The 69,339-nt window shown below is 43.1% G+C and overlaps 1 protein-coding gene across 2 annotated transcripts; it reads left to right on the top strand.

Moving 5' to 3' along the window:
• The first annotated feature begins 36,291 nt into the window (after positions 1-36,291).
• ANP32B (acidic nuclear phosphoprotein 32 family member B) lies at positions 36,292-69,103 on the top strand. Of its 2 annotated transcripts, XM_001156957.5 has the most exons (7): positions 36,292-37,281; positions 48,276-48,425; positions 52,196-52,318; positions 58,250-58,439; positions 64,563-64,681; positions 65,715-65,766; positions 68,653-69,103. In XM_001156957.5, exons 1-7 carry the CDS (start codon positions 37,228-37,230, stop codon positions 68,718-68,720), a joined length of 756 nt encoding a protein of 251 aa, XP_001156957.1. In that variant the 5' UTR covers positions 36,292-37,227; the 3' UTR covers positions 68,721-69,103. The 2 variants fall into 2 exon arrangements, with proteins under 2 accessions (XP_001156957.1, XP_016816793.1); XM_016961304.4 differs by lacking the exons at positions 64,563-64,681; positions 65,715-65,766; positions 68,653-69,103 and adding an exon at positions 60,811-61,128 and having other exon boundaries at positions 36,310-37,281.
• The last annotated feature ends 236 nt before the right edge of the window (positions 69,104-69,339 follow it).

The following is a 69,339-nucleotide window of genomic DNA, read 5'->3' as shown; positions in this document are numbered from 1 at the left end:
TCTTTGTAGATTCTGGATATTAGCCCTTTGTCAGATGGGTAGACTGCAAAAATTTTCTCCCATTCTGTAGGTTCCCTGTTCACTCTGATGGTAGTTGTGCTGTGCAGAAGCTCTTTAGTTTGATTAGATTGCATTTGTCTATTTTGGCTTTTGTTGCCATTGCTTTTGGTGTTTTAGTTATGAAGTCCTTGCCCATGCCTATCTCCTGAATGGTATTGCCTAGGTTTTCTTCTAGGTTTTCTATGGTTTCAGATCTAACATTTAAGTCTTTAATCCATCTTGAATTAATTTTTGTATAAGATGTAAGGAAGGGATCCAGTTTCAGCTTTCTACATATGGCTATCCAGTTTTTCCAACACCATTTATTAAATAGGGAATCCTTTCCCCATTTCTTGTTTTTGTCAGGTTTGTCAAAGATCAGATGGTTGTAGATGTGTGGTGTTATTTCTGAGGCCTCTGTTCTGTTCCATTGGTCTATATCTCTGTTTTGGTACCAGTACCATGCTGTTTTGGCTACTGTAGCCTTGTGGTATAGTTTGAAGTCAGGTAGCATGATATCTCCAGCTTTGTTCTTTTTGCTTAGGATTGTCTTGGCAATGCGGGCTCTTTTTTGGTTCCATATGAACTTTAAAGTAGTTTTTTTCCAATTCTGTGAAGAAAGTCATTGGTAGCTTGATGGGGATGGCATTGAATCTATAAATTACCTTGGGCAGTATGGCCATTTTCACAATATTGATTCTTCCTATCCATGAGCATGGAATGTTCTTTCATTTGTTTGCGTCCTCTTTTATTTTGCTGAGCAGTGGTTTGTAGTTCTCCTTGAAGAGGTCCTTCACATACCTTGTAAGTTGGATTCCTAAGTATTTTGTTCTCTTTGTAGCAATTGTGAATGGGAGTTCACTCATGATTTGGCTCTCCGTTTGTCTGTTATTGGTGTATAGGAATGCTTGTGATTTTTGCACATTGATTTTGTATCCTGAGACTTTGCTGAAGTTGCTTATCAGCTTAAGGAGATTTGGGGCTGAGATGATGGGGTTTTCTAAATATACAATTATGTCATCTGCAAACAGGGACAATTTGACTTCCTCTTTTCCTAATTGAATACCCTTTGTTTCTTTCTCTTGTCTGATTGCCCTAGCCAGAACTTCTGACACTATGTTGAATAGGAGTGGTGAGAGAGGGCATCCCTGTCTTGTGCCAGTTTTCAAAGGGAATGCTTCCAGTTTTTGCCCATTCAGTATGATATTGGCTGTGGGTTTGTCATAAATAGCTCTTATTATTTTGAAATAAGTCCCATCAATACCTATCTTATTGAGAGTTTTTAGCGTGAAGGCTGTTGAATTTTGTCAAAGGCCTTTTCTGCATCTATTGAGATAGTCATGTGGTTTTTGTCATTGGTTCTGTTTATGTGATGGATTACATTTATTGATTTGCATATGTTGAACCAGCCTTGCATCCCAGGGATGAAGCTGATTTGATCGTGGCGGATAAGCTTTTTGATGTGCTGCTGGATTTGGTTTGCCAGTATTTTATTGAGGATTTTTGCATCGATGTTCATCAAGGATATTGGTCTAAAATTCTCTTTTTTTGTTGTGTCTCTGCAAGGCTTTGGTATCAGGATGATGCTGACCTCATAAAATGAGTTAGGGTGGATTCCCTCTTTTTCTATTGATTGGAATAGTTTCAGAAGGAATGGTACCAGCTCCTCTTTGTACCTCTGGTATAACTGGGCTGTGAATCCATCTGGTTCTGGACTGTTTTTGGTTGGTAGGCTATTAATTATTGCCTCAATTTCAGAGCCTATTATGGGTCTATTCAGAGATTCCACTTCTTCCTGGTTTAGTCTTGGGAGGCTGTATGTGTCCAGGAATTCATCAATTTCTTCTAGATTTTCTAGTTTATTTGTGTAGAGATGTTTATAGTATTCTCTGATGGTAGTTTGTATTTCTGTGGGATCAGTGGTGATATCCCCTTTATCACTTTTTATTGCATCTATTTGATTCTTCTCTCTTTTCTTTTATTAGTCTTGCTAGCGGTGTGTCAATTTTGTTGATCTTTTTAAAAAAAAAACAGCTCCTGGATTCATTGATTTTTTGAAGGGTTTTGTGTATGTGTGTGTCTCTATCTCCTTCAGTTCTGCTCTAATCTTAGTTATTTCTTGTCTTCTGCTAGCTTTTGAATTTGTTTGCTCTTGCTTCTCTAGTTCTTTTAATTGTGATGTTAGGGTGTCCATTTTAGATCTTTCCTGCTTTCTCTTGCGGGCATTTAGTGCTATAAATTTCCCTCTACACACTGCTTTAAATGTGTCCCAGAGATTCTGGTATGTTGTGTCTTTGTTCTCATTGGTTTCAAAGAACATCTTTATTTCTGCATTCATTTCATTATTTACCCAATAGTCGTTCAGGAGCAAGTTGTTCAGTTTCCATGTAGTTGTGCGGTTTTGAGTGAGTTTCTTAATCCTGAGTTCTAATTTGATTGCACTGTGGTCTGAGAGACAGTTTGCTGTGATTTCTGTTCTTTTACATTTGCTGAGGAGTGCTTTACTTCCAAATATGTGGTCAATTTTGGAATAAGTGTGATGTGGTGCTGAGAAGAATGTATATTCTGTTGATTTGGGGTGGAGAGTTCTGTAGATGTCTATTAGGTCTGCTTGGTGCAGAGCTGAGTTCAAGTCCTGGATATCCTTGTTAACCTTCTGTCTTGTTGATCTGTTTAATATTGACAGTGGGGTGTTAAAGTCTCCCATTATTATTGTGTGGGAGTCTAAGTCCCTTCGTAGGTCTCTAAGGACTTGCTTTACGAATCTGGGTGCTCCTGTATTGGATGCATATATATTTAGGATAGTTAGCTCTTCTTGTTGAATTGATCTCTTTACCATTATGTAATGGCCTTCTTTGTCTCTTTTGATCTTTGTTGGTTTAAAGTCTGTTTTATCAGAGACTAGGATTGCAACCCCTGCTTTTTTTTTTTTTTTGCATTTGCTTGGTAGATCTTCCTCCATCCCTTTAATTTGAGACTATGTGTGTCTTTGCACATGCGATGAGTATCCTGAATACAGCACACTGATGGGTCTTGACTCTTTATCCAATTTTCCAGTCTGTGTCTTTTAATTGGGGCATTTAGCCCATTTACATTTAAGGTTAATATTGTTATGTGTGAATTTGATCCTGTCATTATGACGTTAGCTGGTTATTTTGCCCATTAATTGATGCAGTTTCTTCATAGCATTGATGATCTTTCCAATTTGGCATGTTTTTGCAGTGGCTGGTACTGGTTGTTCCTTTCCATGTTTAGTGCTTCCTTCAGGAGCTCTTGTAAGGTAGGACTGGTGGTGACAAAATCTCTCAGCATTTGCTTGTCTGTGAAAGATTTTATTTCTCCTTCACTTATGAAGCTTAGTTTGGCTGGATATGAAATTCTGGGTTGAAAATTCTTTTCTTTAAGAATGTTAAATATTGGCCCCCACTCTCTTCTGGCTTGTAGAGTTTCTGCTGAGAGATCCGCTGTTAGTCTGATGGACTTTCCTTTGTGGATAACCCGACCTTTCTCTCTGGCTGCCCTTAACATTTTTTCCTTCATTTCAACCTTGGTGAATCTGACAATTATGTATCTTGGGGTTGCTCTTCTCGAGGAGTATCTTTGTGGTGTTCTCTGTATTTCCTGAATTTGAATGTTGGCCTGCCTTGCTAGGTTGGGGAAGTCCTCCTGGATAATATCCTGAAGAGTATTTTCCAACTTGGTTTCATTCTTCCCATCACTTTCAGGTATGCTGATCAAACGTAGATTTGGTCTTTTCACATAGTCCCATATTTCTTGGAGGCTTTGTTCATTTATTTTTACTCTTTTTTCTCTAAACTTCTCAATTTATTTCATTAATTTGATCTTCAATCACTGATACCCTTTCTTCCACTTGATCAAATTGGCTATTGAAGCTTGTGCATGCATCACGTAGTTCTCATGCCATGGTTTTCAGTTCCATCAGGTAATTTAAGGTCTTCTCTACACTGTTTATTCTAGTTAGCCATTTGTCTAATCTTTTTTCAAGGTTTTTAGCTTCCTTGAGATGGGTTCAAACATCCTCCTTTAGCTCAGAGAAGTTTGTTATTACCGACCTTCTGAAGCCTACTTCTGTTAACTCATCAAAGTCATTCTCTGTCCAGCTTTGTTCTGTTGCTGGCAAGGAGCTGCGATCCTTTGGAGGAGAAGAGATGCTCTGGTTTTTAGAATTTTCAGCTTTTCTGCTCTGGTTTCTTCCCATCTTTGTGGTTTTATCTACCTTTGGTCTTTGATGTTGGTGACCTACAGATGGGGTTTTGGTGTGGATGTCCTTTATGTTGATGTTGATGCTATTCCTTTATGTTTGTTAGTTTTCCTTCTAACAGTCAGGTCCCTCAGCTGCAGGTCTGTTGGAGTTTGCTGGAGGTCCACTCCAGACCATTTGCCTGGGTATCACCAGCAGGGAGGCTGAAGAACAGCAAATATTGCAGAACAGCAAATATTGCTGCCTGATCCTTCCTCTGGAAGCTTTGTCCCAGAGGGGCACCCGCCTGTATGAGGTGTCAGTCGGCCCCTACTGGGAGCTGTTTCCCAGTTAGGCTACACAGGGGTCAAGAACCCACTTGAGGGGGCAGTCTGTCCATTCTCAGAGCTCAAACACTATGCTGGGAGAACCACTGCTCTCTTCAGAGCTGTCAGACAGGGACATTTAGTCTACAGAGGTTTCTGCTGCCTTTTGTTCAGCTATGCCCTGCCCCCAGAGGTGGAGTCTATAGAGGCAGCAAGCCTTGCAGCAGTGCTCTGGTGGGCTCCGCCCAGTTCAAGCTTCCTGGCTGCTTTATTTACCTACTCAAGCCTCAGCAATGGCGGATGCCCCTCCCCGTGCCGGGCTGCTGCCTTGCAGGTTGATCTCAGACTGCTGCACTAGCAGTGAGCAAGGCCCCATGGGTGTGGGACCTGCCGAGCCAGGCACAGGATATAATCTCCTGGTGTGCTGTTTGCTAAGACTGTTGGAAAAGTGCAGTATTTGAGCAGGAGTGTACTGTTTTTCAGGTACAGTCTGTCACGGCTTCAATTGGCTAGGAAAGGGAAATCCCCCAGTCCCTTGCACTTCCCAGGTGAGGCGACACCCATCCCTGCTTTGGCTTGCCCTCCGTGGGCTGCACCCACTGTCCAACCAGTCCCAGTGAGATGAACCAGGTACCTCAGTTGGAAATGCAGAAATCACCCATCTTCTGCATCAATCACACTGGGAGCTGCAGACCAGAGCTGTTCTTATTAGGCCATCTTGGAATGGACCTCTAATATTTTTTATTTTATTGTTTATGTGTACACATCTTTTCTATTATATTCACTCAGCAAACATTTATTAAGCATTTATTTCTTACTAACCCCTTTGCTAAGAACTGGAGACAGAGAGAGAAATCAAATGAGAGTCTTTTCCTTCAAGGAACTCACAGCCTAATTGAGGGTGGTAGACAACAAGTAAACCTGGATTATAATACAGTGTGATAATGTTCTTTCTTTATTTACTTATTTAAGAGACAAGGTCTTGCTCTGTCACACAGGCTGAACTGCAGTGGTGCAATCATAGCTCACTGCAGCCTCTAACTTCTGGGCTCAAACGATCCTCCCGCCCCAGCATCCTGAACAGCTAGGACTACAGGCACATGCCACCATGCCCAGCTAATTTTTAAAACATTTTTTTGTAGAGATAGCATCTCACTATGTTGCCCAGGCTGGTCTCAAACTCCTGGCCTCAAGCCATCCTCTTGCCTCAGTTTTCCAAAATGTTGGGATTACAGGTGTGAGCCACTGCACTTAGCCCAGTGTGATAATTTTAATATCAATATTTCTAAATGTTCTGAGCATAGAGATGGGGTGCTTAATGCTGCTACCTTGGGATTGGAAAGCCAAGGCTATTACATTGTTCATCCTATGGGTATAATTGTCTTTATTCATACTGCCTTGGAAAGACCCTGCCATCAGTCAATCAGTTGGGAAATGAAGAGGCATTATATGTATATAATAGTGTTACATTCACTTTTATTTATTTCACAGAAATAATAATGGCCAATATTTAAAGTACTTGCTTATCACATCTCAAGCACTGCTCTAAGCACTTTACGTATAGTAACTCATTAGTCTTTACAACAGTCTTTAAGGTAGGTGCTATTGATACCTCTATTTTATAGAAGAAGCAATTGAAGCACAGGCTTTAAATCTGTGCTCTAAGACACTCTCCTATAAGTAGCAAAGGTAGGTGGCTTGAATCTAGAGGCCATATGCTTAACCACCTTCCTCTCCTATCTCTCAATTCTACTTCCTTAGTATTTAATAAAATAAGGTAGCAATATGTTTTCTTTTGTAATTCTTTCCCTCTCCTTTCTCCCCTTTCTCCCCCTCCTTCACACTCCCTCTGTTTCCATAATGATTTGTTGACTACCTATTCTGTGCAGGGTGTTGGGGACGCAAAGGCAAATATAACAACAACAACAGCAAAAGACATACTTAGAAAATTAAGGGAACACTGAGGAGAGAGATGTCTAAACAGGATGGAGAGAGGAGGTCAAAGAAGCCCTCCTGGAAGAGATGATCTTGAGCTTAGTTTTGAAGGGTGAATAGGAATCAACTACTAGGATACAGCAAGGCTTAGGGGAAAAAACACAGGCTCTGGAATCAGATCCAAGTTCATTCAAATCAAGTTGTGTGTGACCTTGGGCAAGTTACTTAAAATCTTCCAGGCTCAACTCTCTGCGTATGTAGAATAGACATTATAATACCTACCTTTTGGCCAGGTGCAGTGGCTTACGCCTGTAATCCCAGCACTTTGGGAGGCCGAGGTGGGCCGATCACCTGAGGTCAAGAGTTCAAGACCAGCCTGACCAACATAGTGAAACCCTGTCTCTACCAAAAATACAAAAATTAGCTGAGCATGGTGGTGCATGCCTGTAGTACCAGCTACTTGGGAGGTTGAGGTGGGAGAATCAGTTGAACTCAGGAGGTGGAGATTGCAGTGAGCCAAGATCGTGCCACTGCACTCCAGCCTGGGTGACAGAGCGAGACCTTGTCTCAAAATAATAATAATAATACCTACCTTTTAAGGCTGTTGTGAGAATAAGAATGATGACTTACGGAAAGCATCCTGCACAGTGCCTGCCACAAAGCAGACCGTATGTGCTGGCTGTTATCATGATTGTTTATAATCTCATTAATAAAAAGTGCAATAGAACCACCAAATAATAAAGCTAAGCAGAGCATTAAGAGTTATTATGTAGATAAGGAAATGGAGTCCCAGAGAGAAGCCAGTGTCACACAGGCTGAGTGGCAGTTGGAACTGGAATCCAGATCTTCTGACAGTCTACTTTTTTCTTCGCCTATCTGACATTCCAAACTCCTTTGTTTACAAGTCAATCCACCTCATCCCCCAGGATAACAAAGAAGTTCTCAAACTTTCCAATTGTTTGTACTCTACCTTTGTGATTTTTACCATGTTCTTGTATTGACGTGCTTTTATGCTATTATTTACTTAGTTTTTTTTTTTAATAAACTCATTTTTACTAAAAGTACTTTAAATTAAACTTTAGCTGGGGCAACAGAGAAACCTCATCTCTACCCAAAAAAATTTTTTTTTAAATTAGCCAAGCATGATGGTGTGTACCTGTGTTCCCAGCTACTTGGGAGGCTAAGGTGGGAAGATTGCTTGAGCCCAGGAGTTCAAGGCTGCAGTGAGTCATGATCACACTACTGTACTCCAGCCTAGGTAGCAGAATAAGACCCTCTCTCAAAAATAAATAAATAAATAAATAAACAAATACAGTGAAAATTTCATATCATTATCGTAAATGGAAAACCAAAAATATCACCTGTGAAATCATACGTTTGTGGTATAATATAGTTCTTCAAAGACATCTTAAAATAAATACTGAAATATTAAAATAAAAGGCGTTTCATCAAAAATTATCTGCGCTGCCCTGAGTGGCATGCATACTACTTCTTAGGAAATGCTGGCCTATAGAGTGAATTATTTTCCTTTCACAGAAATTCTAGATCATGTACAAATCTATCCTAAAACAAAACTGCCCTTTTCAGTGGCTGGTTTATATTCAGAAGGCACAGAACATAAGACCCAACTCACTCCCTGGCCTGCCACCGACCCACTGTTATTCGTATCAGCTATCACTGGTCCTTAGTTGAATACTAGTCTCACCTCTTTTAGCTAACTTCTCTACTCCTTGGAGTTTTAGATCCCTGGCATAAAACATGTACTAGAACCTAATATGATAAAGTGCATTTGTTTGGAAACTTCAGCACCCTGTTTCTAGCAGATTCTATCACATGGACTTGGGGTTTAGAGTTGGGATAACCTAGATCAGTTCCTGCCCAAAAGGGACCACTGCTTCCAAATGCAACCTTCCAAATGGTTCCATTCCAGGTGGCTGCCAGTGGGCCTGTGAACCAATTGAGGTACAGGTGCTTCTGGCTAGAACTGCTGCCACTAGGTGGACATAAATGGCAATTGCACCATTCTGACCTGTCAACTAGGTCATGAGCCCTGGCTCCAGCACTTTCCCTTAGAGGCAGTTGGCCTTTCTCTCTTAATTCTCTGACACCCTCTGTTCCCCCTTCCTCCAAGTCCTCCTCTGGGTAAGTTAGCACTGGGGATGTTTGCATACCTAGCACTTAGCTAACTGATATTCTGTCACAACCTGCTCAACAAATGTTAGGCTTTTTTGTATTTTGTTAGAATTTAGTGACACTTAGGTTATATTTTTAGCCAGGTTGGAGAGGGAAAAGGAGGAGTTACTTTAGCATGCAGGAAATGTATTGCCAGGTCTTTCTTGCCTGGCATTCTCCTAAGCATCTGTGAATACCTTTAACACACAGCGTTCAGGATCTGATCTGATCTGATTTTATCAGCTTGTATCCTGGGCAAAGCCAACAAGAGGATGAAGAACGTTTTGTGCTTCTTCATGTTCTGTATCATTACCCTTTATTGTTAGTGCTCTCATCTCTTTCTAAAGAGGCCAGCCTTGCTCAACCATGGTAGACACCTGTGTGGGAGTCACATAGCAAAGTCTGATGCACCACTGGAAGTAAAGAAGGTCTGGCCTAGAACTTTGTAATGAGGGTCCCCCCACCATCAGCAAGAAGTACATCTTATTCATATGTTTAAATATCAGAATGTTCTTGTGATCAAGAGAAAAATTAAAACAAACTCAGACAGAATCTCCATCCTCAAAGACTGCTAGGAACATCAAGAATTATCCACAGTTCTTGTTTTTTGTTTTTTGTTTTGTTTTGTTTTATTTTGTTTTGTTTTAAACAGAGTCTCGTTCTGCCACCCAGGATGAAGTGCAGTGGCGAGATCTCTTGGCTCACTGCAACCTCCACCTCCTGGGCACAAGCAATTCTCTCGCCTCAGCCTCCTGAGTAGCTGGGATTACAGGCGCAAGCCATCACACCTAGCTAATTTTTGTATTTTTAGTGGAGACGGTTCTGCCATGTTGGCCAGGCTGGTCTCGAACTCCTGACCTCAGGTGATCCGCCCACCTTGGCCTCCCAAAGTGCTGGGATTACAGGTGTGAGCCACCACGCCTGGCTTAAGAATTAAGCCAGGTTCACGCCTATAATCCCAGCACTTTGGGAGGCCAAGGCGGGCGGATCACAAGGTCAGGAGTTCAAGACCAGCCTGACCAATATGGTGAAACCCCGTCTCTACTAAAAATACAAAAAAAAAAAAAAAAAAATTAGCCAGGCATGGTGGCGGGTACCTGTTGTCCTAGCTACTCAGGAGGCTGAGGCAGGAGAACCGCTTGAACCTGGGAGGCAGAGGTTGCAGTGAGCCAAGATCGTGCCACTGCACACCAGCCTGGGTGACAGAGCAAGACTCTGTCTCAAAAAAAAAAAAAAAAAAATTACCCATAGTTCTATCTGAAGGGCCTGGGACTTCCTGATGAAAACAAAAATAGGATATCACTTTTATAGCAGCCTATTAGACAACAAAAATAGAATATCATTAAAATTGGAGACTGCATTTCACGTCTGTGTCAGAAACACTAACTAATAGGAGCAATTGTCACCCTGAAAAGTATGTGGTGCAGTGGTTAGAACCTGGACTGCAAACAGAAGAAAGTGGGGTATCTATTTCCATCAAGCTGCTATTAACTCTGATTTTGCCCAGTTCAAGTAGATGTACAATACTTTGTTCTTATGCAGGGAGGCTGGGGAGAATCCTGTCAGGCAGAGCTTAAACAACTTCTCCATCCAACCAAGGCAGATTGTCCTTCCTAGAAAATCATCCACCTACACTGACCTATCAAAAACTCCCTTAGCACACCCACTACCAAATATGGCACCCAAATGAATTTAGTCATCTCTCAGAAGAAATGAATCAAGTGAACCTTCACTAATCCAGTCAATTTAATTCCCCCTTAATGGGAATTAAATTAAGAACTGAATAATGCATGATGACATTTCTGCTTTCTAGTCTTATATAGAAATTATTCCTCTAGCTTTAAATCATGGTTATCTCTGATAGAGGAAATGAACAATTGATCAAGTAATAGGAGTGCCATGTTGTAGGAAGTGAAGGAGTAGAAAAACTAGAGTGAGAAGTAGGTGATAGAGTAAGTAAATAATGAGCTTGAGACTCTTTGATAAGCCAGACAGGGATGCTGGGCTGGGCAGGAGGGCTATTTGTTTTGGAAATTACTTAGCTGATCATTTCAGGAGTTACATGAACCTGGGACACAGTAAACACTAAATTTCATAGAATGTCCTGCCTGGGAGAAATCTGTAATTTCATTTAGCCAAACTTCCCAAGAGATGCCTGAAAGCCTTCTATAGACTCAATTTGCTAGAAAATGTTTCTGATTTTAAGCATTCTATTAACACGAAACCCCAGCAAAGATTTAAAAAATAACTCCCATGTGTTGCAGTTCTGATTATTACTTCATAGCCGTAAGAATGGGACTTCAATTTTATGATCCTTTGCTTACAATGTATGTGACCTTGGGCCAGTCATTTCACCTCTAAAGAAGGTAATATTCAACCTGAGCAATATCATGAGATCCTGTCTCTACAAAAAAAAAAAAAAAAAGAAAAAAAAAAGCCAGGGCTGGTGGTGCCGGCCTCTAATCTCAGCTACTCAGGAGGCTGAGGTGGGAGGATCCCTTGAGCCTGGGAGGTTGAGGCTGCAGTGAGCCATGATCACACCATTGCACTCCAGCCTGGATGACAAAGTGAGACCCTGTCTCAAAAAAGAAAAAAGATCAAATTAGTGGAAGTCTCCTGGTAACCATTAAGGTATGGTGGACATTTTAAAATACTGTATAAGGCCGGGTGTGGTGGCACATGCCTGTAATCTCAGCACTTTGGGAGGCTGAGGTGGGTGGATCACTTGAGTTCAGGAGTTCAAGACCAGCCTGGGCAACATGGCAAAACCCCATCTCTCCAAAAAAAAATTAAATAAAATAAAAAATAAGCGGAGCATGGTGGCCCGTGCCTGTGACACCAGCTGCTCAGGAGGTTGAGGCCGGAGGATCGCTTGAGCCCCGGAGGCGGACGTTGCAGTAGCGGAGATCACGCCACTGTTCTCCAGTTAGGAAGACGGAAGTGAAACCCTGTCTCAAAAAATAAATAAATAAAATTAAAATTAAGGCCGGGCACGGTGGCTCACGCCTGTAATTCCAGCACCTTGGGAGGCCAAGGCGGGCGGATCACGAGGTCAGGAGAGCGAGACCATCCTGGCTAACACGGTGAAACCCCGTCTCTACTAAAAATACAAAAAATAAGCCGGGCGCGGTGGTGGGCGCCTGTAGTCCCAGCTACTTGGGAGGCTGAGGCAGGAGAATGGCGTGAACCCGGGATACGGAGCTTGCAGTGAGCCAAGATAGCGCCACCGCAGTCCGGCCTGGGTGAAAGAGTGAGACTCCGTCTCAAAACAAAACAAAAAAAATTAAATACTGTATAAAAGTGTTACTCTTAGCTCCTACATTCCATAACCAGGGATATCCCATGTGCTATGTAAGAGTAGCAATGGTTCATGCCTCTCTTTGTTTTTTTGAGACAGGGTCTCATTCTATTGCCCAGGCTGGAGCAGTGACGATCATAGCTCATTATAGCCCCAAACTCCTGGGCTCAAGTGATCCTCCCACCTCAGCCTCCAGAGTAGCTGGGACTATAGGCACGCACCACCATGCCCAGCTAATTTTTTAATAGAAACGGGGTCTCATGTTGTTGCCCAGGCTGGTCTCAAACTCCTGGGCTCAAGTGATCCTCTCACCTTGGCCTCCCAAAGTGCTGGGATTACAGGCATGAGCCACTATGCCCGGCCTCATGTCTCTCCATTCTACTAAGAGGTTCCTCCCCTTTGCCAATAATTCTTCCCCAGAGTTAGCCACAGATGGGTCACTATAAGAGCATTCTTCAAGGGGTCCTGTGTTTTTTCACGAAAAACAAGGAATGGGCTTGTGTGGCCACACAGTCTGCTGGGGTAACAGCCAGCAGATAGTGAGGCTTTCAGCAGGAACAGCTGCAGGCCTCTTGCTTTTCCCCACATCTTCAACTACCGAGGCCACTTGCTCACTAGGCCTCCATTGGCATGGGTGAGCCCTAAGGAGCATGGCAACAGGCAGCCACACAGAGGATTCTCATAGTTTTCGTTCTCAGGCACAGGAGAACCTCATAAAGGCACACTTGTTGTTTATCCTAATAGGCATTTAGTAAGTGTTTATTATGACTCAGGTCCTGTGCTAACCACTGGGGATAAGAGCTGAGTCAGATGTGCTGCCTGCCCCTGAGACCTCACGGTTTAGTGGGAGAAACAGACTCATGAGTGTTATACACAGGATGTGTTATGATCAGAGCCTGCAGTGTGTGGGCATAGCTGATGGGTCACTAAAATCTATCTGAGGACTCAGGCTCAGGGGAGGCTTCTCAGAAGAGATGAGATTTAAACGGGACTTTAACGGGCATTTCAGACAGAGGGAGCTGCAAGTACAAAGGCACAGAGATGTGAAAGGGCATCTTGGCTCTGGGCACAGTAACAGTAAGGTTGGAGTGTCTGTTACACATCAGGGAGTGGAAGAACTGAAACAGGAGAGGTAGCTGGAGTCCAAGGGGCCTGGCCTTTATATGTCATGGGAGCCACGGAAGGGTTTTAGGGAGAAGAATGTGATGGGCAAGTAAGAATCTTAGAGCTGTGGCAGTATGAGGGCTGGGTGGGAAGAGGTGAGAAATGAACTGGGGTATTGAAGTGAGGGACAGATTCTAGAGAGATTTAGAAGGTAGAATTGATTGATCTTATTAGAAATTCTAAGAGCTTCTGGGACAGGAAATTAAAAGAGAAAGAAGGCAGACTGAAAACTTAGTGAAGGCCCATAGGTAAGATGACAAGATATCTTGCATCAAGCAAATCAGACCTTGATTTCACCTTCTGGACAGCCTGGCCAAGATGGCCTATGTAATGTTTGTGGACAATAGATGAAAAAGCTTTTTGTTACAGTTTTACAATTTTTTTTTACAGCTACAGAGTTGGATTCAGCAGATCTGGCTGGCTAGGCCAGTGTGCCCTTCTTCCTCCCCTCCTGCCCCCACCTCATGTCTTAGCCTCAAAACAAATTACTTTGTCAGGGAAGAAGCCTTCCCAAGATAGAGGAAGGTTAAGAATTAAGAAACAGCTGTGCTGAGATCTCCATATTAAGTCCTGTCTACACCCATGTATTACCACTAAGAACTGTATCAGTCAGAATGCCTTGCTGCCTGTAGCATACAGTTACACAACAAGCATAGGGACAGATTCCCAGAAGAATTGGTATTTGAGCTGGGTCTTGAAGGAAAGCAAAGGAAAAATAAGCACACTAAAATAGTATCCTCCCTGGTGTAGCCCTTTTCTAGAAGTACACCTAGAATGCAACAGAATGTTCTGCAGTGATAGAAATTGTCTTCTGTATTATCCCATATGGTAGCCACTAGTCACACATGACTATTAAAGCACTTGAAATGTGGCTAATGCAACTAAGGGACTGAATTTTTTAATTTTTATTTTGCTTTAATTTAAATGTAAATAGCCATATTGCAGCTAGTGGCTACCATATTGGACAGCACAGCTCTGGAGTCCACTTAGCATCTCTAGATTCTGTTTCACATGGTCCTTCCTTGCTTCATTTCCCTTGGGAGCTTTGCCTGTCCCTGTTCCCTTCTGCCCAGTCCCTCCAGTTTGACATGCTCATTGGCTACCTTCCAGCTTCCAACACCAGCTCTGTTTCCTGGGTTTTTTTTTTATTTTTTATTTTTTGAGACAGCGTCTCGCTCTGTCAGCCAGAGCGACAGAGGAGCCTCGGGAGGCTGGAGTGCCATGGAGCGATCTCGGCTCACTGCAACCTCTGCCTGCCAGGTTAAAGTGATTCTCCTGCGTTAGCCTCCTGAGTAGCTGGGACCACAGGCATGCGCCACCACGCCTGGCTAATTTTTTGTATTTTTAGTGGAGACAGGGTTTCACCATGTTGGCCAGGCTGGTCTTGAACTCCTGACCTCAAGTGATCTGCCCACCTCGGCCTCCCAAAGTGCAGGATTACAGGCGTGAGCCACCACGCCCAGCCTGTTTTCTGGTTGTTGATCTCCTCTCTGTCATCATGGCAGAACCCTGAACTATCTTCCATGTGACTCAGCCTTGCTATCTCCCAACCTTTGCTGGTGTGTGGGCCTAGATAATGTAGCCTCACCAGATCCTGGTCCTACACTTTTGGTCCTTCGTTAGGCCTTATTCACTCCTCCCTTCTTTTCCTGGCTACTTAAACCAGCCAGTTAGTAACCTGGAATATTCTTTGATGTTTTCCCTCCCTGTCAACTTGAGTTAGAGAATGGAACAGTTGGGATGGTCGTGTGTATGTACTGGGGCAGTGTGTGTGTATGTGTGTGTGTGTGTGTGTGTAAGTAACTGGTTACATAAATACTTTGATAGGAGGTATCTGGTAGTAGGTGAAGGGCTCCATCTCCTGAGATCTTTGCTGTCTGGCATTTTTAACTTTGATTCTTACAAAGTTCAAACATTGAACTTTGGCCGTATAAAAAGGCCAATATTAATAGATTGATTACATTTGTGGGTGGAAAAGATGGATTCAGAATCCAAGAAACAAAAAGTTTCTTGACAAGCCAAAACACTAGGACAGATTTAACCTGATTATATGTAACAATGACTAATTTCCGATCCTGTATTTGGGTCTAAATGGCTAAATGCCAAGGTAGCATATATGGTTTAGAAGACTTGGTGGCTTTAGCTGATTATGAATCAGTGGTGGGTAACAAGATAATAAACTCTTGAAAAGAACCAGTAGAATAGCATCCAAGAGGAGTGATAGGCCTACTCACTTTCCCACGGATTAGACCACACTTGGATCATTGTTTCAGGTTCTGAGCACCTCTCTTTAAAACAAAAACAAAAACAAAACCCAAGAATTAAAAAAAAAAAAAATCACCTCAAACAACTAAGGGGACTGACCACGATGGTGAAGGGACTGGTGGCCTGCCATACAAGGACTTGGGACAAGTGAGCTTTAGGAGAGCAGACCATGGGGATGGTCACTGTCTTCAGTCTCCGAAGGGCAGTTACAGAGCACTCCAGAAGGCAGGGCAAAAATAAACGAGTGAAAATTTGAGCAGATTTCAGCTCAGTTTCAGGAAAATATTTCCAATTGTCAGAACTGTGACTTCTGGTGGTCCAACCTGCTGAGGCAGTGCAGAGTTTAGTGGAGACCCTGGAGGAACGATGTCAAACATGCCCCTAAGCCAGTCTGCTCAAATATTGATTGTCTCCCCAGTGATGGATAGCTAATTCAAAGTGTGTAGGCCCTGTACTTGCTGACCCCGTTTAGCTTACAGGTTCTATATTAAGTGTCAGACTCTTCTCATTCTAGCTCAGCATTCCAATTAAATAACCTTGGCTCCTTGCATGTGGGAAACAGGTTTCAAGCACAGAACCCCTAGCACCAAGCAGAATGGCAACATAATTTTAGCTCCTGAGCAAAACGTGTCTCACAATAGCGTCAGTACAGTGTGCACATTAACATTTGAATATGCTGTATAATAAGCGTGCTAATTACTCTGAGAAGAATACTTAAAGAATAAAATAAGCTGTGATCATTAGAGGAGAAGGGGGTTAGCAATTTATGGCATGGGCTGCTGCTTGATATTCAAAAGTACATGATGGCTCTCATCTCAGGTAAAAGGGAATTATTGAACCATAAAAATGTAATGATCGTGGCAGATAGTGATCAGCATTTTATAGGAAATGTTTGTGGCAGAGTCTTTTTTAAAAAACACTTTCAGATTTACTACTAATAAAATGTGTCCCCATTTGGTTGTTTGGTTCCTTTGAGCAGTTTGAAATGTGAAGCCATTGTTGTAGCGTTAATCTCAGCTTTGTGGAAATGGCTGATGGAGTCTTCACCCAGATGAGCAGCTGAGATGGGGAGCCCTCAGACTGGACACAGGGGCTTGATAATCACCTTGCCCGAACAGAAACTGGAAAGGGGAGCTGGAACCACACTACTTGATGACCTAGACCTGCGGTTTTCAGTCTGGTCTGCACACCTCTTGGGGGTCTTAATACTCTTTCAGCAGGTTCATTCGGTCAAAATTATTTTCATAATAATATTAAGATGTTGTGTGACTTGTTCACAGCATTGAAAGACTACATATTATATAATTACATTTATATGAAATGTCTACAAAAATTAGCCAGGCATGGTGGCGCATGCCTGTGGTCCCAGCTACTTGGGAGGTTGAGGTGGGAAGATCACTTGAGCCCAGAAGGCAGAGGTTGCAGTGAGCAACCTGTGCCCTCCACTGCACTCAAGCCGGGGTGACAGAGCCAGATCCTATCCACCCCCAAAAGAAAAGAAAAGAAAAGAAAAGTCCATAATAGGTAAACCCATAGAGATAGAAAGCAGATAGTAGCTGCCAGGGACTGGGGGAGGCCAGAATGGGGAGTGATGGCTTAATGGGTACAGGGTTTCCTTTTGTGATGAAAATGTTCTGGAACTAGGTAGCAGTGGCATTTGCACGACACTGTGAATGTACTAAATGCCATTGAATTATATACTTTAAAATGCTGACTGTTACATGAATTTTACCACACACACACACAAAAAATGTGAAGGTCGCATATTGTAGTGCATAGGAGCTTCTTCCCATCCAGAACAGAAGCTTCTTGAGGGTCTTCTAATCTTGGAAGTTCTCTTTGTTATGTGCTGTTTGAAACCAGCACATGGAAGTTCTCTTCACCACAATTCTTTCAGTAGCTACAATTCTTAAAGTAATGAAACATTTTCCCTAGTCCCCCAACACACTAGGTATTTTAAATCTACTTCTTTTAACCCTGTCTCTGCTAGTTTCTGTATCTGAAATATCTTCTGTCAACCTGGAAAGCTACTACTACCTGGCCTTTGAAACCCATCTAAAATGACACTCCCTCTGCAAAATCTTCCTGGGCCACCACGCAACCCAAGAATTGGTCCCTTCTGCCTCTCTGGATTTCTACAGTACTTTGGTTCTATTCCTTTTAACATAGTCCTGATACAAGGCCTTATCACATTGAATCACAGTTAGAACATATCACTTTTTGTTAATGTCTGTCTCCCCAAAGGTGACTTGTAAGAGCAGTATTTTCTTATACCTAAAGCACAATGCACACACATACACAAACACACGCATACTCCAAATGTGCTCATTAACAACTGTATGTTAGGTACTTTTTTAGAGGCCTTAGAGACATTAACTCATTTAATCCATATAACCTTATATACATTTTATTGATGATTCAACTCAGGAAACAAAAACTTTTAGGTTGTAAAGTGATGTTAAAACAGCAAATCCATGTGATAGCAAAACCAAACTTGGCACATGGTTGCTGCACATGGTTGCTGCCTGTTTTCTCTAACAATAGAAAAAAATGGCTAATAATATTAAGTAAATGAAAGAGACTTTATGACTTAAGTGACATTTAGGAAGATGTTTCCATACTTTTCAGACTTCATAGTGTTAGAGCTGAGAGGGACCTTGGGGATCTCCTGGTGCAAGTTAAAGGTAAGGCAGGGAAAATAGGGCTTGCCTGTACCAGAATAATCCTGTAGAAGAAATCCTGTAGAAGAAACAGGAACCTAAAGCTTAAGAGGAGGGATCGGGAGGAGGAAAAGAAGCCAAGAGAGAGAAGGCATTCATCAAGGAGAGAAAGGATAGTTAAGACAATTATTCAGCTAGCACCTTAGAAACCCTGCCCAGAAGAGGGCCAGGCATGGTGGCTCACACCTGTAATCCCAGCACTTTGGGAGGCAGAGGTGGGCGGATCATGAAGTCAGGAGATCGAGACCATCCTGGCTAACACGGTGAAACCCTGTCTCTACTAAAAATACAAAAAATTAGGTGGAGCTTGCAGTGAGCCGAGATCGTGCCACTGCACTCCAGCCTGGGTGACAGAGCAAGACTCCGTCTCAAAAAAAAAACAAAAAAAAACACTCATTTGTTGATTTTGTTTTTGTTTTTTTAACCCATCCTTGCTCAAAGAAATGAAATACATGCATTTGTAAGTAACTAAAACACAACCAACAGACTGACCTAACAACAAAAGTTCACACTAAAAGTCCAGGGTAATTCAGGCTCCAGGCTTGGTTTGATTTAGCAGATCACCAATGTCATTAAAGCTGACTTTGATGTGAGATGGCTGCCAACAATTCCCAGAGCTACATAAGTCCTTGTCCATATCCAGATAGACAAAGGTCATTTCTACAAGCCTCTCTCTCAGGAGCCCCTAGAGAACCTCTGTTAATCTAAACTGAGTCATATGCCTACAGTGGCTATGTGGGGCCTTGCCCAGTGCCCCTCTCCCCTGCAGATACACCCATCCTTCAGCTGCAGGGGATATTACTGCTCTCAGCCTCAGGAAACCATTTCATGTTCTCCTAGGGTACAGCCTGAGGCCAGTGACAGGCTGATGTGGGAATACACTTCAACTTAGGACAACTCTGAAGGGCTAGCCCAGCTCCTGGGCTCCCAGTGGGACCAGAGAAAGCCTTCATTGTAACTACCCAGCAACTATTTTGCTGGTCAGCTTCTCTCTACACCCAGCCCTGTCTTCTTTACTTCCTCACAGTTGTATGTCCTGAGAACACTTTTCAATAAACCATCTGCATGCCATGCACAGTCGTGCATGCCTATATTAGGTACAGATGCAATTCTGTACCAGCTACTCAGGAGGCTGAGGCAGAAGGATTGCTTGAGCCCAGGCATTCAAGTCCAGCCTGGGCAACATAGCAAGACCGTGTTTCAATATTTAAAAAAAAGAAATAAGAAAAAATAAAAATGAAAAAAAACCCTTCTGCATGCAACTTTCCATCTTAAATTCTGTTTCTGGAGAACTCAATCTAAGATAGTGCTCACTTCTGAATCAATAAGTGTGACAAGATGTGGGACTATGCTGATAAATTAGGATTAATTGCATGCCCTATCCTAGAGTTGGAATCAACCTCTGTTGCTTAGAAATTAGCATTATAGTCTAGCGTGTCAGAGCTGGAAGAGTTTCAAAGATCATGCAGTCCTTCTCCTTTAGCTAATAGAAGACACAGAGAGGGGATGGAACTCACCTAAGTTACACAGTTAAACCAGGACCCAGACCCGGATGTCTTTATTTCAGAGCGGAGTTCTTTCCACTGTAACCCACTTCCCATTTTTGGTCATTAAGCAGAAATGGCAATGAATCTATCTCAAAGTGACAGGACTGCCTGTCTAACGGACCTCAACATTCTCACAAATAGGTGGTAGACAATCTCTGCACCCCATTCCTTTTCAGCAGCCTAATTTATAGACATATTTTTATTTTATTCCACTCAGGATTTAAAAATATTTTTTGAAAGAGTAATGTGTTCATATGGTTCAAAAAATATTTTTAAGTATAAAAAGGTATGCACTAAAAAGTTTCACTCCTACTTCTTCCTCATCCCAACTACTCCCCTCCCACAGGTAATTTCTCTTATTCAGTTTCCTATGAACCATAACAAGAACTTTGAAATCAATTGTTCTGATTACCAAAACAGTCTGGAGGAGTGGCGATACTGTGATGTAGAGAGCCTCAGTGAATGAAAGAATGAAATATTGACCAAGTCCAAATTCAGTGTTCTTTCCATAATATCACCATGCTTTTAAAAAGACCTGAGGTGTGTGGTGAGAGCTTAGATACCAGAAGTAGGATGAAAGGTGTAAGTTAGCCTGGAAGACAGGCTGAGCTATTGAACCAGGGCCCTTTAAATTCCCTGACTTGACAGAGCCTGCAGAGGGGCTGATTGGCCCAAGCTGTGAAGAGAAGAGGAACTCAACAGGCAGGTGTTTGCATTGAAATAGGACTTGACTCATCCTGCATCTTCATGTAATACACCTAGTCTGTCACAAAGCCTTGTCAAGTCTTCTTGTGAAATATTTACCCTATCTGTCCCTAACTTTCTCTTCTCACAACAAAAAAACATACTCCAGACTTCAGTCAACTCACACATGGGTTATTGACACAGGCCTTTTTTTTTTTTTTTTTTTTTTTTTTGAGAGGGAATCCCACTCTGTTGCCCAGGCTGGAGTGAAGTGGCACGATCTTGGCTCACTGCAACATCCACCTCTGAGGTTCAAGCAACTCTCCTGCCTCAGCCTCCTGAGTAGCTGGGATTACAGGCGTGTGCCACCATGACCAGCTAATTTTTGTATTTTTAATAGAGACGACAGGGTCTCACCATGTTGGCCAGACTGGTCTCAAACTCCTGACCTCAAGTGATCTGCCCGCCTCAGCCTCCCAAAATGCTGGGATTACAGGCGTGAGCCACTGTGCCCGGCCACCACAGGCTTTTAATTGGTCTCCTGGTACAGAAATAGCTTTAACCTAAATGAGCATGTATTGCATCCAGTTTCCATTTATAGCTTATATGTAAATTATGTTGGTCCTTTAAAAAGCCTAGTTCTTTCAACTTCCAACTCCATATAGTGGCAACAACTCCATTAGCGTGTTAGTTAAAAGGGTCAAAGAAGATTTGCTCCAGCTCAGAAACAAGGCTGATCACCAGAAAGATGAGACTTGCCCAGCAAATGAATAAACAAATTGTTTATCCATTGTTAATTGTTTATCCATTATTTTCCCACTGTTGCCGGGCGCAGTGGCTCACACCTGTAATCCCAGCACTTTTGGAGGCCAAGGTGGATGGATGACCTGAGGTCAGGAGTTTGAGGCCAGCCTGGTCAACATGGCGAAACCCTGTCTCTACTAAAAATACAAAAAAATTAGCCGAGTGTGGTGGCACATGCCTGTAATCCCAGCTACTCGGGAGGCTGAGGCAGGAGGATTACTTGAACCCAGGAGACGGAGGTTGCAGTGAGCTGAGATCGCACCCTCTGCGCTCCAGCCTGGGCGACAAGAGCAAAACTCAGTGTCAAAAAAACAAAAAACAAAACAAAACAAAAAAAAACAAATTGTGGTATATTCATACACTGGAATACTAATCAGTAAAAAGAAGGCCAGGCACAGTGGCTCACACCTGTAATCCTAGTGCTTTAGGACTGAGATGGAAGGATCACTTGAGGCCAGTAGTTTGAGACCAACCTGGACAACATGGTGGGACTCTGTCACTACAAAAAATAAAAGAGAGAAAGAAAGAAAGAAGAAATAGCTACTGATGCACCCAACAACCCAGATAAATCTCAAAACATCATGTTGAGTAAAAGAAGTCAGATATAAGAGAATACATGCAGTATGATTCCATTCATATGAAGTTCAAGAACAGGTAAAATAATCTATGGGGGCTAGATGCAGTGGCTCACGCCTGTAATCCCAGCACTTTTGGAGGCAGAGATGGGAGGATCACCTGAGGTTAGGAGTTAGAGACCAGCCTGGCCAATATGGTGAAACCCCGTTTCTAGTAAAAATACAAAAAAGCCGGGCATGGCGGCAGGCGCCTGTAATCCCAGCTACTTGGGAGGCTGAGGCAGGAGAATTGCCTGAACCCAGGAGGCGGAGGCTGCAGTGAGCTAAGATGGCACCACTGCACTCCAGCCTGGTGACAAGAGCAAGACTCTGTCTCAAACAATCATCATCATCATCATCATCATCATCATCATCATCATCATCATCTATAGGGATATAATTTAGAATAAGGGTTGTCTCTGATAGGCATTGGAAAGAACACGGGGATGCGATAGCAGTACTTTCTATCTTGACTGAGGGACTAGTTATACAGGTGTATACTTTTGTCAAAACTCATTAACCGTATGCTTGAGATCTGTGTGTTCCACTGTAACTATTCCCCAATGAGGGGGAGAGAGAAAGAGAGTCCAGGCACGGTAGCTCACGCCTCTAATCCCAACACTTTTGGTGGCCAAGGCAGGAGGGTTGATTGAGCCCAGAAGTTCAAGACCAGCCTGGGCAACATAGGGAGACCCCCATCTCTACAAAATAATAATAATAATAATACTAATAAATAATAATAAAATTGGCCAGGCGTGGTGGGATGCACCTGTAGTCCCAGCTACTTGGGAGGCTGAGGTGGGAGGATTGCTTGAGCCCAGGAGTTTGAGGTTGCAGTGATCACACCACTTTACTCCAGGCTGGACAACAGAGCGAGACCCTGTCTCAAAAAAAATAATTTAAAAAGCCCAAATGTTGGTTAAAAACAGAGGCTTCCTAGTAGTCTCCTACTTTTTCTCAATTCCTTACTGAAAAACATCTGAAGAAAACGGAAAATTAGGAATCCCCAACACCATAAAAAGTCTGAAAGAAATCTGATGCCAGAGTCTTGGCAGCATTTCTGTTTTCTGTTCTTCTAATGTGCATGTTGCAGCTGTATTAAGAAACACTGACCCAATTTAGAGCACACATTATACTCACCTGAATTTTATGAGCGGATGCCTGAGAAAAGGAAAGAATGCCCTTGGCTGCTCCCACACCATCTGTCCTCTGCCCCTCTGGGACATTAGCCTGATGGGAACAGATCGCTGAGGAGGCAGAGCACCTTTTCCCAGCACCTACACCCAAGGCCAGGACCCTCCTCTGCCAGCTTGCTTGCTTTTTCAACTTAAATCTTATTTGTTTCAGGGTAATACATGGGCAGAGTTTTAAACATCAAATAGAACTACTCCAAAGTCTGGAGGTGCGGTGGCTCACACTTGTAATCCTAGCACTTTGGGAGGCCGAGGCGGGTGGATCACTTGAGGTCAGGAGTTCAAGACCAGCCTCACTAACACAGTGAAACTCCACCTCTACTAAAAATATAAAAATCAGCCAGGCATGGTGGCGCTTGCCTGTAATCCCAGCTACCGGGGAGGCTGAGGTGGGAGGATTGCTTGAGCCCAGGAGGTGGAGGTTGCAGTGAGCTGAGACTGTGCCACTGCACTCCAGCCTGGGTGACAGAGCAAGACTCCATCTCAAAACAAACAAACAAACAACAACAACAACAAAACAAAGTCTGTTACGAAAAACAGCAGGCCCCTGCCTTAGCCCTTTCCACCTCACTTGTCATTCTCCACAGACAGTGCTCCAGAGACTGTTCTTTTAGCAGTTGCTTCTGTTGTTTACCTCCTTTTATATAAATACTATATTATTCTTTTTTAAAAAAATTTTGACATTAACTATTGACTTCCTACTATGAAAAATAAGACTTTATCTCTCTTCATCCTTACTTTCCCACACTTTTGACTCCCCCCTCCTTTCAGTAATGGTTACTTATGTTAATGTGACTCTGTATGTGGTGTTTACAGGTGATTTTAAGACCTACATATAACATACTATAATTATATTTTTTGTACAACTTTTAATTTTTCCTGGTGTTAAGAATAACCTCTTTTCGTCTTCCTTTGGCTTAATTTACTACATCCGTCAGAGCTGTAAAACTCCTCTCTCTTCTCAGTGTGGTTACGCAGGTGTTATCCTTGATTGTTATTTCCTGACATCCCCCCACCACCCCACCCCCGGCCACCCCAAGAACCTTCTGTCCTCTGGTTCCCGCCTACACAGGATTGCCCTCCGGGCCAGCTGTACAGCTAACATTATGGGCGTGTATTCTTCAGGAGCTTCCTGGAAAGGGGTGCATGGAGGGTCAATATTCTGACACGCTGAATGTATGTAAGTCTTTATTCTATGCTTACTCTTGAATGATAATGTGGCTGCGGAAGTTCTAAGATGATAACTTTCTTCACAATTTTGAAGACAGTGTCAGTTGCTCCACTGTCTTCTAGTTTCCAGTGTTCTACTGAGAAGGCTCATGCCATTTTGAATTCTAGTCTTTAGATTATGATTTTTTTCCCCTCTTAGGACACTTTTAGGATTTCTAGTTTTCTGCAACTTCATTGTGATATGCCTTGGTGGGCCATTTCGATCTGGAATCCCAGAGGAATTGCGTTGTATTACTGTTTGATAATTTCATTATTTACAGCTATCGGCACTAAAAATACTGACATTTGGGGGTTCCTCAAGGAACCTGCTTCCTGATCACCCTAGGGGAGTGCCCACTAGTCTTTAAGACCTACCAGGGGACACAGAGTTCCCACAGAAGCACTTTTTAGTGCCTCTCTCATAAATATAAATGGATATTTAAGGATGATCATATACTCAGGAAAGACTCTATAATGAAAGCCAGAACTCTGTGTTACTAAAAAGAAACCTGGAGGCCGGGTGCAGTGGCTCACTCCTGTAATCCCAGCACTTTGGGAGGCTGAGGCAGGTGGATCATCTGAGGTCGATTTCAAGTTCGAGACCAGCCTGGCCAACATGGTGAAACCCCGTCTCTACTAAAAATACAAAAAAATTAGCTGAGCGTGGTGGCAGGCACCTAAAATCCCAGCTACTTGGGGGGCTGAGGCAGGAGAATTGCTTGAACCTGTGAGGCAGAGGTTGCAGTGAGCCGAGATGGTACCACTGCACTCCAGCCTGGGTGACAAGAGCAAAAATTCTGTCCCAAAAATAAACAAATAAATAGAAACCTGGAGAAAATGGAGACATTTCAGAGATCAGAATAAAACTTAAGGGGCCAAGCTTGGTGGCTCCTGCCTCTAACCCCAGAGCTTTGGGAGGCTGAGGTGGGAGGATCACTTGAGGCCAGGATTTAGAGACTAGCCTGGGAGAAACCAGCCTGGGCAACATAGTGAGACTCTGTCTCTACAAAAAAATTAAAAATAAAAAAATTAGCCAGGCGTGGTGGCTACTCAGGAGGCTGAAGCACAAGGATCGCTTGAGCCTAGAAGTTTGAGGCTGCAGTTAGCTATGATCATGCCACTGCACTATAGCCTGGGTCAAAGCAAGACTGTGTCCCTCAAAAAATGAATAAAACTTAAATTTATATATTTAATGTACATATGTTAGATATAAATATGTCCATAAATATATTTATTATACATATATTTATGTATATATGTTTACATACATAAATACATGTGTATGTATTTAAAGATGTTAAAATATGTTCACCTGAGCTCCATATGCTTGAAAGAAAAAGAGGTTAAAATATGTTACATTAATGGAATAAAAACAGCATGTTATGAAAAATGAACATTAAAAATAAGAAAGAGCCCTTGGAAATTAAAAATATGACAGCTAAAAAAAAAACCAAATGTGGTTATCTTATTTTTTCTTAAACTAGTCACTTTCCCCCAGAAAAGACTCTTCCAGTCTCCTGCCTCTGGAGATTAGCCATTAGCATTCTGGAGCCAGCTGGGAAAAGGGGAGTTGGAGGAGTAGCTCACCATTTAGGATGTAGACTTCCAGTTCATCCCCTCCATTCTGTCTTTTCTGTCTTTCTTGAACTCTGATTAGTCAGATGTTGGACCTCCTGGACCGATTCTCTACTTTTATATGTATTTTTCCTTTAGGGTATTTCTTTATATTTTTATGCTATTTTTGGGGCAAATTTCCTCAATTCTATCCTTAAATCCTTTTAGTGATTTGGGAGGGTATGAAGATAAGCGTATCAATTTACCATGACTAATTAGAAATCCTTCTGATACCATTCTACATCTTGGCTGATAGTATGTTCTTTTGCAGAAAGGGAGATAAGAAATGGGCCTGGGGAATCCACAGCCACCCTCATCTGGGCCTGGTGTCTCTAAGCCCAGCGCTCTATTAGCTTTACTTTCTCCAGAAAGTAAACTTCTGCTCTTCTGCCATTTGTCCACTGGCTTAGCATTTTCTAAACTCTCCCAGAGGTACTGGTAAGGACACAGACAGAAAAATAAATGAACAGAGAAGGAAGTTCAGAAATAGACTTACAGCTGGGTGTGGTGGCTCACACCTGTAATCCTAGCACTTTGGGAGGCTGAGGCGGGTGGATCACTTAAGGTCAGAAGGTAGGGACCAGCCTGGCCAATATGGTGAAACCCCATCTCTACTAAAAATACAAAAATTAGCCGGGCATGGTGGCACGTGCCTGTAATCCCAGCTACTCGGGAGGCTGAAACAGGAGAATCACTTGAACCTGGGAGGTGTAGGTTGCAATGAGCCAAGATTGCGGCACTGCACTCCAGCCTGGGCAACAAAGCGAGAAAAGAAAAGAGAAGAGAAGAGAAGGGAAGGTGAGAAGAGGAAAGGAAAGAAAAGAAAGAAAGGAAAGGAATGAAAGAAAGAAAGAGAGAAGAAGAGAAAGAGGGAGGGAGGAAGGAAGGAAGGAAAGAGAGACTCACGAATAGGTAAGGATGTAGTATGTTATAAAGGTCACATTTCATGTTCATTGGGGGAAAGATGGTTATTTAAGGAATGGTATTGGAATAACAGCTAGCCATTAAAATAAAGAACATGAGATCTTTACTTCAAACCATACATTAAAAGTCCAAGAAGCCTGGGCGCAGTGGCTCACGCCTGTAGTCCCAACATTTTGGGAGGATGAGGCGGGCGGATCACCTGAGGTCAGGAGTTCAAGACCAGCCTAGCCAACATGATAAAACCCCATCTCTACGAAAATACAAAAAAATTAGCCAGGCATGATGATGGGTGCCTGTAATCCCAGCTACTTGGGAGGCTGAGGTAGGAGAATCACTTGAACCTCAGAGGCAGAGGTTGCAGTGAGCTGAGATCATACCATTACACTCCAGCCTGGATGACAGAGTGCGACTCCTGTCTCAAAAAAAAAAAAGAAAGTCCAAGTAGATGAAAGATTTCACATAAAAAATGAAACCAGAAGTACCAGAAGAAAATATAGGTGAATACTGATATAATCTTGGAGTGAGGAAGGTCTTTCTAATCATGACATAAAACCATTAACCATAAAGACTGGTTTGATCCTGAATAAAAATTTAAAATTTTTCTTCATCTCCCCCTGTATGTGTGTGGTGTATGTATGTGTGTGTGTGTGTGTGTGTGTGTGTTTACACCTATACATGGAGATATATTTCTATCCTATAAACAACATTTTAAAAGCACACACGAAAAACTGGGAAAAATAGTTTGGATATATATATGTTAGACTAAAGGCTAACATTCTTAATATATAAGAGCACTTGTTAATAAATAATTTTAAAACACCAATAAGACACAAACATGCAACTTACAAAGAAGTACAAATGGCTTAAAAATATCTGAAAAAGTATTTAGCTTTATTTGTTATATAAAGAAGTACAAATTGAAACAACCAAATGGGATATTTTCAACTTACCTAATTGACAAAGTTTGTCAGTTTTATTGGGATACAGTTATATGAAGTTCATCCTTCTAAAGTATACAATTCAGTGATTTTTAGTATATTCACACAGTTGTGTAACCATCACCACTACCAAATTCCAGAGCATTTCCCTTCCCCCCAAAAGAAGCCCCATACTCATTAGCAGTCACTCCCCATAACTTCCAGTCCTTGGCAACCACTAATCTGTCTCTACGGGTTTGCCTTTTTTTTCTTGAGAGGGAGTCTCACTCTCGCCCAGGCTGGAGTGCAGTGGCGCGATCTCAGCTCACTGCAACCTCCACCTCCCTGGTTCAAGCAATTCCCATGCCTCAGCCTCCCGAGTAGCTGGGAATACAAGCACACGCCACCACGTCCGGCTACTTTTTCTGAAAATATTTTTAGTAGAGACGGGGTTTCACCATGTTAGCCAGACTGGTCTTGAACTCCTGACCTCAGGCAATCCGCCCGCCTCGGCCTCCCAAAGTGCTGGGATTACAGGCATGAGCCACCGCGCCCAGCCAGGTTTGCCTATTTTGGACATTTCATCTAGGTGGAATCATACACTATGTGGCCTTTTATGTCTGGTTCGTTTCAGTTAGCATATTTTCAAAGTTCATCAATGTTGTAGCATGTATCAGCATTTAATTCCTTTTTATGGCCAAATAGTATTCCATTGTATGGATGTATTTGTTTCCTATTTGCTGCTATAACAAATTACCACAATTTTTTTTTTTTTTTTTTTTGAGACAGAGTCTCACTCTGTCGCCCAGGCTGGAGTGCAGTGGCGCCATCTCGGCTCACTGCAAGCTCTGCCTCCAAGGTTCACGACATTCTCCTGCGTCAGCCTCTCTGGAATAGCTGGGACTACAGGCGCTCGCCACCACACCCGGCTAATTTTTTGTATTTTTAGTAGAGACAGGGTTTCACCGTGGTCTCGATCTCCTGACCTCGTGCTCCACCTGCCTCGGCCTCCCAAAGTGCTGGGATTACAAGTGTGACCCACCGCGCCCAGCCACAGATTACCACAAATTTAGTAGCTTAAAACAACACAAATTTATTACTTTACAGTTCTGTAGGTTAGGAACCTGAGGCAGGTATTATTGGGCTAAAACCAAGGTGTTGTCAGAGCTGTGTTCCTTTTTGGAGGCTCCAAGGGAGATCCTTTTTCCTTCCCTTTTCCACTTTGTAGATGCCATCCATATTCCTGCGTTTATGGCTCCCTTCCTCCACCTTCAAGGCCAGCATTCAAGTCCTTCTCACACATCACTGTGGCCTCCTTTTTTATAGTCAAAATTTCCTTTTTTCTTCTTTCATCTTCCTCTTCAACTTTTAAGCACCTTGTGATCACACTGGCCTATGTGGATAATCCAGGATAATCTCCCCATCTCAAGATCCTTAATCACATCTGCAAAGTCGCTTGGGGGCCATGATTTTGCCTACCACACAGATACACCATATTTTGTTTATGCATTCACTAGTTGATGGATTTGGGTTATTTCTACTTTGGAGGTATTATGAATAATGCTGCTATGAACATTCCTTTACAAGCTTTTGTGTAGATTTATGTTTTCAATTCTTTTGGATATTTGCCTAGGAGTAGAATTGCTGGGTCATATGGTAGCAATATGTTTAACTTTTTTAAAAGTGTACAATTCAGTGGTTTTTAGTATACTTACAAAGTTGTACAACCAAAGCATCACCACAATCTAATTCTGGAATGTTTTCATCACTCCAGAAAGAAACCCCAGACCCGTTAGCAGTCATTCTGCATCCTCCCTTCCCCCAAACCTCTGGTAACCACAAATCTGCTTTGTCTCTGTCTACCTATTCTGGACATGTTACATAAACAGAACCACACAGTATGTGACCTTCATGAATGGCTTCTTTCATTTAGCATAACGTTACTAAGGTTTACCCATGTTCATTCCTTTTCATGGCCAAATAATATTCTATTGTATGGATAACCACATTTTGTTTATTCATTCATCGCTAATGGATATTTGGGTCGTTTCCATTTTATGCCTATTAAGACTAATGCTGCAATAAACATTCATGTGCAAATTTTGTGTAGACATACATTTTCATTTTCTTGGGTATATACCTAGGAGTGAAATTGCTGGCTCATATGTAATTCCATGTTTAACTTTTTCTTTTTCTATGAACCTGACATTGTAAACAAAACAATTTCAAAATTGTTTTCCAAAGAGGTTGTTGGCCAGGCGCGGTGGCTTACGCCTGTAATCCCAGCACTTTGGGAGGCTAAGCCGAGTGGATCACCTGAGGACAGGAGTTTGAGACCAGCCTGGCCAACAGAGTGAAACCCCCTCTCTACAAAAATACAAAAAAAAATAGCCACGCATGACGGCGGGTGCCTGTAATCCCAGCCACTCGGGAGGCTGAGGCAGGAGAATCACTTGAACCTGGGAGGCGGCGGTTGCAGTGAGCCAAAATCTAAAGAGGTTGCACCATTTTACATTCTCACCAGCAATGCACAAGGGTGTGAGGTTGTATGTCATTGTGGTTTTTACATTTCCCTAATGACGATGTTGAGCATTTTTTCATATGCTTATTGGCCATGTGTATATCTTCTTTGGAGAACTGTATATTCAAATCCTTTGCCCATTGTTTTTTGAGACGGAGTCTCGCTCTGTTGCCCAGGTTGGAGTGCAGTGGCAAAATCTCGGCTCACTGCAACCTCCGACTCCCGGGTTCAAGCGATTTTCCAGCCTCAGCTTCACAGGGCCGCGCCACCACACCCATCTAATTTTTGTATTTTTAGTAGAGACGGCGTTTCACCATGTTGGCCAGGCTGGTCTTGAACTCCTGACCTCAACTGATCTGCCTGCCTCAGCCTCCCAAAGTGCTGGGATTACAGGCATGAGTCACCGTGCCCAGCCTGCAGTAGTTCTTTATACATCTGAAGACAAGTGTCTTATCAGATATATGATCTGCAATATTTTCTCCCATCCCATGCATTGTCTTCTCAGTTTCCTGATGGAGTCATTTGAAACACAAAATTTTAAATTTTGATGAAGTCTATTAATCTATTTTTCTTTTTGGTGTCCTATCTAAAAAAACTTTGCCTAATCCAAGGTCATCCTACTTTTTCTTCTGAGTCTTATAGTTTTAGTCCTTATATCTAGGTGTATGATCCATTTTGAATTAAAATTTTTTTTTTTTTTTTTGAGATGGAGTCTTGCCCTGTCGCCCAGGCTGGAGTGCAGGGGCACGATCTCGGCTCACTGCAAGCTCCGCCTCCCAGGTTCACGCCATTCTCCTGCCTCAGCCTCCCGAGTAGCTGGGACTACGGGCGCCTGCCACCACACCCGGCTAATTTTTTGTATTTTTAGCCGAGACGGGGTTTCACCGTGTTAGCCAGGATGGTCTCGATCTCCTGACCTCATGCTCCACCCGCCTCAGCCTCCCAAAGTGCTGGGATTACAGGCGTGAGCCACCGTGCCTGGCCTTGAATTAATTTTTGTAAATGATGTCCAACTTCATTCTCTTCCTTGTGGACAGCCAATTGTCCCACATCATTTGTTGAAAAGACGATTCTTTCCCTCATTGAACTGTCTTGGCACCCTTGTTGAAAACTAATTGACAACATGTTTTCAAAGATAATACCTAGTTTAGGCAAGAGTGAGGGGAAGTCTTGTACACTGCTAACGGGAGTATAAAGTAGTAGCCTTTGAAGGGCAATTTGACTATGTATATACCAGTTTGAAATGTGTACACTCTGATTCAGGAACTGCACTTCTAAGAATTTATTCCAAGGAGCTAAATGTATTCAACGATGTTATGTATAATAGTAAACAACTGGAAGTAATCTAAATGTCTATCAGTAGGAGACCAGGTGAGTAAATTATTCTCCAGTCCGTACAATAAAATATGATGCAGCCTTTAAAAATGAAGTAGATCCAACTTACTGACTGAGCAATCTCTGTGACCCATTGCTTAGTGAAAATGAAAAACGTATTAGAGTATCATTTATAGAATTCCATTTATATAAAATTATATATTATATATATGCATCTTCATTCATAGAGTAATAGCTTGGAAAATATTCACAAAAATGTTAACAGTAGTCCCTCTAAGTAATGGGATTTTGGCTGGCTTTTATTTTCTTATTTATACTTTTTTGCATTGCATGAATTTGCTACATGAATGTGTATTGTCCTTATGCCCAGAAAAAGAAAACAAATTTTCATTTTTGTAGAAGAATATCTTCAAGGAATATATATTGTAGAAGATTATTCAATGACATGGAAATATGTCTATAATATATTGTTAACTAAAAAGCAGGTTATACTATCCCACTTTTGAAAAATATTTTTAATTGTGATATTTCCTAGGTATTATACTTTTTCACTTCTATATGTGAAATATCTCTTAAAATTGACATGAATATTTGATGTTGTGGGTTCCCCCTCCCTCCCTCCTAAAAAGGTCTTACTAATGAGATGATGCTTCTCACTATCTGAGACTTGAGAAAATGCCATATGTGTGTAGAGAAAAGACTGGAGGAATAGACAACAAAACATGAACAGTGCTTGGCCCTTTAAAAAAGCCTTGGATGGAAATTCTTATTTTCTTCTCTGTAAGTATGGTTTCCAAGTTTTCTATAGTACATGCATAAATAAACATAAAAAGAAGCCAGGGGCCTAGATGCCCTTATTTTCAAGGATAAGGATATTTGCTACTTGCAGCCTTTATCAAAATAAGAGACTAGCAAATTTAGGACCACGCAAGCCACCTCAGTAGTACCAGGGTCTAGAGTGAAAGAGGACTAAAGCACAGGCCCACAGAGGGGTGCCTGGTTGGACAGGAGCAGGTAAGGCAAGCTGTGGAACAGATGGCAGAGTTCAGTCAGCAGGAGCTGGACTCTTGGATCAGTCTCAGTTCCATGTGGACAAGGAAATCCCTATGAGGTATGAGAGGGTCCAGATGGCAGGGATGCTGGCTAATTATGGAGAAGGGCACTTCGATATTTTCCAGTGTAGCTCAGGAGCATGTTCCAAGTTCCTCAAGAGAGACCAAGGACTGTGTGAAGCAGAAAATGAGCCTGACTATTTGAGATTTAAAAACATATTTCCCCCTTAGCCAAAGGGGTAGCACATGGAGCAGAGATGGAAACAGCAGAATGTTCCTAGCCTTGGAAGAGGCTGGCAGGCTCTGGGATGCTGCTTGGGTAAGGAAGGGACTCAGGCTTGCAGTGACTGCGGCTGGGGTGCAGAGAAAAGTGAAAGGCACTCAGCTTCTCTAATGTAATTATGTCCAACCCTCAAAAGTTCTGAGATGAGCAGCCTGAGGCCCAGAGAGGCTATATGTTTTGCCCTAAAGCACACAGCCAGTAAGTGGTAGAGTGGGATTCTCATCTCACTGAAGTCCTTCTAAAAGGGAAAACCACTGAAGAAAGTTATATTAATACAGATTTATCATAATGATAGGTGGAAAAAGCAAGTTTCTAAAAAAAATCTTCAATCTGATCCCAACACTGAAAAACAATATGTATAGTACAGAAAAAAATTGCAAGGATATACAACTTAATGGTGGTTATATCTCAATGGCAGGAACTTTTAAATTTATTTTCTATTTTTTAATTTTCTCTGCACAATGAGCAAGTAAACCTTTTTAAAACAGGAAAAAAATGTTTTTTTTTTTCAGAAGCAGTTGTGAGGACTAGTCGATCAAAGTAATGAGAATGAATTACAGTGAGCCCTTAATGACAAGAGAAATCTAGCTTCTTAGTAGTTATATGAATTTCAGCAAACCTACTTGGCTTTGCTGAGTCTGTTTCCTAAATACTAAAAAAAGGTGGATTATCGTCCTGCCCGGGGAGCTGTTGCTAGGATTAACTGAGAAGCAGTGTACACAAAAGTCCCATGCACAGCACTTGGCATAAGGATGGTGCTTAATAAATATTAGACCTGACTCTTGGTAGTCATAGCTCTTCCTTGCTGCACCAGGAAGGCATAGCACCTCTAGCTGGTTCAGAAAGCAGAAAGGAACCTGGGCAGGGGCCCGTTACTGGGCCTAGAGCTTCCTGTACACCTGACACATTCCCCTCCTCTCTTTTTACCATGTGGAGACTAACAGGATCTCCTCCCTTAACCTATTTTCACCTATTTGCCTCTCCCTCTCCCCTTGTCTCAATAATCTCAGCTGCCTAGATGGTATTTTTTAGTACATGTGACACTATTTTCAACATAACATACATTTGCAAAGCATCTGCTATGTTCTAAAGATGGACCCCAGGTCCTCCTCTCCATTCCTATCATCCAGAAATACTTGTCTGAGTTCTAATTGAGAAGTTAGATCCTTCAATAACTACCATTTGTTGCCGAACTGCAATAATAGAGGTACACACACTAAGTTGTGGAAACTCCGGGCTGGGGAAGAGATATGTTCTTACCAGTGTATGCACATGCGTGTAGAAGAGGACGGGAAGAATGGAAGTATTTAAAGAGTAATCATTTCCTCACTCTATATTATATATCAGCTTCATATACTGTCGTTACTAAAATGTGCCCATTCTGTTAAGCTGGTTTCAGAGCTCGTTAAATCAATGACCTAGTAGGGCTGTTTCCTCTCATCTTCGGATTTATTAAAGTCTGTCCACAGCCACAAAGTTTGTGGGGAAGGCTCAAGTCATATGATGACATGACAAGTAACATGCTGTTGCTGAGGCAGGGGGGTGGGGCACAGGTCCAAGGAGTTACAAACTGGCTCGGAGTGTTCTGCTCAGACATTTTAGAGCTTTTTGGAATACATAGCCATTCTGATTAACAGGCAGTTTTAAGGCTCAAGGGGTGCCAAAACCTGGCATTATTTGATATTTTTATTACTTACTGGTCAAACGTTAACATCAATGGAAGTAAAAAGAAGTTCATTCTTAGTTTGGTCTAACAAACTGTTTTTACATTTCCTTATTCCCTTTCAGCCCTTGTTGAAATCCATAAATCCATGGACATGATAATACTTGCAGATTAGATATAATTGAATATTCTACATCTTTCTCACACACAGATGCATACAGAGAATGATGTTAAGTGCAGCAATATTCAAAACCCAGGCGCTGTGACAACAGCCCCTTCAGGCCTGTAGACTGACAGTCCCGTAGAAGATGTTGGCAGGGCAATGAGACACACCCTGCTCTGCCTGTGTTATTTATGCCTCTGGCAGTGAAGCCCCTGACAAAGAAGCATGTCACTGGAACACATGCTCTTTGTTCACAGAGGTGCATGCCAGCACCGGCTGCTAAGAACGGACAGTGCCGTGTCTGTAGTCTCTCCTCCTTTGGCTCTTTTGCCTTCTATTTGCAGCACATTGTGGCTATGTTTATTAATTACTTTGTGGCTTAATACTATAAAACACACATCTATCCTGTGAGCTATGTACCCTAGGGAAAGAGTCCTTCATACCCTCCAGTTGGCCATAAAGAGAGGACAGAGTCTCAAGATTTGCCCTGATGCTAAGGATTAATACCACCTCCTCCGGGAGCCATCAGGTTACCACTCTCTAGCACAGAGCTACCACGTTTAAGACTCCTTCAGCACCATCCCCCCTTTTCCTGCACGAGGACACTTGCATGCTGTTTGGTATTAAAAGCCCTCTGCAACTGTTCCTAACCTACAGCACCAAAGTAGCCCCCCACCATGCTATGACTCCACTCTAGCCAGACTGATGATGTAGCAGAAGATGGTGGGCTGTGGAGTCAGACCTATCTGGGTGTAAATCCTAGCTCTGCTTCTTGCTGGACGTGCAGCTTGATTCCTGAGCTCCTCATCTGTAAAATGATTAAATTATCACCTACTTCAGAAAGTTGTCTGAGAATTAGAGAAATAATATCAAGCCCCTTAAAGCAGATCCTCAATAATCGCTTGTTGGCTCATGAAACCGATTTTTTGTTTTGTTTTGTTTTGTTTGGTAAAAGCCCTCATTGCATAGCCCTGTGGTTCTCATAACCTTAGTTACAGACCTTTTGTAACCCTGAGAACATCTGTCTCCATTTTCCCTTGTCATAAAGACGTCTGCTGAGACTACAAAAGGAGTCAGGGAACTACTACTAGAAAGTTTTTCTTTTCCCATATTCCTTCTAAAACTTTCATCTTCAAATGTTAACTCACTCAGTATTTTAAAAGCTGATATATAATTGGTTTACAACTAAGTTTGGGTTGTTTGCCACTAAAACTTAGGTAAAATAGGAAAGGGGGCACTGTCTTAACTTCCATAAAACTTTATGTTAATACATAGAATTTCAAGTTTTTCTTTAACAAATTGTTCTTAGTTTTTGGTGCTTCTTGTCAGTACGATCTTCTTAGATTGTATTTGATTTGACACATTATGTATTTACTTATTGTACGCTGAATATAACGTCATTCCCCGGTGTTCTGCAAAGCACAACACTCATCCCGATCTGGTGCTCTAACCCCTGGGACCCTTTGGGCCAGACCATGACAAAGGCTGCCTGCCAGGTTTCAGCGAAACTTAGACCACCAAGAATTTACACACCTCACAGGGGTGCCCTAAGGAATAAATGAGATTAAAAAAAAAAAGTCTGCGGGGAAACCCTGAGGCCCTATTAGAAATGCTAATCGTTTCCTTCTCTAGCTCCTATTAAAATGTTAGAAAACCGAGGGAGACTCTCCTGAACACGGTGGGGATGCTCGGCTGCTCTGTGGCTTAGCAAGCGACCCCAGCTGCCCTGCCAGGGCCGGCCGGCCGCGATTCCGTCCCGACGGGGGGGATCCTCGGCGGCACTACGGACGCCACTCTGCCAAGGAGGCAGCGGGGTTCGGCCTGTTAGCCCCAGACTGTGTGGCAGGCAAAAGGTGAACGTCAAAGCCTGTCCCCGGCTTCTTCACATCCCGCGCCTCCGCGGGCGTCGGGCCGCCCCCGTGAGCCTCCCCGGATGGACTGGGTTTTAGGGACCCCCGAAGCCGGACTGCAAAGCTTCCCACCAGCCCTTCCCACGAACCTCCCAGCCCGGGCCGCAAGCCCAGCTCCGGGCGCGACGACGTGGGGCCGGGGGTAGAAGGAGTCTCAGCGCGGCGGGGGGCGGGGAAGCCCCCCCACCCACGAGAAAGGTCTTACATCAGCCGCCCCACGTGCAATCGGAGAGAGGGAGGAAGTCGCTCCTCTATTCGGGCTGCGCCTTTCCCCAGCCTCCGCCCCGCCCGCCGCGAGTCTCCCCGCCCCGCCTTGGTGCAGCCGCGGCCGCCGAGCCGAGCAGCGCCGCGCCGGGCTGAGTGGAGCCGAGCAGCTGCCGCGCCGCGTCGCCGGTTTAAGCGCAGTGCAGGCCGCGGCCGGGGGCGGCGGTAGTGAGCCCAGCGCTGCGCTCCAGCCCCCTTTTCCCTCCATGGTTTCTCTCCGCTCCCGTGAGTAACTTGGCTCCGGGGGCTCCGCTCGCCTGCCCGCACGCCGCCCGCCACCCAGGACCGCGCCGCCGGCCTCCGCCGCTAGCAAACCCTTCCGACGGCCCTCGCTGCGCAGGCCGGGACGCCTCTCCCCCCTCCGCCCCCGCCGCGGAAAGTTAAGTTTGAAGAGGGGGGAAGAGGGGAACATGGACATGAAGAGGAGGATCCACCTGGAGCTGAGGAACCGGACCCCGGCAGCTGTAAGCAGAGACCCCTCTGGGCGCCCTCTCCCCCGATGACTTGCATGTAATGGTGGCCACCTGCGGGGCCCGGGCTGAGGGTTCGCCGGCCCCGGCGCGGGGAAGAGCGCAGCTCGTGGGCTCGGACGGGGAAGGCGGGCGGGCGCGGAGGGGGGAGCGAGCGCGCGAGGATTAACTCTTTGCCGCCCGCGGGCCCCTGGGGCGGCCGGGGGGAGGCAGCGGTGTGGGGGAAAGCAAACTTTGAGCGCTTCGCCCGCCGGGGTCTTTCCCCTGAGGGAGCGCGTGTGCAAGTGGCCGGCGGCGAGAGAGGGAGGCGGGGGTTGTGTAACGCTGGGAGCCATGTTTGCAGCCTCCCGGGATGCGCGGCCGGGCGGAGGCCCGGCCTGCCGAGGAGCTGCGCGGCCATCCCCGCCTGGGCCAGGCCGGGCTCCGCGCGCCGCGGGTGGGGCGGGACGGGGGCTCCTGTGGCCAGAGCTCGCGGTGGGCGCCGGCCCGGCCGAGGGCAGCGGCCGTGGGGCGAGGAGGGGGCTTTTTTCTTTTGAAGGGAGCGAGAAGCCCCCTCGAGCGCCTGGGGGCCTGGGCGGGCGCGGCCCGGCGCGCGGAGCGGGGGAGGGGCGGGCCAGGGCGGCGGAGGTGGCGCAACCGCCGCCCCTCCCGAGGCCAAGTTTGAAAAAAGGACGTGGTTCCCGCCATTTTTCAAGCCCAAAAATAAAACTTTCTCCCCCGTTCCCTCGCTCCCTCTTCGCCCTCGGCCTTGCCCACTCCTGCCTCCCAGGGGCAGCCCGGGTCGACCAAGGCCAACCGTTGTGGCGACGGCCTCGCCCTTCCCCCTGTGCCGCGGCGGCGGCGCCCGGGGCCTCTGCCCTTGCCCCGGGAGGCTGGCCCCTCCGTGTGGGCGGGCGGCGGCTCTTCACGCCAGCCGGGGCGCGCCACAGGCCGCCGCAGCGCCATGTTGGCGGGTGCCCGTCTCCCTCCGCCTGGTGAGCCGGCCCACGAGCTTGGCCTTGCCCGCCCGCCCTCGGCGCTGGCTGGCGGCCGCCTCTTCCCGCGCCGAGCCCTCGGTCTGTTTACCCCCGCCCCGCCGGGGCTTGGCTCGCACTGGCGGGAGCCGCGCGCCGTGACCGCCGCCGACTCATCCCGTCGCGGGCGCGCTGCCGACCCCCTCCCCCTTCTTAAAAGGGCAACGGCAGGCGGCCGCCCCCGCCCCGCGCCGGGCGCGCGGGATTTTGGGCGGGCTTCGGCTCGGCTCGTGGGCCGGGCGGCCTCTGGCCTCCCACGTGCTTGAGAGCGGCCTGGTGCGGTCGGCCGCGCGCCTTGCGGGCTGTAGGGGCCTGAGGGCGGCCCTCTTGCGGCGCGGCTGCGTGGGCGTGGGTCCGACCTGTGGGAATTGCCCCATTCGTCTCCCGGGTTTAGCGCGGCTGCCCGCCGTCGCGAGCCCCCCCCCCCCCCGCCGCGGACCGGCGCGGGGCCAGTTAGCGCCGCGGCCGGGTGCCCCAGCGGGCCAGTGGCTTTCCTGCGGAGGGCGGCCCCGCGGGGCCTCCCGACCCGCTCTGGGCTAAGCGAGCGGCCAGGTTTCGTGCCCTCAGGTGGCTGTGGTTAACAAGTCGCGAACTTGTGGGAATTCGTCGACCAGGGTTTACCTGGTGTGCTCGACATTTTAAATCCTTGCTCTCTAGTCTTTGAGGTCACCACTAACGCGGGGCGGGCCGGGCTCCACCGCACGGCGCTGTCCTTCCCGGAGGGCCCGCGAGGGTGGGCCGCTCCTGGGGTTGCGAGATGGAGGGTCGCGGGCGTGCGTTCTTCCGACCTTCCGTCAGACATTTTGTGCCCGCCACGTGCTAGCCTATCGCCCAGCTCGCGCCTCAAAACTTGAGAGGCTTTCTTGGCTTGAGAAGGTGTTTATTCCAGACTTTTCCATTGCGGCGTAATTGCAAATCCGTAGAATATGGAGTAGCTAAAATTAGCCACAGTGCCCGCAAGAGAAGTACACACGTGGGTCTTCAGAAATGCGTTAAAATCTAGAATTTGAATTCTTTAGGATATGCTCAAACTAAAGGTCTTTTAAAATTCTCAAGAGTAGTGTTCCCTCTGGGAAACACAGTTGGTCTGCTGTTCCCCTTAGAGGATGTTTTCATGTATGAAGTAATATTGCTTTAAAAACACATGTATATCTACAGGTGTTCATTTTTCTTTTTTCTGTTTTTCTTTTTTTTTTGAGACTGAGTCTCTCTCTTGCCCAGGCTGGAGTGCAATGGCACTATCTCGGCTCACCTCAGCCTCCGCTTACCGGGTTCAAGCGATTCTCCTGCCTCAACCTCCCGCGTAGCTGGGATTACAGGCATGCGCCACCATGCTCGGCTAATTTTGTATTTTTAGTAGAGGCGGGGTTTCTCCCTGTTGTTCAGGCTGGTCTCCAACTCCTGACCTCGGGTGATCCACCCGCCTCGGCCTCCCAAAGTGCTGGGATTACAGGCGTGAGCCACCGCGCCCGGCCACCAGTTCATTTTTCAAGTAATCAGCTTAACCTTGCCAGTCAGGCCAGAGCCATTTAATTCAGTTAAATTAAAACATTTTCTCTGTAATACTATCCACATTTCAAGTGCTCAAACGTGACAAGTGGCTCGTGGGTGCTGCGTTAGGCAGCACTGGCCTGCAGAATCCACTGGTTTATTAAGTAAACATTTGAAGCCTGAGAAACCATTGAGGTGGTGTGGTGCTTTTTGCACTTGGGAGAGTTGATGAGGCCTTGAGAGAGTGTTGTGGGAGCCAGCTAAGATTGTGGGGGTAGAGGAAGCTTCCCTTAGGGAGATTGAGACCAGTGGGAGTTAGGTACCCAGTTGGGCGAATAAAACTTTGACCTAAAAGTGAAGGGTTTTTCAGGAAAAAATGCTGTAGATTTTGAAGGAAATTCTAAAAGAGAGTTTAAAGTGTTTTCGCACAGAGGCGTCATCCTTAAGGCAAATGAAAAGTTTGGAGATCACTCTCTTAAAATCACATTCAGCTAGTCACATGATACCTTATGTGTGATGTGCTGGAACATGCCATAAACACCACAGAAATTGATGGTATTGTCAGCTGTTACACAGTAGGCTTGGCCTCTGGGATCCTGCAGACTTGTCATGTGGGGTAACATGAAGAATCGTTTCCCCTGTTGAAGGTATACTGTTGTTGTATGAACAGGATGCCCTGAAATATACAGCAGTGTCCCATGGTTGACCTTAATGATTTTAAAGTCAAGTGAGATTTAAGGGTGTTTGAAGAGGGCGAATAGGGGTTTAATTGTAAATATGTTCTTACGTTTAAGACCAGATGGGCTTTTATTGTGTATATGGCTTTTTTTTAATTACTGGGGTTTGAAGAAGACCCTAGTAACACTTTTGTTCAGTTGGGCTCTTGTGTGTTCTGACCAAGGAAGACAAGAAGGTAAACACAAAAGTGTTACTAGGGTCTTCTTCAGTTCACCTGTTACTATATCCCTATTCCTTATAAACACAAGTATGCCCATTTCCCTAAGGGATGGGGGCGAGGGATTGTAAAGAAATACAGAATTTTATTTATTTTTTTCTAAGTCCAAAAGAGCTCTTATGGCAGGGTGTATTCTCATAGTGGAACAAAATGGCCTAAGATGGCATTTTAAAGTAATCTTCATGAAGAATGGTGGTTACCATTTAAAAACATTTTATAGACAAGGATAGGAGATAGTTTGTATGACAAGGAAATATTTTATATAAAATATTGGCAGTTCACTGAGAGTAAATTGAACAGTGCTAGAATACACCATATATACACCATGGAAATTGGAGGTCTTGTCAGTAAGATGAGAAGACACTGACATGCAGTAGCTAGATATAAACCACATTTAGTTGTATTCTAAAATTGGAAAAGAATACCTGTTCTTTATGTGAGATTCTTATCCTTCCAGTAAACTGAACATGTCGCTCTGTTAGAAGCACCTCATTAACCACGCATCTGGGGACAGTCAGCCTTCCTATCAGCTCTGAGTTTTTCATTCAAAGTTAGAAAGCCAAGCAGTTCCTTATTGTGGCTTGCAGTCTATGCACCTGCGAAATGCTGGTGTGCTATATGCTGGACTGTGACATTTCATATACCAAAATAAAAGTCTTTACGTAGTCCCAATTTACTGAGAAAAAATGTAGATTGTCTTTAACTTCCATCTTTTTTTTGATCCGCACCCCCTCCCCAGCTTTTGACCTCTTTGTTGTGTCTACTGTGATGTAATTTTGAGCTCAATTGGATATTCTAGTTGGTTGCATAGCAACTAATTGGGGTTTTTTTCCTTGTATAAGTAATACATCTTCGTTTAAGAAAAATTAGATATAGATAGGCCAAAAAAATTGTAGGTATAGACAAGCAAAAAGAAGATAGACATCATACATGCCTAACGTACCATCTAGACACTTTAGTGTATTATAGTCTACCAGAATGTTTAAATTTTTTCTAAACTTGGTTCATGCAAATAATCCAAATGCTAGCTAGCTTGTTGCTTTTTTTTTTTTAGAAAAAAAATACAGTCAACATCTTTGTGTGTGTCCTTATTTTATAGACTCATTATTAATGTCTGCATAGATCATAATTTAAACATCCCTCTCAGGTTGTTCACAGGGATTTTGGCTGTTTTAAATACTGCTGAAATGAGCATCTTATAATGTGATTTTTTTTTCCATCTGCCAAATTGCTTTTCAGAATGGTTCCCGTCTTTAAATACCCACCAGTAGGATATTGGTGTTTCCTTCCTTAATGCCAGCAGTCGTGCTACCTAAACACATTGGAGAACCACTAATAGAGATCCGTTCCAGGCTGGGCACAGTGGCTCATGCCTATAATCCTAGCACTTTGGGAGGCAGAGGAGGGTGGGTCACCTGAGGTCAGGGATTCAAGACCAGACTGGGCAACATGGCGAAACCCCGTCTCTACTAAAAATACAAAAATCAGCCAGGTGTGGTGGCAGGCACCTGTCATCCCAGTTACTCTGGAGGCTGAGGCAGGAGAATTGCTTGAACCCCGGGGACAGAGGTTGCAGTGAGCCAAGATAACATCACTTCACTCCAGCATAGGCAAAAGAGCGAGACTCCATCTCAAAAATAAAAATAAAATAATAAAAAGTTCTATTAATTTAGAAACATTATTTTAAAATAATGGGTAGAAGATTTGAATACTGGTTAACTCAGAAGAATGGAAATTGCAAGGATGGCAGGAATTACTTTCTATATTTTGGGATTATTTCACTTACCATAATAACCAGTATTGTTCTAATTAAAAGAATTGACAACTCAGAAAGATCTTTAATTCCTCCATACCCTTTCCTCCTTTTATGGCAGAGACAGCTGGTATAATTGGAGAGCATCGCCCCACCAGTTAGGTAAAGTTGATCTTTTTTCATAATAGCTAGGGGAGTGGCAAATGAGCAAATTGAAGAGAATGAAAGGAAAAAAAATGTTTCCATCTCCTGTGGCCCCCAGCTCCAATCCCCAGGGATATTCCCATGATCTAGACTCATCATAACTTAAAGAAGGACCTCATAGGCATTTTGCCATTTAGAACTTAAAATGTGTTTTGTTTTTCATAGAGATAGTGTTATAAATCATTGTTATATCCTCCAGTCAGATCTGAAAAGGTATTTGGCTGCAATATAGTTCAAATTTTTCAATGAAAAAGTAGTAGGAAACTACTGTTTGCTGGTAACTGTAGAAAACAAATATGAGTTAAGTAGGAGGTAGTATGGATTTTTCATTTTTAAGTGTTTACTTAAATTTGTGTTTGAGAAAAGGCAAGTTTAATTGGAGCATGAGGAAAGAAGAGGAGTGAATTTGGCCCCCAAGTTAAACTGTCCGTCTTCAAGCAGAAGGCCAGTTAACTCTTGGATCAAATAGATCCCTCAGATTTAAGCACAAATGAACAAGTGCCTGCCTAACCTTTCTTCATTAGATAGCAGCTCTGGGAGGATTTGAGATATAAGAAGAAACTAGGGCCTTTTCTCCTTTGATTAGGACCTCTGGTTTATTCTGAATCTAGATTGGGAAGCTGTGGGATCATCTTGACCCCAGCTCCACCCACTGTCTCAACTACACTCTTCCAAAGCTGTTATCTCCTTTGCAAGGCAGTCTAGATCTCTATACCCAGGAAGGAATGAAAAGAGATGAGGCTTAGTTACCTCTGTGGAGATCCACTGAGAACCCCAGAGTTGATATAAAGATTGTTTTAAACTGAAGAGATTTGAGATTCAACAGATGCAGAGAGAAGCCTACTTGGAGTTTATCTGGCTAAAAGCAAATACATGTCACAAACGAGGGCTGACATAAATTCTCCCTTTGGAGTGAGTCTGTTCCCAGGAGAGAGGCCAAGAGTAAACCTCTGGTGGGGGTTGGAGGGGTAGTCTTTTGGCCCTAAGAAAACAAAGACCACTCATACCTATGTAGACAGACATTGTAAACTTGATCTCTCATTTGTTCTGAAAATACCATTTGTGTTCCCTAAAGAAATCTGTTCTTCCCAAAAGGTTTTTCTCCTGCTGTCCTTTCCTCTTCTAAGTTAGGTATATAAGCCCTAAATTCTAACTACTCAGTTATCACTGAGTGTGAGTGCACCTGTGTATGTGTGTTGCACATGTAAATACACTTTTTCTGCACCTCAAATGCCACTTTTCTGCCATTGAAACAATATCCGAGCTCAGAATACCTTTCATTAAGGTCCTGTTGAGAACTTTCAACAACCTTGAAGTTGACTGATGGAACATTTAGACCTGCTATCTATGGGTACAGCCCTAAGTGGGGCCCTCCAGTGGTCTCTGCTTTATGCAGTAATTCCCATTCTCCTCTGTGCTTATTCCCCAGTGACTCAACTTCTCAGTATCCTTCTGGCGTTCTGTTCTTGGGGTGGCATGTTTCTTTACATTCTCAGCCTTTCTGGAAAAGTCAAGGGACTTGCCTTTTCTGCCTAACCCAACAACTCTCTGCCCTATTTATCCCAGTATATCTTACTGCCTCTTACTGGTAGAGGCAATTAAAGGTCTCAGGTATTCATTTCCTGAACTTCTCATTCTCACTTAACAAACTCACCTACATCTGTGTCCATCCTAGCCATCTCTCTTGAAGGAGCTGTCCCTCCTCCAACAAGAGTAGAATGATACCTCATTTTTAATATGCACTTTTACTGCTTACAGTTGAACCTTTTTTTTTTTTTTTTTGAGACATAATCTTGCTCTGGTGCCCAGGCTGGAGTGTGGTGGCGCAATCTTGGCTCACTGCAACCCTCCGCCTCGCGGGTTCAAGCATTCTCCTGCCTCATCCTCCCGAGTAGCTGGGACTACAGGTGCACACCACCATGCCCGGCACATTTTTTTGTATTTTTAGTAGAGATGGGGTTTCGCCAGGTTGGCCAGGCTGGTCTCAAACTCCTGACCTCAGGTGATTTGCCCGCCTCAGCCTCCCAAAGTGTTGGGATTATAGACGTGAGCCACCGTGCCCAGCCAAACTTTTTTTTTTTTAACTGGGTCTCTGTGGCCCAAGCTGGAGCATAGTGGCATGATAATGGCTCACTGCAACCTGGACCTCCTGGGCTCAAGTGATCCTCCTGCATCAGCCTCTCAAGTAGCTCGGACCACAGGCATGCACCACCATGCCCAGCTAATTATTTATTTTTTGTAGAGACAGGGTCTCCCTATGTTGCCCAGGTGACTCTTGGACTCCTGGGCTCAGGTGGTCCTCCCACTTCTGCCTCCCAAAATACTGGGATTGTAGGCACTAGCCACTGCACCTGGCCTTGAACAGTTTTTTTTAGTGTTGGCTATTTGTGTCTTTTAGAGTTTGTCTGTCCTTCGTTAGTGTTTCTGCTGGGGTATTTATTTTTTCCTCACTTAGGGTAAAAAAAATAGAAGATATCCTCAAGAACAAGATAAATGCAAATAGCCAGAATTTCCGTAATCGAGAGGTTACAAAAAGTAACAGTCAAATCAGAAAAAAATTCTGTGGCAGTTAAAATGAACTACTCATTTAAAAGAGAAGTTGACATTTTAAATAAAGAACTCTTAACATCTGATAACACACTCAGATGTTTGTATTCTTTCACTTAGCAATGGATTCTGAAAACACAGTCCTAAATACAGAAGACATTTTAAGTAAAGATATGGCATTATTTATAGTAGGGAAAATTGAGCACAAATGTTCAACACGAAGGATTGTAAAGTGATTTATAATATATCCACACACTGTGATTTCTTAAAAAATACTCTGTGATCAGAAAGTTGGTCCCTTTTATGTCCAGGTTTTCATCTTAGTCCCCCACAATTGTGACACAAACCTCTGTACAATATTGCTGACAAACCTGTGACCATTTTTTTCCTCATTCCGCGTTATGTAGGCTCTTACACAGTGATATAGTGGTAACCAGAATATACATGATCCTGTCATCATGAAGCTTAGTCTAGCAGTGACTTTTTTTTTTCTTTTTCTTTTTGAGATGGAGTCTCCTTTTTCACCGAGGCTGGGGTGCAGTGGCACATTCTCAGCTCACTGCAACTTCTGCCTCCCAGGTTCAAGCAATTCTCCTGCCTCAGCCTCCCAAGTTGCTGGGATTACAGGCACACGCCACCATGCCTGGCTTATTTTTGTATTTTTAGTAGAGATGGGGTTTCACTGTGTTGGCCAGGCTGTCTTGAACTCCTGACCTTAGATGATCCGCCCGCCTTGACCTCCCAGGAGTGTTGGGATTACAGGCATGAGCCACCACGCCCAGCCAGCAAAAACATTTTTTAACCTGCATTTGAGTCCTGTGGTACTTTCTGATAACGCCTTGCAGTGGTTCAAGTGGAATTTTGCAAGTTGAAAGAAATGTCTTTAAGAGGTGATTTCACTCTGTGAGCTGAGAGGCAGTGTGGCTAACTCTTAATTCTTCTTCACTTCACTTTTGGCATATTGGTGTATTTTGTATAACGTTTTTGGATTATTTTGGATAGAATTATAGAAACTCTCCCAAGCTAAATGGGAACATTTTAATTGTATTGCAGTATACTGTTTACATGGGTGGGTGATGACAGTCGACCTTTTTAAAATTTTAATGGTTTGTTGGTTTTATGTTTAGTTGCTTTTTAATACAGAATAAATACATGGTTGTAAAAAACTTAGTACAGATATAAGTAAAGTAAACAGCAAAGGTCACTGACATTTCCCATTCCCTTTACCCAGAGGTTACATTCTGGGCATTTATAATGTTCCAAGCCCTAGTCTCTACAACTTCATGAGGTAGGTACTATTATCTCCACTTTATGGGAAACTGAGGCACAGAGAAGTTAAGTGACTCGCACAAGGTCGCACAAGTTCTGAGTGGCAGAGGTGAACCAGGATTCAACCCCCGGCATATGTCTCCAGAGCCCAGCTTTTGTCAGAGTTGACCTATTAAGTTTTCAGATGTGCCCATTTCTTATCAGAAAAGGGAAGAATGGCAGAGATACCTAAAGAAAAGTGGAAGGAAGGAAGAAGTAAGTGGATGTAAAGAGTAAAAAGGATGCCTGGCTTCTGAAGAGGAAGTAGACAGGGTAATGAGAAGCGGTTAGGCACTTACTATGTTGTGGGTATTGCTGACTTGAAATCTGTTTCCTTCTCTGTAAATGGGGGAAGGAGAGTGGTGGTAAAAAGAATAAATGATTAAGTACTCTATAATTGATAGCAATTACTAGAGTAGCATCATTGGATTTTGTATGAGAGGATGAGGACACTGTTAATAGCTCCTATTCTCTTTTCAGACTGTCAGCATCTCCCTACCGTATACATGCTTGATTAATGCTATTAAATATGGTAGGTTCACTAAAAGAATGCCTTTGTTGGTGCAGTTAAAACGGTAATTTGCATCACCGTGAGTAGATCAAAGTGAGCTAAAAAGTTGCAAGTTTCAGGATGATCATAGAGCAAGAATGGCAATATGGATTATTGTGGTGGATCTGCATGTAGACTATTAAGTAATCAATATTCAAAAGTTCAAATCATCAGATGTGATACTGTTTTTGAGATGGAGTCTCACTCTGTTGCCCAGGCTGGAGTGCAATGGCGAAATCTCGGCTAACTGCCACCTCCACCTCCCAGGTTCAAGCGACTCTCCAGCCTTAGCCTCCCAAGTAGCTGGGATTACAGGCACTCGCCATCTTGCCTGGCTAATTTTTGTATTTTTGTAGAGGGGGTTTCACCTTGTTGGCCAGACTGGTCTTGAACCCCAGACCTCAGGTGATCTGCCCACTTCAGCCTCCCAAAGTGCTGGGATTACAGGCGTCAGCCACTGCGCCCAGCCAGATGTGATACTCTTGGATGGACTTAAATTCTGAAAAAGAGACTGTGTAGCCTGAAAATGCAATTTAATTTATTATCTAGCAGTTCTCTGCTAGAAACATCTTTCTCAAGTGCAACCCAGATTGATCTTTGTTTTGAATTAAGGACTCTTGCATCCTGATTTTTTTCCCCAGTGTCAAGATAATCTTGGCAAAGATTACTAAAACCAGAGTTGGAAAGTGCGTTGGTGCAGAAACCTCTAGCCAGAATCTCTTAGTGGTCTTGATAGGAAACATAAAGCTTTCCTCTTTTCCAGGGGTCATCTTCTGGGCCTTAAGGTAGACCCAGCCTAAAGAGTGTCTTCATTCTGCATTTGTATTTAGATAAAAGCTGCCCTTTGGGGAACAGGCTGGAGAAAAGAAATAAGGGGAATACGCTTACTTCACTTATATCTTAAAAAGTATAGTTTCTGTTTCTGGAAAAACAAAGAGCGTAAGTGTTTATACCCATGGAATAATATTCCATCTTTGAACCTGTCAGTATATTGTTACTGAAGGCTTAATCAGTTCTTATCTTTTTATAACTATGATCTAGGTCTAAGTAAGAGGCTGCCTGTATATATGGGTGTTTTTGCAGGATATTTATGGTAGAAGTTTCTGCATTGTTGTTTGTTTTCAATGTGTTTTTGAGAGCTTATCCTTTTTTCTTTGTCATCCACAGGTTCGAGAACTTGTCTTGGACAATTGCAAATCAAATGATGGAAAAATTGAGGGCTTAACAGCTGAATTTGTGAACTTAGAGTTCCTCAGTTTAATAAATGTAGGCTTGATCTCAGTTTCAAATCTCCCCAAGCTGCCTAAATTGAAAAAGGTAAGTGCTTTTTCTTTAACAGTAAAAGAGAACGATCCTGGGAAGGGAAAATGTATGATTTTACCTGTAAGGAAGCACTTAGTGTAGCAGAAAGCACATGGCCTTTGGAACTGGGCAGATATGGGATTGAATTCTAGCCCTAGCATTTCCTTGATGGGCAAACTTCTGCAGGTTACTTAATCTCTCTAAGGCCCAATTTCCTCACCTGTAAACTGGTGGTATTACTTGACCTTGCAGAATTGCTGTGAAGTTTGGAAATAATGCATGTTGGGTGCTCAATAAGTAGTAGTTAGGAAGAATAATTACTGTGTTGAGTAATTTATTTGTTAATTGTTATAAAACCATTTCTCTATCCTTTCGGAAAAAGGGACCAAATGCAACATAAAAATGTTTTCTCTTGTCACTGCACATTTAACTGTCACAGAGTCCCAGAATGTCAGAACTGGAAGAAACTTTGCTCCTCTAACCCAACCCCTTATTTTATAGGCACAGCAATAGTCCCAGGAAAGTGTAGTAATTTGCCTAAAGCCACCCACAGAAGTGGTTAGTACTAGAGCCAAAACTAGAACCCGTATCTCCTAACCCCATACCCTTCCCATTATATAGGAAAAGATATGTGGTTATATAAGTCTTGCAGAATTCTCTGCCATTTCAATATTCGCTTTACTAGGAAAGTTAAGTTGTACCTTTATTTAAACTAAGGCACACGTAGAAGGAAACTAATCAAACTTGGGCAAAGGTAGGTTGTGCCTAGAGCTTGCTTGAGTTCTGAGTGGGACAGTTAGTTTTTTGGTATTGGGGTTTGTTTGTTTGTGGTTTTACAGCGGGTGGAGTGGGTTAAGTATAATACATGAGGCCAGTCATGGTGGCTCACGTCTGTAATCCCAACACTTTGGGAAGCCAAGGTGGGAGGATCACGTGAGGTCAGGAGTTCGAGACCAGCCTGGCCAACATGACAAAACCCCATCTCTACTAAAAATACAAAAAAATCAGCTGGGCACGGTGGCACGCACCTGTAGTCCCAGCTAGTCCGGAGGCTGAGGCACAAGAATTGCTTGAACCCAGGCGGTGGCTGAGGTTGTAGTGAGCCAAAATCACACCGCTGCATTCCAGCCTGGGTGACAGAGCAAGACTCTGTCTCGATTTAAAAAAAAAAAAAAAAAAAGTATAATACATGAATTAAAAACTGGAAGTATTTTTTGTTTTGCTTTCTTTATTTGCCTTGTTTAGGTAATATTAATAAATGCTCAAGCAGTCTTCGTGAGTTTCAGGTGACCGTTTCTGATGAGAAAGAAATTTCCCCTTCTAAGTATACTAGAGGTTCAAGTATAATTCTTTTATATTTGCATGGGTTATCAGTGACATTGGAAGCTCTGATTAGCCCAGTTAAACATAGTATAGCTTTTTAGCATCTATTTACATAAACTTGATGCTAGCAGATCCTTAGTGTGTGTTTTGTGTTGTTTTCCTAGCATTCTGATTTATTTTCCCGAATTACTATTGGTCTCTGTACTCTCAGACTTATTCAGAAATTCAGCCTATCAGTGACCGTTTTTATAGGGACTTTAATAAACCTTTCAGAATTCTGAATAGAGCTTGTTTGAGTTCTGAGAAGGACAGGGTTTTTGTTTTTGTTGGTTTTGGGTGGGAGGGCACGTTAAGTACACAAATTAAAAACTTTTAACATTTAAAACATTAATCACTTCCCTTATAGGGCTAATGAGAGGGAATCATACTTAAAGGCAGGTTGAGTGTACTCATGATTGATAAGAACTTTATTTTCTTCCTATTCCAGAACACAAATTGGTTTTGTTTTGTTTTGTTTTTGAGATGGAGTTTAATTCTTGTTGCCCAGGTTGGAGTGCAGTGGTGCCATCTCGGCTCACTGCAACCCCCGCCTCCCAGGTTCAAGCGATTCTCCTGCCACAGCCTCCTGAGTAGCTGGGATTACAGACATGCACCACCACGCCTGGCTACTTTTTGTATTTTTTTTTGTAGAGATGGGGGTTTCACCATATTGGTCAGGCTGGTTTCGAACTCCTGACCTCAGGTGATCAGCCCATCTCGGCCTCTCAAAGTACTGGGATTACAGGTGTGAGCCACCGTGCCCGGCCCACAAATTGTTTTTAACAAGAAATAAGTACTGAAAAAAAATTGATGTGTAAATGTCACAAATTTTCTAAATTTACACATCTATTTCATTTCAAAATAAATATGCTAATAAATGTTTTGGTAGACTGCCTTGTTTTGGTAGATTGCCTTGTTATTCCTACTCCCTAAGATACACATGTTGAAAGGATGTGGATGTTACATGTGTATGTGATATTCTAACCACAGGGTCTAAAACATGGGTCAAGAAAAGTTATCTCTGTTTTTATTTTGATTTACTAAAATCACCAATAAAGCTAACACTTGACTCTATTGATTATGGGCTTATGTTTTTAAACCTAGACCATGACTATTTCACTGAAATATCCCATTGAAAGGAAAAAATGTTTTGAAATGTTACATTTTCTTCTTCTGAAATATTTAATAACACCTTAAGCAGCTGACCTGTTTTTTTAACTGTTTTTCAGCAAATATTTACATTTTTAAAAGTTACTCTACTCTGCATCATATAGTACATTTTATTGCATGGCAAAAACTTCATTACATGAAGCTTTCATGCTATTCTAGGTACGTAGCATAATAATGAGGACATGGATATTTATGAAGCCAGCCTGCCTGGCTTCAAATCATAGGCCCACTACAGTAACAGCTGGGCGATGTTGGGAAAGTTTATTTTCCTCATCTGTAAACAGGAGTGGTAATTCTGCCTACCCCATAGAGTTCTTGTGAGATCAGATGAGTTAAGGTATTTCTAGTGCTTTGAGCAGTGCCTGGCATTTAAATACTACGTAAGGGTTAAAGTTACTATTGTTGTTGGCACTTTAGAATAGAGAATCAGAACCAGCTGTGTAGCCGAGTTTTCTTGTCTGCAAAAGGAAGAGCTTGAATTAGATGTTCTTCACAATGCTTTCCAGGCTCCAATTCCTCCTACTCTAAGATTCTAATATTCCTTGGTGAAGGCTCATTCCCTCATTGGCGCATTACTTGCCTGTGCTACTTGACCTGCAGCTTAGAAATTAGAGTAGGTTCTAATAAAGGCTAGTGCCAGGTTTATGCAAGATGTGGCCTCCAGGGGGCTGGTTTCATAAACCTGAGGCTGTTGACCTACTCCCTTTCCTGAGGTTATGAAGCTTCTTTATGGGCTTACTTGTAGGGCCCGTTCCTCTCTTGTAGCTTTCAGAGCAACATTCCCTGGTGGCCTCCAGGTGTAGAACTCTACAGTGTATGTCAGTATTGTCCAGAAATTAGGTTTCAAGTGGGCATTGCAAGCTTTGAAGGCACACAAAATAAGCTGCTCAGAATGCACAGACTATTAAACCATTTACCCTTTCTGGCAGGTATAGGGTATTACAACTTGTCAAAGGATTCTAATTGGTTTTGACCCACTTTTTAAGTTAGAAAATTTATTCGCTGATGTTAGAGACCAGTTCTTGAGTAAGCTGTTATTAGCATCTGATTAGGAAAACACAATACTTCTGACCTTACCTTCTCCTGTTAATTATTTGGATTTAAACAAAATGAACATGCATGCCCTAATAGAAATAGGGGTCATTTGATCTTGATAAATCTTTGAGAACTGTATTTGTTACTTACAATACCTTAAATGATTTCTGTTTCTCTGTGTGTATTTGTGTTTGTGCTGTGTCCATTTTCTCTTGCAGCTTGAACTCAGTGAAAATAGAATCTTTGGAGGTCTGGACATGTTAGCTGAAAAACTTCCAAATCTCACACATCTAAACTTAAGTGGAAATAAACTGAAAGATATCAGCACCTTGGAACCTTTGGTAAGTAACTGAGAATTTGGAAACTGGAACTTACTGGTCATTTTCATTTTCATATTTCTTTATAGTGGGGGAAATTACTGGCAATAATAATTGGTTGAGAAAGTGGTGGCTTTTTACTTTTTATATAAGTCCCAATTTTAAAGATCAGGGCCTCTCTAATTAGATGTATTTCTGTGGCTTTGCTCTCTCCCTGCCTGATATTGTGGTGGCATCCTTCAGAAGAGAATTTTTGGGGGTATTTTGTTTTGGATCCACTTTTGAAATTCATGTATTGACTATATAGCCTTAAACATGTTCTTAACAATTTTTTTCTTCAGACTGGCCAAGCCATTATGTACTTTTACACTTTAACAGAAAAGGCTATTTATGTTGTGTGGCATACCTGAATTGTAGATGGAACAAAGACAGCTCCATTTTAAGCTTTAGGTCGTGTGATTCATGATCTTGTGTTCTAGCTGGATTACAGTTGCCTAGAGTTTTGCATGGAAATGCCAAGATCCTCCTCAGTCTTACATATTGGGATAAGATATGAAAAGCTAAGTTTCAGTGCCACTTGGGTTGTAGACTTGATGTGTGACCTTGGGCAAACTGCTTCTTCTCTCTGGGCCTCAGTTTCCTCACTTATAGCAGGGAGGATAATAATCCCTGCCTTACTTACCTCACTTAGGAGTTCTGAGAATAAGATAATGTACTTACTTTGCTTTGTAAGTTAATGTACTTATTTTGCTTTTTGTCCAGTTTGTGTAAGTTGTAGTGGCCAGAAAAGGGCTTCCAGAGGCAGGACTGGAGGCAGGGGGCTTAATGCAGTTTGTAGGGCAGCCCCACAGGCTGTGCTATTTGGAAGAGGGTTATTTAGCATATAGGAGGTGTCTTTGAGAATCCAGAACAGACACTAGAGGGTAAGACATTTCTTCTCTGTTGTCTCTATTCTGATGTCAGAGTATATTAAAATAAGTGGATTTCACATCACTTGTATAGAATGCTCTGTTGATACTTCAGGGGAAGACAGTTAAATTGTAGCTTCTTTTAATGAAGAGGACTTCCTGTCAAGAGTTAGAAGATCTTTTCCTTCCTAAACAATTATTGAGACTGCTGCAATACAGATTTAATTACCTTTTACTGAATCTCTTTGTGCGTGTGTATATGTATTCTTTTAGAGAGGTCTCACTATGTTAGGCCAGGCTGGTCTTGAACTCCTGCCCTCAAGTGATCCTTCCATCTCGACCTCCCAAAGTGTTTGGGACTACAGGCCTGAGCCACCATGTCCGGCTGAGTCTCTTTATTTTTACATTTCATTAAGTTGTCCATATTTAAGAGCTTATTTCTCATAAATGTGATGCCTCACCAGTGCTCCATGCATTTTGCCCTTTTTCCTATTACAGGTATACCCAGATACTCGGGCTCTTACTAGTTTTATTCGTTTCCTTCAAACCAACCCCCATTTCCAGTATTTAAGCCGACATTTACTGACTTTTGCTGCATCCAAGGACATGAACATTTGCCCACTGTATCCTTAAGTAACCCAGAGAAGAGAGAATGACTGTCCTCTTTTTAGAGATGAGGAAGCTGAGTTTAGAGAATGTAGATAATTGCTCAGGAGAAATGGCAGAGTAGGGATTCAAATCTAAGTCTAGGCTGGGCACGGTGGTTCACGCCTGTAATCCCAGCACTTTGGGAGGCCGAGGCGGGCAGATCACTTGAGGTCAGGAGTTTGAGACCAGCCTGGCCAACGTGGTGAAACCCCATCTCTACTAAAAATACAAAAAAGTACCCAGGCGTGGTGGCAGGCGCCTATAATTCCAGCTACTTGGGAGGCTGAGGCAAGAGAATCACTTGAACCCAGGAAGCAAAGGTTGCAGTGAGCTGAGATCATGCCTCTGCACTCCAGCCTGGGTGACAGAACAAGACTCCATCTCAAAAAAAAAAAAAAAAATTCGAAGTGTGCTGTGTTTTCCATAGCCCTTGGGACCTCTTCTTCTCTTTCCACCTGTAAATTTATTTCATGCCCAAATTTCCTTAAGCTGGGAATTCCAACAGGAGCACCAAATTTTAACTGCTGATGCTTTCCCGTTCACATGGGCTACACTAAGCCTTTGTTTATTGGTTAGTGACAGACATACTAATCCTAGGTTGTGAGCCTAAGAAACCCTTCTCCCCGCCACCCCCTTTTTTTTTTCTGGTTTAATTTTTTTTTTTTTTTTTTAGACGGAGTCTCGCTCTGTCACCCAGGCTGGAGTGCAGTGGCGCCATCTCGGCTCATTGCAAGCTCCGCCTTCTGGGTTCACGCCATTCTCCTGCCTCAGCCTCCCAAGTAGCTGGGACTACAGGCACCTGCCACCATGCCTGGCTAAGTTTTTTGTATTTTTAGTAGAGATGGGGTTTCACTGTGTTTGCCAGGATGGTCTCGATCTCCTGAGCTCGTGATCCGCCTGCCTCAGCCTCCCAAAGCGCTGGGATTACAGGCGTGAGCCACCATGCCTGGCCTTCTCATTTAATTTTTAAAGAACAGAGTAGCAGGCAGTACCTTTTCACTGTTGGCCAGTTGATGACTGGCCATTACCTAGTTCTCGTGGCAGCCTGAATCCTCTGATTATCAGAAGCCTTTTTTAGTGTTGTAGCACACAGCAATGGAGCAGAAGCAAATACTGTGTGGGAGTTGTTTGCTTGAGTTTTTTCCTGATCTGGTCAGTAATGTATGAGAGAACCCTCTGGTGGCTGTGAAAGTCTCAGTCCCCCAGGATAGTGAAGGATGAAAAGTAATCTTCGTTGTGTTCACCATTTTTAGAGGATCTGCTATACCCATACACTTACTGGGTGCTTTATGCATGTTTTATTAGTAATTGTCAAAAAAAAACACTTCGATACAAAGTGGATAGAAATAGCATGGCCCTTGTTTTATATTGAGGAAGCTAAGGCTTGGGTGAGGCTGAATCCCTTGTCCAGAGTCACACACCCTGTGGCAGAGCCACAGGGCTACACACCAGAGCTATTTCGAAAAGCCTGGGGTCCCGCCATTCTGCTATACTTGGCACTCAGATTCCTGGCGGTGCTAGCTTGGTCTCCTGAAGTTCTAACTTGGAATTAAGTAAATCTGTAGGAGAAGGTGAAGGGGGGAAGAGTTGGGTCCATTTTGACTTCTGGCAGTATTCTTCAGTGGGGAAAAACACCATCCTCATCCTCATTAACCACATACATTTTGAACACCGTCTACTTTGAGCCCAGTTCTTATAGTCAATGCAATGATTGTGAATGCCTCTGCTTGCTACAGGGACATTAATCGAGAGACAAAGAAGGCATCAATTCAAACTTCCTTGGACACCTTTTTTAAGAGACCTGGGCCATCCAAACCATCCCCCAAAGCCCTTCTAAATTCTAAGAAGGCAAGCAAAATTATTGTTAATAAAATGTTTAATGTTTATTATGGCTAGCCTATTAGCTTACATCAAATTTCTGGTATGGTAGAGTTGTAATTTTTTTTTATCAGTATTTACACATTACATTGGGATCCTGAATAATCTGTGTGTAGTGTATTTTGTGCCTATTGGGCCTTAAAGCACAATTTTACTACTTTCAGCAGTTCCAGATTACTACAGTTATTTGGGATTTTTGTTGTCTTCTTGCTTTCATTTCATTTTTCAAACTACTGATTGGCATGTCCAAATTGTTTGAGAAGGGGTGCTTTGCCAGGAAGTAGCCAAAAATCTCACATAATTGTACAGTTTCAGAAACAGGAGAGCCTTGGAGGCCCTGTGTACTGGAAGAGTCAATGAAACTAGATAGAGAAAGGGCTTTTGGTATTAAAAAGCATTAGATAAATATCAGAGGTTGTATGTGTTTTTGTGCACCTATTTCTAGGAAATAATTCTAAAATATAAATGGCTCATTCCTTTAAGTGGAGAATTTTTAGAGTGAACCTTTTTGGAAAAGCTGCCTAAAGCTGACTCTAGCTGGCATCGAGTCAGCCTTTGTGAAGAGAAAGCCGGTATGCTAGCTAGCCATCTGGGGTGGCATTGCAGCATTTTTTTCCTCTTTGGCAAGAAGTCATACCTGGGCTTCTGGAAGTCAGGGCCTGACTGGAAGGGAAGCTAATCTGAAAATTACATGATACAAAAGCAGCTCTATGACCAGAAGGGCTGGGGACAGCTTTCTTAAAACGTCAAGGAACTGACTATATAAGCACATTGTTTGATCCACAGACTCTTGGATCATTGTACCATTTGTGTTTTGAGGGGTGCAACGTTTTCCTGTTGCTGTAACCCTGCTGTGTGTTCCCTGCATGAATAAAACAAGTGTGGGAGCCTCTTTCTTCATCAAGAGGATGAAGTTCTTCATGTGCAGGGGTCAGTAGCCCTTTTCTCTAAGGGCCAAATAGTAGGTTCATTTGGCTTTGTAGCCTATTTATATAGTCTCTGTCACAACTAGTCTGCTTGGCCATTTTAGTACATAAGGAGCCATACATAAATAAATGAGTGTGACTGTGTTCCAATAGAGCTTATTTTACAAAAACAAGTGGTGGGCCAGAATTGGCCACTGGACCACCGGTTCCCAACCCCTGCTCTAGAGCCTTGAGGCAGATTTTCACACCATTTTATATCTCCTCAGAACTACATAGATACCTTGAGTTCTGAAAATAAGGTTTTGTTTTGTCTGCATTTCTTCTCAGGTCCTTGTGAGTGTTGTAACAGCTTTCCTAATAAAGCAGCAAAACCTGTTAAGCATCAACATTTATTTTTTTAGAAATTATTTTATGTGGAGGTCCTCTTAAAGTTTGTTTGGGTGTTTTTAGTACTATCTTCTTAGAGAATACCGAAGTTTTTCTCTTGATTCAGAACCATTAAAGGTTGTGTTTATGAAGCTATCCAGATATATGTAGTTATTGCCCCTATTCTGAAAGGCACCAGGCTATGTGCTACTTCACATTGGATTTGCCTTTCATAGGCTGCTCCCTCTCCTATCTACAAGGGTCTGCTGTCACTTCCTGTTGCTGTCTCCTGACTTGCCTATAGTGTAGTACCTCTGCCCTCTCAATCTCTTAATTTACCCTTAATCAAAACTTAATAGACCTGGGATTGAAATACTAGTACACTGATATAATAACAAATGAAGATCTGAGTAAATACATAGACATTTTCCAGTGCACTTTGACTACTCAGAAAACTTGACTTGGGCCAACTTTTTATAGCTTAACTGTTTTTAGATAGATGAAACTGATGGTTCCAAAGAAATGAGGTATTGCAACAAAATTTCAAGGTATGGTAAATAAAATCAGAAGAACTTTACATCATAAAAGTCTGGTAACATGTCAGTCTTTTCCCCAAATACTAAAAAAGAAGAGTGCAATGTTTCTCCGTATTTCTGAAGTTTCAACTCTGCGCCCCTCTGCTTTTTCCTCAGCCCATATTGACTCCCGTCTTCCCTGAAAGTAGCTGCATTGCCACACTTTATATTTTATTATATTTCATCCTCTAGTGTTTCATGTCTGTGCCCTAAGATTGTGTTATAAATCTCTGAATTTTTCCCTATACTGCCACCCTAGAACATTAAAGACCGCTTGATACCCAGGAAGTTCTTAATGGCCATTTGATTACTCAAATGTTAACATTTGTTTCAGCTAAATTTATTAAACTGTTTGTCTCATACTGTGAAAATACCTGGATTTAATAAAAATTATTTTCAATTTATATTTCTTTAGACTACTATGCTGCCAGAAAAACACATAGTTCTCTGGGAGAGTAGATAAAGGAAGAGAGGGACTAAAGTCTAGTAACCTAATATAAAGGTTGCAAAAGACTTGATGTATTTTTCTATATATGAGGCTGAGTGGGTAGTGGAAATTGAATATAGAGCCTAGAATTTTACCTCTTCAAGAGATGGATTTGTTACTTATATTCCTTTGGTTTAGGAGTTGTGGTTTTTGATCCTTTTCTTCAGAAAAAGTTAGAATGTCTGAAAAGCCTGGACCTCTTTAACTGTGAGGTTACCAACCTGAATGACTACCGAGAGAGTGTCTTCAAGCTCCTGCCCCAGCTTACCTACTTGGATGGCTATGACCGAGAGGACCAGGAAGCACCTGACTCAGATGCCGAGGTGGATGGTGTGGATGAAGAGGAGGAGGACGAAGGTGAGTAGGCTCAGCATCTGGTGAACCTGATGTCTGCCTTTCAAAGCCTCTGATAAAAGCTATTGGATGTTGGCCGGGTGCAGTGGCACACAACTGTAATCCCAGCACTTTGGGTGGCCGAGGCGGGGGGCATTGCTTGAGCCCAGGAGTTTGAGACTAGCCTGGGCAACATGGCAATACCTTGTTTCTACAGAAAATAGAAAAAAAAAAATTAGCCAGGTGTGGTGGCGCACACCTGGAGTCTTAGCTACTCAGAAGACTGGAGGCCGAGGTGGGAGGATCACTTGAACCTAGGAGTTTGAGGCTACAGTGAGCCATGATTGTTCCCCACTGCACTCCGTCTCAGAAGACAGACAGGGTGTCTCAAAAAAAAAAGCTACTAGATGTTCTTACTATTGAGGAAAATAGTGTGTGTTTGTGCGCGTGCACACGCGTGTATTTTTTGAATGTAGGCATTCCATTAAATTTATAGCTAAGGCCTATTTCATAAGCACCTGGCCTCAAGGGATCCTCCCACCTCAGCCTCCCCAAGTGGTGGGATTACAGGGATGAGACACTGAACCTGGCCCGGGAAGCATTTCCTGAAGTCTACAAGCTAAGTTAGGATGCTATGCGTGTTAAACTGTAAACCGCTTGCTCTTACAGGCTTGCCACTCTGCTGTTCTTAAGTCTTCCTACTTCAGGGGTCTTCAACCCACAGGCCACAGACTGGTACCACTCCATGACCTGTTAGAAACCAGGCCGCATGAGCAGTGAGGAAGCCTCATCTGTATTTACAGCCACTCCCCATTGCTCACATTACTGTCTGGGCTCCACCTCATGTCAGATCAATGGTGGTATTAGATTCTCATAGGAGCGAGAATCCTATTGTGAACTGCACATGTGAGGGGCTAGGTTGCGTGCTCCTTAGAAGAATCTAATGCCTGATGATCCGAGGTGGAGCTGAGGTGGTGATGGTGGAGCTGAGGTGGTGATGCTAGAGCTGAGGTGGTGATGCTAGCACTGGGGAGTGGCTGCAAATACAGATTAACATTAGCAAAGAGGTTTGACTTTACAGAGATGATAATAAATCAATTGCTTGCAGACTCATCAACCCCTATCTGTGAGTGGCAAGTGACAAGCTGCATCTGGTGGCAGGCTTTATAGTGGCAAGTGAGTTGGTGTACTTCAGTTGTACAGCTGTATCTGGTGACAGGCTTAAAGTCAGAATCTGATGCTTTTTTTAGTCAGTGCATGGCCTGCCCATTTTTTTATTTACCACTTCCATCCACACCTCTTTCCCGCACTGCGTATTTGTCTCAGTCACAGTTTTGTTAGGCCCACAAGCTAACTCTATCCAACATGAGTAAAAAACGTCGCTGGAGAGCTTCTTTGAAAAGGGGGAAAGACCCAATAATGAGACAGCAGAAGACAAGACTGCCAATGAAAAGAAAGCTTCATTGAAAAGAAAATACCAAGAGTGCTACTTAAATTACAGGTTCATTGCAACAGATGATTCACATTCTCCAAGCCCACTTTGTATAATATGTGGCAACAAGCTATCCAGCAAAGCCATGAAACCTTCAAAACCACTTCACTGGCTGGGCACAGTGGCTCATGCCTGTAATCCCAGCACTTACGGAGGCCGAGGTAGATCACCTGAGGTCAGGAGTTCAAGACCAGCCTGGCCAACATGGGGAAACCCTGGCTCTGCAAAAATACAAAAATTAACCAGGCATGGTGGTGCACACCTTTAGTCCCAGCTTCTCGGGAGGCTGAGGCATGAGAATTGCTTGAACCTGGGAGGCGGAGGTTGCAGTGAGCCGAGATTGTGCCGCTGTGCTTTAGCCTGGGCGATAGAGCAAGACTCCATCTCAAAACAAAAAAAAAACAAAAAAAAAAACTGCTTCACCACTTGGAGACCAAGCACCCTGCGTTTAAAAGACAAGCCTTTGGAGTTTTTCAAAAGAAATAAACATGAACGTGAAAAACAGAGGCAATTATTGAAAGCTCCCACTTCATCAAATGTGACTGCACTGAGAACATCTCATTCTTAGTGGCTAACTGCATTGCTAAAGCTAAGAAGCCCTTAACTAACTGCATTGCTAAAGTAAGAAGCCCTTTACTATTGAAGAGTTGATCCTGCCTGCTGCTAAGGACATTTGTCGTGAACTTTTAGGAGAGGCTGCAGTTAAGCTGCAGTTCAAAAGGTGGCACATGTTCCTCTTTGAGCTAGCACCATAACTAGATGAATTGATGACATAGTAGAGGATATTGAGGCATAGTTGTTAGAGAGGATTGATGAGTCACCATGGTACACATTGCAGGTTGACAAGTCTGCCGATGTTGACAACATGGCAACAATGCTTGTTTTTGTGCAATATATTTTCAGGAGGATGTGCATGAGACTATGTTATGTGTACTTCGTTGCCAACCAGCACCACAGCTGCAGAACTATTCAAGTCTTTTGAACGATTACATATCAGGAAAACTGAATTGGTCATTTTGTGTCGTATATGCACAGATGGAGCGGCTGCCATGGCTGGACGGCTTTCTGGTTTCACTACTCGAGTCAGAGAGGTCGCTTCTGGATGTGAGTCTATGCACTGTGTCATCCATAGAGAAATGCTGGCTAGCTGACAAATGTCACCTGAACTTAACGTTTTGCAGGATGTGATTAAAATTAACCACATTAAAGTACATGCCCTTAACCCATGTCTGTTCACGCAGTTCTGTGAGATGGATGCAGAGAATACTTCTCTTACACAGAGAAGCGAGATGGCGTTCTAAAGGTGGATCACTGGCCAGAGTTTTTGAGTTAAGAGGCCTGCTCCAGAGATTTCTCTAAGAATAACAGTCACCACTAGCAGAACATTTTAGTAACACAGAATGAGTGGTAAAACTTTTTAAGTTCAGGGGTACATGTGCACGTTTGTCGCAAAGATAAACGTGTACCATCCCATCACCTAAGTATTAAGCCCACTGTCCATTAGCTAATATTCCTGATGCTCTCCGTCCCCAGCCTCCACAGGCCCCAGTGTGTGTTGTTCCCCTCCATGTGTCCGTGTATACTCATCATTCAGCCCCCACTTACAAGTGAGAACATACGATACTTAGTTTTCTGTTCTGAGCATTGGGATTTTTGACATGTTTCAAACAGTAGGAGTGATTTTTGAAAGAGAGTGAGCCAGGGCCTTCTTTCTCACAGCTGGTGCATGATCACCTATCTCAGCTCTCAAAAGAGTTTGAGCATTACTTCCCAACCACAAAAGACCCCCGAACTGGGAAGGAATGGATCCACAACCCATTTATGAATAAGCCAGGTCAATCGACTTTGTTCATGCTTGAAGAGGATCAACTGGTTGAGATCACAAATGGCAGTGGCCTTAAAAGTATGGTTTGAGACAACTTCAAAATCTCCATATATTCTGGATTAAAGTCGAGGTGGAATATCCTGAGATTGCCAAAAAAGCACTGAAAAACCTGCTTCCATTTCCAATATCCTATCTTTGTGAAGCAAAGTTTTCTGCAGTGACAGCAACCAAAACAAGATTATGGAGTATACTGGACATAAGCAGCACACTTCGAATGTCACTGTCTCTCATTGCCCCCAGATGGGACTGTCTAGTTGCAGGGAAAACAAGCTCAGGGTTCCCATTGATTCCACATTATGATGAGTTGTATAATTATATCATTATATATTACAATGTAATAATAGAAATAAAGTGCAGAATAAACATAATGCGTTTGAATCATCCTGAAACCATCCCCCCACCCCCAGGCTGTGGAAACATTGTCTTCCACAAAACTGGTCCCTGGTGCCAAAAAGGTTGAGGACCGCTGTCCTACTGGACTACAGTCATCATCTTGGGTAGATACTTATCTCCTGATTCACAGGGCCTGACACTGAGTAGGTACTTGGTACCTGTTTGTTATTGCCAGCTATAAATAAAATAGCTTTCCCTTCCATTGACATATGACCAGAGTTTTAAAAGGTAATGATTTCAAATAACTATATGTTAGATTCCGTTTTTCATTCATAAGGGAAATAATCTCTGATCATAACATAGAATTAAAAGATGATTTTCAGTAGTTTTGGCATTTGACCCAGGATTTATACATATTTTACAGATTTACAGATTTTAAGAAATAACTAATACTTTCTACCCAAGATATTCCTCCTGATTAGTTTGTCTTTTCTTTGCATGCTGAGTTTGTTTACTCTCAGTCACTCTTAGAATAAAACGCTTCTCACGTACAGGTGGCTTAGAGCAGCAGTCTCCAACCTTTTTGGCACCAGGGACTGGTTTCATGGAAGACAGTTTTTCCACAGATGCAGGGAAGGGGTTGGGGGCAGCAGCTGAATGGTTTTGGGATGAAACTGTTCCACCTTAGATCAGGCATTAGATTCTCATAAGGAATGCACAGTCCAGATCCCTCACATGCGCAGTTCACAATAGAATTTGCACTCCTATGAGGATCTAACAGGTGATGTGACAGGAGGTGGAGTTCACGTGGTAATGGTCACTGGCCTGCTCTTCACCTCCTGCTGTGCGGCCCAGGCCACAGACCAGTACCAGTCCTGGGAGTTGGGAACCCCTGGCTTAGAGGAAGCAGAATGATTAGTTTTCACATCAGTCAGCATGAGTATCTCTTTTCTTTAAAAATTAGCACATATGACAGAAATTATCAAGAAAATAGAGGAGGAAAAGCATCAAGGAGTTTGGGTGCAGTTAATGGTATAATTCTCTGGAAGCATTTTTACAGTTTTATTTTGAAGCATATTGAGACAGGCAAAAATTAATGAGTTATAAGGTGGTAAAATGGACAGAGAATAGGACATCTCACTTATTTCCAAATGTTATGTCCCTTTGTCCCTTCTACAGTTTTTCCATTTTTCCTAAAAACCATTTGTGCTTGTTGTCTATTTAAGTTCACCTCAAACAGGAAGAACAACCCCATGTGCAAGAGCCAGTAAAGGACATTCCTTGGAAGGTGGGGGGCAGTTCCTGAGAGCAAAGATGGGTCAGCCAACAAATACTTGAGCATTTCCTATGTGCCAGGCACTGCGGAAAATAGTGGTTTTAAAAAAAAAGGAACAAAAAAACAAGGTTCCTACCCTCTTGGACCTTACAGAGAAATGGTTTTTTTTTTTTTTTTTTAAATCATAAATAGGCTAGGTATGGTGGCTCACACTTGTAATCCCAACACTTGGGGAGGGTGAGGCAGGATGATTGCTGGAATCCAGGAGTTCAAGACCAGCCTGGGCAACATAGACAAACCCTATCTGTACAGAAAAAATTGTTTTAAATTAAAAATCCTAAATAATAATTGCAAGTAAGCAAAGTGTGTTGTAATGGAGAAGCACCACATACTCATGGTGAGAGCCTATGACCTGGCATTGGGAGGTCTGGTGAGTAAGACTGCCTAAGGAAGTGATGTTGACTGAGACTCCAAGGTGGAGTCAGAGTTAGCCAAGCAAAGAGGATGGAAAGAGCATGCAGAGACCAGGAGGCAGGTGAGAGCATGGTGTGCTCTAGGACCCAGGAGAAGCAAGAACTGCCGCACTAGAGGTCCGAACAACCAGCTAGAGATGCAGGTGCCTCTCAGCCTCCTGTCCCCTGAGTCACAGGGTTATTATGGGTGTTTCTCAGGTTCCTGATTTGAGCAGCTGACTGTGACTCTGGTAATGATACCCAAGAGAAGGTACATGATTTTTTTTTTTTTTGACTTTTTACTGTCAAAAATTTCAGACAGTGACAAAGGTAAAAATAATAGCAAAATGAACCCCCATGTTCTTATCACTCAGCTTCAGCAATTATTGGTCATAGCTGATCTTATTTTATTCCTGCATACCCTTACCTTCTTCCCCACTCCATATAATTTTGAAGCAAATCTTAGCCATTGTATCATTTCATCAGCGAGAATTATAGTGTTTGTCTTATCTACCAGGACTTCTAGCTCTCTGATTTTATGGGACTCTATCGGACAAAGGGACTGAGCTGTAGCACATAGTAGAAAGAAAGTGACTGCAGTTCGTGGCCTTACAGCATTTGTTCTGTGAGCCAGCCCACAGATCCTCAACACTTTGTGCCCTGTGGAGCGTCGAGGATATTTAATGAATCCCTTTTGGACTATTTTTAGAAGGAGAAGATGAGGAAGACGAGGAGGATGAGGATGGTGAAGAAGAGGAGTTTGATGAAGAAGATGATGAAGATGAAGATGTAGAAGGGGATGAGGACGACGATGAAGTCAGTGAGGAGGTCAGTGCAGCTGTTTTCTACCCTGCTTCCTATTTGTAATTACAACAAAAGTGGGGGTTTCAAAAAGATGACAAAAGAAAAGAAAAAACACCTTTTGAAGAAATTAGTATACCTGTGAATACATTTACAATATGAATCTGGTTAATTTAGTGTTTGTCTGGCTTTAAATAACTACTAAATAGAATGCCTACTGAACTCAAACTAGTACGGTTCCTGGCTGTGCAAGGTAAGTTCTTGGCCCTCTGGGGGAAGGAATGAATTGAGTATTCAGTATGGTGAGAAAACTGGACATGTTGAGAATTGATGGTATGTCTGTTCCTTCATTGAATTGTAGGGAAGTTTATGTTTACCAAGTCTAAACTTTTTCTTGTATATTCAGTGTAATTCAGTAAATATATATCTGCTATGTTAAAGAGTTGGGAGTACAAAATGAAATGAGATTGTGGTCCTGCCCTGAAAGAGCACAGTCTGGTTTATGGAATACCCAATAATAGAGGATCCCTGAGGAAATAAATGCTATACGAGGGCAGGAGAAAACAGTGTCTTGACTTTGACCCTCAAAGAGGTTTGGGAAACAGGCAGACAACATTAGTTGTTAACAAAACGCATCCTCTTTTGTAGTATAAAAATAAGGCTTGGGGTTTGTGTGATGTCATTAGGTGTATGATTGACATTAAAGTTCTGAAAGAAGCTTTGTATATGAATGGGATATAGAAAGAAATTTTTGTCTAAATCTGTTTTGAAATTTGAGATTTTAAGATGTTTTCTTGAATTATCCAGAGTTATATACTAATTAAACATCTAGCAAATGAACTGCTTGCTTCTAAAAAAAATTTTTCTTAGAAAAATTATAAAGCTTGTTAAGGAAAATCAGTGGGTCTTGGTACATCAAAGTAGATAAAAATAACATTACAGTTTCCTGCTTGATTGATATTGTTGCATTTATTTGTACTTAGTTTGGCAGAATTTGTACTATTTGCACTTTTCAATTTGGCAGAATTAATTTAATGTTATGCTGTTTGCTATTCTTTAGGAAGAAGAATTTGGACTTGATGAAGAAGATGAAGATGAGGATGAGGATGAAGGTGGGCCTAATGCATGCATTTTGATCATTCTCAGTTAAAAATTAGAGAAAAACATCCATTATTTAGAATATGATACCACTGAGAAGAAAATAAAATACTCTTCGCTCTGGTGGTTTACACATTCACATTCTCGTTTCTATCGTCCCGTCAGTGTGTCTGTGCTGGTGCAGGCTCCCTGCTGCTACAGCAGTTACTCCTGTCTCATGGCAAGGGTCCTGTTGGTCTTCAGTCCTCATGGGGTTTTTTTTTGGGTGGTGGTGGTGGTGGTGGTGTTTTGAGATGGAATCTCGCTCTGTTGCCCAGGCTGGAGTGCAGTGGCACGATCTCGGCTCACTGCAAGTTCCGCCTCCTAGGTTCAAGCCATTCTCCTGCCTCAGCCTCCAGAGTAGCTGGGGCTACAGGCGCCTGCCACCACGCCCAGCTAATTGTTTGCATTTTTAGTAGAGACGGGGTTTCACCGTGTTAGCCAGGATGGTCTCAATCTCCTGACCTTGTGGTCCACCTGCCTCAGCCTCCCAAAGTGCTGGGATTACAGGCGTGAGCCACCACACCCGGCCTGTTGTTTTCTTGAGATGGAGTCTTGCTCTGTCGCCCAGTCTGGAGTTCACTGGTGCAATCTAAGCTCACTGCAGCCTCCACCTCCCAGGTTCAAGGGATTTTCTGCCTCAGCCTCCTCAGTAGCTGGGATTACAGGCATGCACCACCACACTTGGCTAATTTTTGTATTTTTAGTAGAGACAGGGTTTTGCCATGTTAGCCAGCCTGGTCTTGAATTCCTGGCTTCAAGTGATCCACCCACCTCGGCCTCCCAAATTACTCGGATTACAGGTGTGAGCCACCATGCCTAGCCTGTTCCCCATGTTTTAAATGTGTTTTTAGGACCAGTCATTTGGTTTACTGTCAAGTGTGAGTTTCTGTGTTTGGAGTTCTTTCATTTTTTAAAAAAAGGTTTTAATAATTGAACCATCATTTTCAGGATATATAAATAGATGTAGCAGTTTCCCAGTTTTGTCAGTGTTAGTCCTTTCCCCACTACAACCAAGACAAATGAAATAGCTGTTACTTATTTAATACTGTTGAAAGTATGCCAGCCTGGACAACATAGACCCTGTCTCTACAGAAAATTTAAAAGTTAGCTGGGACCGGGTGTGGTGACTCACGCCTGTTATCTCAGCACTTTAGGAGGCCGAGGCAGGTGGATCACCTGAGGTCAGGAGTTCGAGAGCAGCCTGGCCAACATGGTAAAATCCTGTCTCTACTAAAAATTAAAAAATTAGTCAGGCGTGGTGGCACGCACTCAAACCCAGGAGGCAGAGATTCAGTGAGCTGAGGTCATGCCACTGCACTGCAGCCTGGACAACAGAGCAAGACTCTGTCTCAAAAAAAAAAAAAGTTATCTGCACATGGTGGTACACACCTATAGTCCCAGCTACTTGGGAAGCTGAGGTGGGAGGACTGCTTGAAGTTGCAGTGAGGCTATGATAGTGCCACCGCACTCCAGCCTGAGTGACAGAGGGAGACCTTGTCTCAAATAAAAAGTCTCATGGTTGTGTCTCAGAAAATCAGGTGTTCACTGTGCTGTTGGCTGATGTTTTCTCAGCATCCACTTTGTCAAGCTCTCAATTACATTTACACTAGATATTACCCTGGTTAGGACCTCGTCACTGCCTTTAAGAACCTGTATGATTGGGAGGCCGAGGCGGGTGGATCATGAGGTCAGGAGATCGAGACCATCCTGGCTAACACGGTGAAACCCCGTCTCTACTAAAAATACAAAAAAATTAGCCGGGTGTGGTGGCAGGCGCCTGTAGTCCCAGCTACTCGGGAGGCTGAGTCAGGAGAACGGCATGAACCCGGGAGGCGGAGCTTGCAGTGAGCCGAGATCAAGCCACTGCACTCCAGCCTGGGCGACAGAGCCAGAGTCTGTCTCAAAAGAAAAACAACCTGTATGAAATATGATTTAACATATAGTTAATTTCATTAAAATAACCATGGATTTTATTAGTTGAAAAAATTGGTCTATATGTAAGTCTCTGTGTCTCGACTACATAATACTCTTAAGAATTTCCTTTTTAGTTAATATTAGTTTGCTACAATTTGAGTCTTAACGATGTTCCATACTATGTTTTGTGTGTTATTTAATTCTCAGAATAACCTTTTAAAGTCAGTACCATTGTCCCCATTTTACAGATGAAAAAGGCTTAAAGAGGTTAAGCTTGTCTGAGATCACTTGAAAGTAAGCATGTCTTGAAGACATGCTAGATAGCACGAGGGGTTTTGTTTTGTTTTTTTTGGAGACAGTTTCGCTCTTATCACCCAGGCTGGAGTCCAGTGGCACAATCTCAGCTCACTGCAACCTCCGCCTTCCGGATTCAAGCAATTCTCATGCCTCATCATCCAGAGTAGCCGGGATTACAGGTACATGCCACCATGCCTGGCTCATTTTTGTATTTTTAGTAGAGACGGAGTTTCACCATGTTGGCCAGGGTGGTCTGGAACTCCTGACCTCAGGTGATCTGCCTGCCTTGGCCTCCCAAAGTGCTGGGATTATAGGCATGAGCCAGTGTGCCTGACCAGCTCAGGTTAATAATAAGCACTTTAATAATTGCTAGATTTGTAAAAAGAAACATTTGGAAGACAACACCTTAAAATCAAGGAAACTGGATTAACTTTTCCTGGGTGAGTTGAGGTGCTGCTGTGCATTTTGCTTTTCTTGGTTCTGTGGTCACCACTTATACTTGCTATTAGTCACCTATATTAATCTGATCAAGTTTACATTGTTTTATCTCCTAACTGTCAAAAACTTTGTTGTTGTTGCCTCCATTGGCAATAATCTAAGCAAAATGCCTTTCCACTGTCCTAAAGTCAATTTTTGTTACTGTACAGAGGAGGAAGAAGGTGGGAAAGGTGAAAAGAGGAAGAGAGAAACAGATGATGAAGGAGAAGATGATTAAGACCCCAGATGACCTGCAGAAACAGAACTGTTCAGTATTGGTTGGACTGCTCATGGATTTTGTAGCTGTTTAAAAAAAAAAAAAAAAGTAGCTGTGATACAAACCCCAGGACACCCACCCACCCAAAGAGCCAAAGAATAGTTCCTGTGACATTCCGCCTTCCTTCCATGTAGTCCCTCTTGGTAATCTACCACCAAGCTTGTGGACTTCACCCCAACAAAATTGTAAGCGTTGTTAGGTTTTTGTGTAAGATTCTTGCTGTAGCGTGGATAGCTGTGATTGGTGAGTCAACCGTCTGTGGCTACCAGTTACACTGAGATTGTAACAGCATTTTTACTTTCTGTACAACAAAAAAGCTTTGTAAATAAAATCTTAACATTTTGGGTCTGTTTTTTCATGCTTTGCTTTTTAATTATTATTATTATTTTTTTTACATTAGGACATTTTATGTCACAACTGCCAAAAAAGTATTTTTAAGAATTTAAGCGAAATAAACAGTTACTCTTTGGTAAAGCCTAGTTGTATGCTTACATTTTTAAATTATACTCTCATTGTAAGCTCATGTTAAAACACCAAAGAACTGGTTTATTTGGCATTTTTATATTAGTAGTTGTTGAGG

This window comes from Pan troglodytes, chromosome 11, assembly GCF_028858775.2.
Source record: "Pan troglodytes isolate AG18354 chromosome 11, NHGRI_mPanTro3-v2.0_pri, whole genome shotgun sequence".
NCBI classification, from domain to species: domain Eukaryota; kingdom Metazoa; phylum Chordata; class Mammalia; order Primates; family Hominidae; genus Pan; species Pan troglodytes.
Note: the sequence above shows the minus strand (reverse complement) of the source record. Positions and strands in the feature narration are given on the sequence as shown.

Excerpts from the sequence above, each read along its gene's own strand:
- ANP32B (XM_001156957.5), top strand. The coding sequence starts at position 37,228 with ATGGACATGAAGAGGAGGATCCACCTGGAGCTGAGGAACCGGACCCCG. Across the intron at positions 37,282-48,275 it reads GGAACCGGACCCCGGCAGCT|GTTCGAGAACTTGTCTTGGA; the intron begins GTAAGCAGAGAC and ends TGTCATCCACAG. Across the intron at positions 64,682-65,714 it reads ACGATGAAGTCAGTGAGGAG|GAAGAAGAATTTGGACTTGA; the intron begins GTCAGTGCAGCT and ends GCTATTCTTTAG.